The 72,089-nt window shown below is 46.6% G+C and overlaps 1 protein-coding gene across 1 annotated transcript; it reads left to right on the forward strand.

Annotated features, from left to right (window-relative positions):
* The first annotated feature begins 19,837 nt into the window (after nt 1-19,837).
* Nucleotides 19,838-59,806, forward strand: LOC142463960 (mucin-5B-like). Its single transcript, XM_075566877.1, has 30 exons — nt 19,838-19,905; nt 22,481-22,742; nt 22,870-22,987; nt 23,874-23,964; nt 24,653-24,759; nt 25,624-25,837; nt 26,529-26,654; nt 26,893-27,010; nt 28,098-28,236; nt 28,783-28,893; nt 30,139-30,208; nt 30,517-30,654; nt 31,295-31,459; nt 32,890-32,984; nt 33,853-33,979; nt 34,518-34,773; nt 35,247-35,299; nt 35,746-35,846; nt 35,938-36,089; nt 36,383-36,521; nt 36,632-36,736; nt 41,434-41,613; nt 44,269-44,508; nt 44,730-44,886; nt 45,303-45,431; nt 46,134-46,278; nt 46,800-46,843; nt 51,578-55,927; nt 58,472-58,583; nt 59,609-59,806. Exons 1-30 carry the CDS (start codon nt 19,863-19,865, stop codon nt 59,778-59,780), a joined length of 8,259 nt encoding a protein of 2,752 aa, XP_075422992.1. The 5' UTR covers nt 19,838-19,862; the 3' UTR covers nt 59,781-59,806.
* The last annotated feature ends 12,283 nt before the right edge of the window (nt 59,807-72,089 follow it).

Below are 72,089 nucleotides of genomic sequence, written 5' to 3' on the forward strand. Positions count from 1 at the left end.
AGAAACGATAACCAAAAACAATCTCCAGAGTGGTCATACGAGAGGCAAAGGAAGATAAATATTATGGGGTACCAATAGCCCCAGATTTCCACACCTCCCTAATCCTATATTACTTACTAAACCCCAATGTAAATCTTAAATCAGAGGACCATTTGCTCATCCGCAATACCCCTATATGCACTACTAATCCAAGCTTGCAAAAACAAGATGACTTTACTGACTTAACTATGATGTATTGATATTTGTACTTTCTCATCTGTTTTCTGACATCTGTTGACATTGTATAGACTATGTGTGCTAACACTGATGGGCAGGATACAATAGCTGTTATTTCTGGCAAGCTTTTCAGATTCAGATCAGCTGGGGAACTAGTAAACCCTGTTCTTGTCCCATTTCTGCATTGGGCCTGCATTGTTATAAACTTAATACAATAAATTATGATTTGATCCTTCTCTAATTTCCGTCTTGCTGTTTCCGCAGAGCTTTTCACACCTCTCAGTCATGCCCCAGATACTTTTGATATTATGTTGTATTATTACGTAGCGCTATTAGTTGCTTTATAATACATAAAATAATAGACCATTATGGCACATATTTACTAAGCATTCTTCTGGTAAGACACCTTCTAGCACTTTACAGCTCATTCTCATACTATAAAGTATATACTCTAGGTAGAAAAAAGTGTTAAAGGAGATTTTCTGCTTCTATCTTGGGCTGCGTCCATAGAAGCACCGACAGCGCTGAGCCGTGCGGACGCTTTGCGATGAGCCCCCGTCCTCCTCAATGAGGATGTCTTCAGAAGGGACCTCCGTGAGCGTCCGAATGCGCGCTGAAGCGCTGGGATTTTCATCCGACAGCTGAAATTGTTCCCGAGCTCGCTGTCGGCTGAAACACCCAATCAGAGCGAAGCAGCGTGACGACATCGGCGCCGTGGGCTATTGGCGCAGTGACATCCGTGCCTCGCCTCTGATCGCGCACGCTGGCTCGCCTGCTAGTCCATGTATCGCTCCTGATTGAGCAGGCGAGCCTCGGCGTGAGCGCGGGGGAGCGCTGTCGGTGCTTCTATGGACGCATCCTTAGCCTGCAATCTAATCAGTCCAGTAGGGAGGGCATGAACATGTATGTAAAGAAGGATCAGTAGCCGTGTTGGTCCTTCCTCCCATGAACTAATAAATGAGGGAGAGGGGGACAGGTGGTATGATACCTTTTAGTGGACCAACAAGTAGTTGATGTTATAAGCTTTTGAGTCGTTGAGGGTCCTAACATATCAACTACTTGTTGGTCCAATAAAAGGTATCATACCCCCTACTCCCTCTCCCTCCTTTCTTACTGTACTACATGTAAGTGAAATTGATGTTACAGTTTAATGTAAAAATGGCAGTAACGCTTTGCAAACCAATGCATTGCCGGCACCTGCGGCAGCAAAGTGGTTAAGTGCTTATAGGGAAGTAGTGATAGCAGCAGTAATATCAGTTCTCAACCCAGTAAGTGTGTGAGGTGTAGCAGAATGGCAGCAGTAAGTATAAATACAACCGGTGAAAAGGGGGTAATCTTAGGGTTACTTTTTGACCTATTTAGTCGGTCCATTTTCCCCACATAAAGAGAAACCTTAAGCCAAATGTTTATACAGTAGTTGGCCCAGATCTACTAAATGGTACTAAGCCTTTGTGTAACTTAAAACGGCAGTCACAATTAGGGGGCAAAAACAACTTAATGTCCTTTTAAAGGAGCAGTTCCTCCTGCTTCCTTTTTTAACCCCCTGTAACAGGGACTTATCCCTGTTAAATAAAGCAGTTTCAGAGCTCTGAGAATCCAGCAGAGAGATAGTTGATTGCTTCCACTCAATTAACTAGTCTCCATCTGGACTAATGAGAGCTCTGTAGAAAGCCTCATGTGAGACACAGGAAAGAGATTCCTTAGCTCACATTTGGGCTGACATAAGGAGAAGGAGAACTGACAAGAGTTTTTCCTGAGCATACAACTATGCTGACAGAGGAAGGACCCGACTGTTATTCCTGGGAGCGGTTTGACTGCAAATGCCTGCAGCTGGAGAACCAGATAAGACTTTATTATACATTTGCTCCCTGAGAAAGATGTTATATGTTTTTGGGACTGGAAACTGGCTAAACCAGCCAGCCACAGCTATATAGGGCATATACAGTACTGTCTACTTATTCTCCAAAGTGGGGTAGGTTTTTCTTTTATGTTTGGTGTTTACATTGTTTAAACGAATGAAATGGCAATAAAGCCGTATATTAATTTCACCCTAAAACAGTCTCCATTTGCATACCTCTGCACACATCTCTTACACCCCCCTCCATTATTTTACAGGGTGGGAACCTATGTCCAGGATGGGAACCCTTGAGCCAAACTCCACTATGTTAAGCTCCAAGAACCCCCCAGTTTACGCAATACTTACCATTGAAGTTGCTAGATTTAAATCTCCTTCAGGGGAAACAAAATTGCATTATAAGAACCTCATCGGTTGTGGCTTCCTATTGGACGGCCATTTAAATCCCCTTTAAACACCAGAAAGTAATACCAGTAGCTTCATCAGTAATATCTCAGGAACCAGAGGCACCTGGGAACTGAAAATAGTGCGGTTCAGCTTTGGAGGTTAAGGTGGATGGCTTTTGTGTTTGGATTTCTTAGAAAGATTTAATATCCCTAAAATAAAATGCTCACTTATTTGGTTCTTGTCTATGCAGTAATTCAAGGGTGGTCAACTCGTGACCCGCATTTGGGATTGCGGGGAGGGGGGAATTGGAAAGGAGAGGAGGGGGAATTGGAAGGGAGAGGAGGGGGGGGGGAATTGAGAGTGTAAGAAGGGTGGGTGGGGAGTTAGAGGAGGGGGGAAATGGGGAGTGAGAGGAGGGGGGGGGAAATGGGAGTGAGAGGAGGGGGGAATGGGTAGTGAGAGGAGGGGGGGATGGGGAGTGAGAGGAGGGGGGATGGGGGGTGAGAGGAGGGGGGGAAATGGGGAGTGAGAGGAGGGGGGGGAAATGGGGAGTGAGAGGAGGGGGGGAAATGGGAGTGAGAGGAGGGGGGGAATGGGGAGTGAGAGGAGGGGGGGAAATGGGGAATGAGAGGAGGGTGGGAAATGGGGAGTGAGAGGACGGTGGGAAATGGGGAGTGAGAGGAGGGGAGGAATTGGGAGTGAGAGGAGGGGGGAATGGGGAGTGAGAGGAGGATGGGAAATGGGGAGTGAGAGGAGGGGGGGAATGGGGAGTGAGAGGAGGGGGGAATGGGGATTGAGTGGAAGGGGGGATGGGGTGTTAGAGGAGGGGGGGAATGGGGAGTGAGAGGATGGGGGGAAATGGGGAATGAGAGGAGGGGGGAAGGGGGACTGAGAGGAGGGGGGAATGGGGAGTGAGAGGAGGAGGAATGGGGAGTGAGAGGAGGGGGGGAATGGGGAGTGAGAGGAGGGAGGAATGGGGAGTGAGGGGAGGGGGAATTGGAAGGGAGAGGAGGTGGGGGATTGAGAGTGAGAGAAGGGGGGGTGGGGAGTTAGAGGAGGGGGGAAATGGGGAGCGAGAGGCGGGGGGGGAAATGGGGAGTGAGAGGAGGGGGGGGGGAATGGGGAGTGAGAGGAGGGGGGGAATGGGGAGTGAGAGGATGGGGGGTGAGAGGAGGGGGGGAAATGGGGAGTGAGAGGAGGGGGGAAATGGGGAGTGAGAGGAGGGTGGGAAATGGGGAGTGAGAGGAGGGGGGAATGGGGATTGAGAGGAAGGGGGGATGGGGTGTTAGAGGAGGGGGGGGGTGTTAGAGGAGGGGGTAATGCGGAGTGAGAGGAGGGGGGAATTTGGAGTGAGAGGAAGGGGGAATTTGGAGTCAGAGGGGGAATTTGGAGTGAGAATAGGGGGAATTGGGAGTAAGAAGAGGAATTGGTATTGAGAAGAGGAGGGGAATTGGGAGTGAGAGGAGGGGAGGAATGGGGGAGTGAGAGGAGGGGGGAATAGGGAGTGAGAAGAGGGGGGAATGGGGAGTGAGAGGAGGGGGGTGAATGGGGATTGAGTGGAAGGTGGGATGGGGTGTTAGAGGAGGGGGGAATGTGGAGTGAGAGGAGGGGGGAATGGGGAGTGAGAGGAGGAGGAATGGGGAGTGAGAGGAAGGGGGGAATGGGGAGTGAGAGGAGGGGGGAATGGGGAGTGAAAGGAGGGGGGGGAATGGGGAGTGAGAGGAGGGGGGGGAATGGGGAGTGAGAGGAGGGGGGGAATGGGGAGTGAGCGGAGGGGGGAATGGGGAGTGAGCAGAGAGGGAATGGGGAGTGAGAGGAGAGGGAATGGGGAGTGAGAGAAGGGGGATTGGGGAGTGAGAGGACAGGGAATGGGGAGTGAGAGGAGGGGGGGAATGGGGAATGAGAGGAGGGGGGAAGGGGGACTGAGAGGAGGGGGGAATGGGGAATGAGAGGAGGGGGGAAGGGGGACTGAGAGGAGGGGGGAATATGGAGTGAGAGGAGGAGGAATGGGGAGTGAGAGGAGGGGGGGAATGGGGAGTGAGAGGAGGGAGGAATGGGGAGTGAGGGGAGGGGGAATTGGAAGGGAGAGGAGGTGGGGGGGATGTGAGAGTGAGAGAAGGGGGGGTGGGGAGTTAGAGGAGGGGGGAAATGGGGAGTGAGAGGGGGGGGGGAAATGGGGAGTGAGAGGAGGGGGGGAATGGGGAGTGAGAGGAGGGGGGGAAATGGGGAGTGAGAGGAAGGGGGAAATGGGGAGTGAGAGGAGGGTGGGAAATGGGGAGTGAGAGGAGGGGGGAATGGGGATTGAGAGGAAGGGGGGATGGGGTGTTAGAGGAGGGGGGGTGGGGTGTTAGAGGAGGGGGTAATGCGGAGTGAGAGGAGGGGGGAATTTGGAGTGAGAGGAAGGGGGAATTTGGAGTCAGAGGGGGGAATTTGGAGTGAGAATAGGGGGGAATTGGGAGTAAGAAGAGGAATTGGTATTGAGAAGAGGAAGGGAATTGGGAGTGAGAGGAGGGGAGGAATGGGGAGTGAGAGGAGGGGGGAATAGGGAGTGAGAAGAGGGGGGAATGGGGAGTGAGAGGAGGGGGGTGAATGGGGATTGAGTGGAAGGTGGGATGGGGTGTTAGAGGAGGGGGGAATGTGGAGTGAGAGGAGGGGGGAATGGGGAGTGAGAGGAGGAGGAATGGGGAGTGAGAGGAAGGGGGGAATGGGGAGTGAGAGGAGGGGGGAATGGGGAGTGAAAGGAGGGGGGGGAATGGGGAGTGAGAGGAGGGGGGGGAATGGGGAGTGAGAGGAGGGGGGGAATGGGGAGTGAGCGGAGGGGGGGAATGGGGAGTGAGCAGAGAGGGGAATGGGGAGTGAGAGGAGAGGGAATGGGGAGTGAGAGGAGGGGGGAATGGGGTGTGAGAGGAGGGGGAATGGGGAGTGAGAGGAGGGGGATTGGGGAGTGAGAGGACAGGGAATGGGGAGTGAGAGGAGGGGGGGAATGGGGAATGAGAGGAGGGGGGAAGGGGGACTGAGAGGAGGGGGGAATGGGGAATGAGAGGAGGGGGGAAGGGGGACTGAGAGGAGGGGGGAATATGGAGTGAGAGGAGGAATGGGGAGTGAGGGGAGGGGGAATTGGAAGGGAGAGGAGGTGGGGGGGATTGAGAGTGAGAGAAGGGGGGGGGGGGGGAGTTAGAGGAGGGGGGAATGGGGAGTGAGAGGGGGGGGGAAATGGGGAGTGAGAGGAGGGGGGGAATGGGGAGTGAGAGGAGGGGGAAATGGGGAGTGAGAGGAGGGGGGAAATGGGGAGTGAGAGGAGGGTGGGAAATGGGGAGTGAGAGTAGGGGGGAATGGGGATTGAGAGGAAGGGGGTGAATGGGGAGTGAAAGGAGGGGGGGAATGGGGAGTGAGCGGAGGGGGGGAATGGGGAGTGAGAGGAGAGGGAATGGGGAGTGAGAGGAGGGGGAATGGGGTATGAGAGGAGGGGGGAATGGGGAGTGAGAGGAGGGGGGATGGGGTGTTAGAGGAGGGGGGTGGGGTGTTAGAGGAGGGGGGTAATGCGGAGTGAGAGGAGGTGGGAATTTGGAGTGAGAGGAGGTGGGGAATGGGGAGTGAGAGGAGGGGGGAATGGGGAGTGAGAGGAGGGGGGAATGGGGAGTGAGAGGAGGGGGGAATGGGGAGTGAGAGGAGGGGGGGAATGGGGGAGTAAAGGAGGGGGGAATGGGGAGTGAGAGGAGGTGAGGAATGGGGAGTGAGAGGAGGGGGGAATGGGGAGTAAGAGGAGTGTGGAATGGGGAGTGAGAAGAGGTGGGGAATGGGGGAGTGAGAGGAGGGGGGAATGGGGAGTGAGAGGAGGCGGGAATGGGGACTGAGAGGTGGGGTGAATGGGGGACTGAGCGGAGGAGGGAGTGGGAGGAGGGGGGGGTGGGAGGAGGGGGGAATGGGGAGTGAAAGGAGGGGGGAATGGGGAGTGAGAGGTTGGGAGGAATGGGGAGTGAGAGGAGGTAGGAATGGGGAGTGAGAGGAAGGGGAATGGGGAGTGAGAGGAGGGTGGAATGGGGAGTGAGAGGAGGGGAGGAATGGGGAGTGGGAGGAGGTGGGAATGGGGAATGAGAGGAGGGGGGAATGGGGAGTGAGAGGAGGTGGGAATGGGGAATGAGAGGAGGGGAGAATGGGGAGTGAGAGGAGGGGAGGAATGGGGAGTGAGAGGAGGGGACGAATGGGGAGTGAGAGGAGGGGGGAATGGGGAGTGAGAGGAGGGGAGGAATGGGGAGTGAGAGGAGGAGGGAATGGGGAGTGAGAGGAGGTGGGAATGGGGAGTGAGAAGAGGGTAGGAATGGGGAGTGAGAGGAGGGGGGAATGGGGAGTGAGAGGTGGGGGGAATGGGGAGTGAGAGGAGGCAGGAATGGGGAGTGAGCGGAGGGGGAATGGGGGAGTGAGAGGAGGTGGGGAATGGGGAGTGAGAGGAGGGGGGAATGGGGAGTGAGAGGAGGGGGGAATGGGGAGTGAGAGGAGGCAGGAATGGGGAGTGAGCGGAGGGGGGGAATGGGGAGTGAGAGGAGGTGGGGAATGGGGAGTGAGAGGAGGGGGGAATGGGGAGTGAGAGGAGGGGGGAATGGGGAGTGAGAGGAGGGGGGAATGGGGAGTGAGAGGAGGGGGGAATGGGGAGTGAGAGGAGGCAGGAATGGGGAGTGAGCGGAGGGGGGAATGGGGAGTGAGAGTAGGTGGGGAATGGGGAGTGAGAGGAGGGGGGAATGGGGAGTGAGCAGAGGGGGAAATGGGGAATGAGAGGAGGGGGATTTGGGAGTGAGAGGACAGGGAATGGGGAGTGAGAGGAGGGGAATGGGGAGTGAGAGGAGGGGGGAATGTGGAGTGAGAGGAGGGGGAATGGGGAGTGAGAGGAGGTGGGGAATGGGGACTGAGCGGAGGGGAGAATGGGGAGTGAGCAGAGGGGGAAATGGGGAATGAGAGGAGGGGGATTTGGGAGTGTGAGGAGGGGGGAATGCGGAGTGAGAGGTGGGGGGAATGGGGAGTGAGAGGAGGCAGGAATGGGGAGTGAGCGGAGGGGGGGAATGGGAGTGAGAGGTGGGGGAATGGGGAGTGAGAGGTGGGGGGAATGGGGAGTGAGAGGAGGCAGGAATGGGGAGTGAGAGGTGGGGGGAATGGGGAGTGAGAGGAGGCAGGAATGGGGAGTGAGCGGAGGGGGAATGGGGAGTGAGAGGAGGTCGGGAATGGGGAGTGAGAGGAGGGGGGAATGGGGAGTGAGAGGTGGGGGGAATGGGTAGTGAGAGGAGGGGAATGGGGAGTGAGAGGAGGGGGGAATGGGGAGTGAGAGGTGGGGGGAATGGGGAGTGAGAGGAGGCAGGAATGGGGAGTGAGCGGAGGGGGGAATGGGGAGTGAGAGGAGGTGGGGAATGGGGAGTGAGAGGAGGGGGGAATGGGGAGTGAGAGGAGGGGGGAATGGAGAGTGAGAGGAGGCTGGAATGGGGAGTGAGCGGAGGGGGAATGGGGAGTGAGAGGAGGTGGGGAATGGGGAGTGAGAGGAGGGGGAATGGGGAGTGAGAGGAGGGGGGAATGGGGAGTGAGAGGAGGGGGGAATGGGGAGTGAGAGGAGGGGGGAATGGGGAGTGAGAGGAGGGGGGAATGGGGAGTGAGAGGAGGCAGGAATGGGGAGTGAGAGGAGGCAGGAATGGGGAGTGAGCGGAGGGGGGAATGGGGAGTGAGAGGAGGTGGGGAATGGGGAGTGAGCGGAGGGGGAATGGGGAGTGAGCGGAGGGGGGAATGGGGAGTGAGAGGAGGGGGGAATGGGGAGTAAGAGGAGGGGGGAATGGGGAGTGAGAGGAGGTGGGGAATGGGGAGTGAGAGGAGGGGGGAATGGGGAGTAAGAGGAGGGGGGAATGGGGAGTGAGAGGAGGTGGGGGAATGGGGAGTGAGAGGAGGGGGGAATGGGGAGTGAGAGGAGGCGGGGAATGGGGAGTGAGAGGTGGGGTGAATGGGGACTGAGCGGAGGAGGGAGTGGGAGGAGGGGGGGTGGGAGGAGGGGGGAATGGGGAGTGAGAGGAGGGGGAATGGGGAGTGAGAGGAGGGGAGGAAATGGGGAGTGAGAGGAGGTGAGAATGGGGAGTGAGAGGAAGGGGGAATGGGGGAGTGAGAGGAGGGGGGAATAGGGAGTGAGAGGAGGGGAGGAATGGGGAGTGAGAGGAGGTGGGAATGGGGAATGAGAGGAGGGGGGAATGGGGAGTGAGAGGAGGTGGGAATGGGGAATGAGAGGAGAGGGGAATGGGGAGTGAGAGGAGGGGAGGAATGGGGAGTGAGAGGAGGGGAGGAATGGGGAGTGAGAGGAGGGGGAATGGGGAGTGAGAGGAGGGGGAGGAATGGGGAGTGAGAGGAGGAGGGGAATGGGGAGTGAGAGGAGGTGGGAATGGGGAGTGAGAGGAGGGGAGGAATGGGGAGTGAGAGGAGGGGGGAATGGCGAGTGAGAGGAGGGGAGGAATGGGGAGTGAGAGGAGGAGGGAATGGGGAGTGAGAGGAGGTGGGAATGGGGAGTGAGAGGAGGGGAGGAATGGGGAGTGAGAGGAGGGGGGAATGGGGAGTGAGAGGAGGGAGGAATGGGGAGTGAGAGGAGGTGGGAATGGGGAGTGAGAGGAGGGGAGGAATGGGGAGTGAGAGGAGGTGGGAATGGGGAGTGAGAGGAGGGGGGAATGGGGAGTGAGAGGAGGGGAGGAATGGGGAGTGAGAGGAGGTGGGAATGGAGAGTGAGAGGAGGGGGGAATGGGGAGTGAGAGGAGGTTAGGAATGGGGAGTGAGAGGAGGTGGGAATGGGGAGTGAGAGGAGGGAGGAATGGGGAGTGAGAGGAGGGGGGAATGGGGAGTGAGAGGAGGGAGGAATGGGGAGTGAGAGGAGGTGGGAATGGGGAGTGAGAGGAGGGGAGGAATGGGGAGTGAGAGGAGGTGGGAATGGGGAGTGAGAGGAGGGGGGAATGGGGAGTGAGAGGAGGGGAGGAATGGGGAGTGAGAGGAGGGGGAATGGGGAGTGAGAGGAGGGGAGGAATGGGGAGTGAGAGGAGGGGAGGAATGGGGAGTGAGAGGAGGGGAGGAATGGTGAGTGAGAGGAGGGGGGGAATCAGGAGTGAGAGGAGGGGGGAATGGGGAGTGAGAGGAGGTGGGTAATGGGGAGTGAGAGGAGGGGAGGAATGGGGAGTGAGAGGAGTGGAGGAATGGGGAGTGAGAGGAGGGGAGGAATGGGGAGTGAGAGGAGGTGGGAATGGGGAGTGAGAGGAGGGGAGGAATGGGGAGTGAGAGGAGGGGGGAATGGGGAGTGAGAGGAGGTGGGAATGGGGAGTGAGAGGAGGGGAGGAATAGGGAGTGAGAGGAGGGGAGGAATGGGGAGTGAGAGGAGGGGGGGAATGGGGAGTGAGAGGAGGGGAGGAATGGGGAGTGAGAGGAGGGGGGAATGGGGAGTGAGAGGAGGTGGGAATGGGGAGTGAGAGGAGGGGAGGAATGGGGAGTGAGAGGAGGTGGGAATGGGGAGTGAGAGGAGGGGAGGAATGGGGAGTGAGAGGAGGGCGGAATGGGGAGTGAGAGGAGGGGAGGAATGGGGAGTGAGAGGAGGGGGGAATGGGGAGTGAGAGGAGGGGAGGAATGGGGAGTGAGAGGAGGGGGGAATGGGGAGTGAGAGGAGGTGGGAATGAGGAGTGAGAGGAGGGGGGGAATGGGGAGTGAGGAGGATGGGAGGAATGGGGAGTGAGAGGAGGGGAGGAATGGGGAGTGAGAGGAGGGGGGAATGGGGAGTGAGAGGAGGGGGGAATGGAGAGTGAGAGGAGGCTGGAATGGGGAGTGAGCGGAGGGGGGAATGGGGAGTGAGAGGAGGTGGGGAATGGGGAGTGAGAGGGGGGGGGGAATGGGGAGTGAGAGGAGGGGGGAATGGGGAGTGAGAGGAGGGGGGAATGGGGAGTGAGAGGAGGGGGGAATGGGGAGTGAGAGGAGGGGGGAATGGGGAGTGAGAGGAGGCAGGAATGGGGAGTGAGAGGAGGCAGGAATGGGGAGTGAGCGGAGGGGGGAATGGGGATTGAGAGGAGGTGGGGAATGGGGAGTGAGCGGAGGGGGGAATGGGGAGTGAGCGGAGGGGGGAATGGGGAGTGAGAGGAGCGGGGAATGGGGAGTAAGAGGAGGGGGGAATGGGGAGTGAGAGGAGGTGGGGAATGGGGAGTGAGAGGAGGGGGGAATGGGGAGTAAGAGGAGGGGGGAATGGGGAGTGAGAGGAGGTGGGGAATGGGGAGTGAGAGGAGGGGGGAATGGGGAGTGAGAGGAGGCGGGAATGGGGAGTGAGAGGTGGGGTGAATGGGGACTGAGCGGAGGAGGGAGTGGGAGGAGGGGGGGTGGGAGGAGGGGGGAATGGGGAGTGAGAGGAGGGGGGGAATGGGGAGTGAGAGGAGGGGAGGAATGGGGAGTGAGAGGAGGTGAGAATGGGGAGTGAGAGGAAGGGGGAATGGGGGAGTGAGAGGAGGGGGGAATGGGGAGTGAGAGGAGGGGAGGAATGGGGAGTGAGAGGAGGTGGGAATGGGGAATGAGAGGAGGGGGGAATGGGGAGTGAGAGGAGGTGGGAATGGGGAATGAGAGGAGAGGGGAATGGGGAGTGAGAGGAGGGGAGGAATGGGGAGTGAGAGGAGGGGAGGAATGGGGAGTGAAAGGAGCGGGGAATGGGGAGTGAGAGGAGGGGAGGAATGGGGAGTGAGAGGAGGAGGGAATGGGGAGTGAGAGGAGGTGGGAATGGGGAGTGAGAGGAGGGGAGGAATGGGGAGTGAGAGGAGGGGGGAATGGGGAGTGAGAGGAGGGGAGGAATGGGGAGTGAGAGGAGGAGGGAATGGGGAGTGAGAGGAGGTGGGAATGGAGAGTGAGAGGAGGGGGGGAATGGGGAGTGAGAGGAGGTTAGGAATGGGGAGTGAGAGGAGGTGGGGAATGGGGAGTGAGAGGAGGGGAGGAATGGGGAGTGAGAGGAGGGGGGAATGGGGAGTGAGAGGAGGGAGGAATGGGGAGTGAGAGAAGGGGAGGAATGGGGAGTGAGAGGAGGGGAGGAATGGGGAGTGAGAGGAGGTGGGAATGGGGAGTGAGAGGAGGGGAGGAATGGGGAGTGAGAGGAGGTGGGAATGGGGAGTGAGAGGAGGGGGGAATGGGGAGTGAGAGGAGGGGAGTAATGGGGAGTGAGAGGAGGTGGGAATGGGGAGTGAGAGGAGGGGAGGAATGGGGAGTGAGAGGAGGGGGGAATGGGGAGTGAGAGGAGGTGGGAATGGGGAGTGAGAGGAGAGGAGGAATGGGGAGTGAGAGGAGGTGGGAATGGGGAGTGAGAGGAGGGGAGGAATGGGGAGTGAGAGGAGGGCGGAATGGGGAGTGAGAGGAGGGGAGGAATGGGGAGTGAGAGGAGGTGGGAATGGGGAGTGAGAGGAGGTGGGAATGAGGAGTGAGAGGAGGGGGGAATGGGGAGTGAGAGGATGGGAGGAATGGGGAGTGAGAGGAGGGGAGGAATGGGGAGTGAGAGAGGGGGGAATGGGGAGTGAGAGGAAGTGGGAATGGGGAGTGAGAGGAGGGGAGGAATGGGGAGTGAGAGGAGGTGGGAATGGGGAGTGAGAGGAGGGGAGGATTGGGGAGTGAGAGGAGGGAGGAATGGGGAGTGAGAGGAGGTGGGGAATGGGGAGTGAGAGGAGGGGAGGAATGGGGAGTGAGATGAGGTGGGAATGGGGAGTGAGAGGAGGGGAGGAATGGGGAGTGAGAGGAGGTGAGAATGGGGAGTGAGAGGAGGGGGGAATGGGGAGTGAGAGGAGGTGGGAATGGGGAGTGGAGGAGGGGGGGAATGGGGAGTGAGAGGAGGGGGGAATGGGGAGTGAGAGGAGGGGAGGAATAGGGAGTGAGAGGAGGTGGGAATGGGGAGTGAGAGGAGGGGGGAATGGGGAGTGAGAGAAGGGGAGGAATGGGGAGTGAGAGGAGGGGGGAATGGGGAGTAAGAGGAGGTGGGAATGGGGAATGAGAGGAGGGGAGGAATGGGGAGTGAGAGCAGGTGGGAATGGGGAGTGAGAGGAGGGGAGGAATGGGGAGTGAGAGGAGGGGGGAATGGGGAGTGAGATGAGGTGGGAATGGGGAGTGAGAGGAGGTGGGAATGGGGAGTGAGAGGAGGGGAGGAATGGGGAGTGAGAGGAGGGTGGAATGGGGAGTGAGAGGAGGGGAGGAATGGGGAGTGAGAGGAGGGGGGAATGGGGAGTGAGAGGAGGTGGGAATGGGGAGTGAGAGGAGGGAGGAATGCGGAGTGAGAGGAGGGGGGGGAATGGGGAGTGAGAGGAGGGGAGGAATGGGGAGTGAGAGGAGGGGGGAATGGGGAGTGAGAGGAGGGGGGAATGGGGAGTGAGAGGAGGGGGGGAATGGGGAGTGAGCGGAGGGAGGAATGGGGAGTGAGAAGACGTGGGAATGGGGAGTGAGAGGAGGTGGGAATGGGAGTGAGAGGAGGGAGGAATGGGGAGTGAGAGGAGGTGGGAATGGGGAGTGAGAGGAGGTGGGAATGGGGAGTGAGAGGAGGTGGGAATGGGGAGTGAGTGGAGGGGAGGAATGGGGAGTGAGAGGAGGTGGAATGGGGAGTGAGAGGAGGGGAGGAATGGGGAGTGAGAGGAGGGTGGAATGGGGAGTGAGAGGAGGGGAGGAATGGGGAGTGAGAGGAGGGGGGAATGGGGAGTGAGAGGAGGTGGAATGGGAGTGAGAGGAGGGGAGGAATGCGGAGTGAGAGGAGGGGGGAATGGGGGAGTGAGAGGAGGGGAGGAATGGGGAGTGAGAGGAGGGGGGAATGGGGAGTGAGAGGAGGGGGGGAATGGGGAGTGAGAGGAGGGGGGAATGGGGGAGTGAGCGGAGGGGAGGAATGGGGAGTGAGAAGACGTGGGAATGGGGAGTGAGAGGAGGTGGAATGGGGAGTGAGAGGAGGGAGGAATGGGGAGTGAGAGGAGGTGGGAATGGGGAGTGAGAGGAGGTGGGAATGGGGAGTGAGAGGAGGTGGGAATGGGGAGTGAGTGGAGGGGAGGAATGGGGAGTGAGAGGAGGGAGGAATGGGGAGTGAGAGGAGGTGGGAATGGGGAGTGAGGAGGCGGGAATGGGGAGTGAGAGGAGGGAGGAATGGGGAGTGAGAGGAGGGGACTAATGGGGAGTGAGAGGAGGGGAGGAATGGGGAGTGAGAGGAGGTGGGAATGGGGAGTGAGAGGAGGAGGGAATGGGGAGTGAGAGGAGGTGGGAATGGGGAGTGAGAGGAGGTGGGAATGGGGAGTGAGAGGAGGGGGGAATGGGGAGTGAGAGGAGGGGGGAATGGGGAGTGAGAGGAGTGGAGGAATGGGGAGTGAGAGGAGGTGGGAATGGGGAGTGAGAGGAGGTGGGAATGGGGAGTGAGAGGAGGGAGGAATGGGAGTGAGAGGAGGTGGGAATGGGGAGTGAGAGGAGGGGAGGAATGGGGAGTGAGAGGAGGTGAGAATGGGGAGTGAGAGGAGGGGAGGAATGGGGAGTGAGAGGAGGTGGAATGGGGAGTGAGAGGAGGGGGGAATGGGGAGTGAGAGGAGGGGGGAATGGGGAGTGAGAGGGAGGGGAGGAATAGGGAGTGAGAGGAGGTGGGAATGGGGAGTGAGAGGAGGTGGGAATGGGTAGTGAGAGGAGGAATGGGGAGTGAGAGGAGGTGGGAATGGGGAGTAGAGGAGGAATGGGGAATGAGAGGAGGTGGGAATGGGGAGTGAGAGGAGGTGGGAATGGGGAGTGAGAGGAGGTGGGAATGGGGAGTGAGAGGAGGTGGGAATGGGGAGTGAGAGGAGGGGAGGAATGGGGAGTGAGAGGAGGTGGGAATGGGGAGTGAGAGGAGGGGGGAATGGGGGAGTGAGAGGAGGGGGGAATGGGGAGTGAGTGGAGAGGAGGAATAGGGAGTGAGAGGAGGTGGGGAATGGGAGTGAGAGGAGGTTGGAATGGGGAGTGAGAGGAGGGGAGAAATGGGGAGTGAGAGGAGAGGGAATGGGGAGTGAGAGGGAGGGGGGAATGGGGAGTAAGCAGAGGGGGGATTGGGGAGTGAGAGGAGAGGGAATGGGGAGTGAGAGGAGGGGGGAATGGGGAGTGAGAGGAGGGGGGATGAGGAGTGAGAGGAGGGGGGAATGGGGAGTGAGAGGAGGTGGGAATGGGGAGTGAGAGGAGGTGGGAATGGGGAGTGAGAGGAGGTGGGAATGGGGAATGAGAGGAGATGGGAATGGGGAGTGAGAGGAGGGGGGAATGGGGAGTGAGAGGAGAGGAGGAATAGGGAGTGAGAGGAGGTGGGAATGGGGAGTGAGAGGAGGTTGGAATGGGGGGAGTGAGAGGAGGGGAGGAATGGGGAGTGAGAGGAGAGGGAATGGGGAGTGAGAGGAGGAGGGAATGGGGAGTAAGCAGAGGGGGGATTGGGGAGTGAGAGGAGAGGGAATGGGGAGTGAGAGGAGGGGGGAATGGGGAGTGAGAGGAGGGGGGATAGGGAGTGAGAGGAGGGGGAATGGGGAGTGAGAGGAGGTGGGAATGGGGAGTGAGAGGAGGTGGGAATGGGGAGTGAGTGGAGGTGGGAATGGGGGAGTGAGAGGAGATGGGAATGGGGAGTGAGAGGAGGGGAGGAATGGGGAGTGAGAGGAGGTGGGAATGGGGAGTGAGAGGAGGGGGGAATGGGGAGTGGGAGGAGGGGGGAATGGGGAGTGAGAGGAGGGGAGTAATGGGAGTGAGAGGAGGGGGGAATGGGGAGTGAGAGGGAGGGGGGAATGGGGGAGTGAGAGGAGGGGGAATGGGGAGTGAGAGGAGGTGGGAATGGGGGAGTGAGAGGAGGGCGGAATGGGGAGTGAGAGGAGAGGGAATGGGGAGTGAGAGGAGGGGGGAATGGGGAGTAAGCAGAGGGGGGATTGGGGAGTGAGAGGAGAGGGAATGGGGAGTGAGAGGAGGGGGGAATGGGGGGTGAGAGGATGGGGGATGGGGAGTGAGAGGAGGGGGGGGAATGGGGAGTGAGAGGAGGTGGGAATGGGGAGTGAGAGGAGGTGGGAATGGGGGAGTGAGAGGAGGTGGGAATGGGGCGTGAGAGGAGATGGGATTGGGGAGTGAGAGGAGGGGAGGAATGGGGAGTGAGAGGAGGTGGGGAATGGGGAGTGAGAGGAGGTGGGAATGGGGAGTGGGAGGAGGTGGGAATGGGGAGTGAGAGGAGGGGAGGAATGGGGAGTGAGAGGAGGGGGGAATGGGGAGTGAGAGGAGGGGAGGAATGGGGAGTGAGAGGAGGTGGGAATGGGGAATGAGAGGAGGGGGAAATGGGGAGTGAGAGGAGGGGGGAATGGGGAGTGAGAGGAGGTGGGAATGGGGAGTGAGAGGAGGGGGGAATGGGGAGTGAGAGGAGGGGAGGAATGGGGAGTGAGAGGAGGGGGGAATGGGGAGTGAGAGGAGGGGGGAATGGGGAGTGAGAGGAGGTGGGAATGGGGAGTGAGAGGAGGGGAGGAATGGGAGTGAGAGGAGGTGGGAATGGGGAGTGAGAGAGGGGGGAATGGGGAGTGAGAGGAGGGGAGGATGGGGAGTGAGAGGAGGGGGGGAATGGGGAGTGAGAGGAGGGGGGATGGGGTGAGAGGGGGGGAGGGAGTGGGGAGGATGGGGAGTGAGAGGAGGGGAGGAATGGGAGTGAGAGGAGGTGGGAATGGGGAAGTGAGCGGAGGGGAGGAATGGGGAGTGAGAGGAGGGGGGAATGGGAAGTGAGAGGAGGGGGAATGGGGAGTGAGAGGAGGGGACGAATGGGGAGTGAGAGGAGGTGGGAATGGGGAGTGAGAGGAGGGGAGGAATGGGGAGTGAGAGGAGGGGGAATGGGAAGTGAGCGGAGGGGAGGAATGGGGAGTGAGAGGAGGGGGAATGGAAGTGAGAGGGGGGAATGGGAGTGAGAGGAGGGGGGAATGGGGGAGTGAGAGGAGAGGAGGAATAGGAGTGAGAGGAGGTGGGAATGGGGAGTGAGAGGAGGTTGGAATGGGGAGTGAGAGGAGGGGAGGAATGGGGAGTGAGAGGAGAGGGAATGGGGAGTGAGAGGAGGGGGGGAATGGGGAGTAAGCAGAGGGGGGATTGGGGAGTGAGAGGAGAGGGAATGGGGAGTGAGAGGAGGGGGGAATGGGGAGTGAGAGGAGGGGGGATGGGGAGTGAGAGGAGGGGGGAATGGGGAGTGAGAGGAGGTGGGAATGGGGAGTGAGAGGAGGTGGGAATGGGGAGTGAGAGGAGGTGGGAATGGGGAGTGAGAGGAGATGGAATGGGGAGTGAGAGGAGGGGAGGAATGGGGAGTGAGAGGAGGTGGGAATGGGGAGTGAGAGGAGGGGGGAATGGGGAGTGGGAGGAGGGGGGAATGGGGAGTGAGAGGAGGGGGAGTAATGGGGAGTGAGAGGAGGGGGGAATGGGGAGTGAGAGGAGGGGGGAATGGGGGAGTGAGAGGAGGGGGGAATGGGGAGTGAGAGGAGGTGGGAATGGGGAGTGAGAAGAGGGCGGAATGGGGAGTGAGAGGAGAGGGAATGGGGAGTGAGGAGGAGGGGGGAATGGGGAGTAAGCAGAGGGGGGATTGGGGAGTGAGAGGAGAGGGAATGGGGGAGTGAGAGGAGGGGGGAATGGGGGGTGAGAGGAGGGGGGATGGGGAGTGAGAGGAGGGGGGAATGGGGAGTGAGAGGAGGTGGGGAATGGGGAGTGAGAGGAGGTGAGGAATGGGGAGTGAGAGGAGGTGGGAATGGGGCGTGAGAGGAGATGGGATTGGGGAGTGAGAGGAGGGAGGAATGGGGAGTGAGAGGAGGTGGGAATGGGGAGTGAGAGGAGGTGGGAATGGGGAGTGGGAGGAGGTGGGAATGGGGAGTGAGAGGAGGGGAGGAATGGGGAGTGAGAGGAGGGGGGAATGGGGAGTGAGAGGAGGGGAGGAATGGGGAGTGAGAGGAGGTGGGAATGGGGAGATGAGAGGAGGGGGAAATGGGGAGTGAGGAGAGGGGGAATGGGAGTGAGAGGAGGTGGGAATGGGGAGTGAGAGGAGGGGGAATGGGGAGTGAGAGGAGGGGAGGAATGGGGAGTGAGAGGAGGGGGGAATGGGGGAGTGAGAGGAGGGGGGAATGGGGAGTGAGAGGAGGGGGGAATGGGGAGTGAGAGGAGGGGAGGAATGGGGAGTGAGAGGAGGTGGGAATGGGGAGTGAGAGGAGGGGGGAATGGGGAGTGAGAGGAGGGAGGAATGGGGCGTGAGAGGAGGGGGAATGGGGAGTGAGAGGAGGGGGGAATGGGGAGTGAGAGGAGGGGGGAATGGGGAGTGAGAGGAGGGGAGTAATGGGAGTGAGAGGCGGGGAGTCATGGGGAGTGAGAGGAGGTGGGAATGGGAAGTGAGCGGAGGGGAGGAATGGGGAGTGAGAGGAGGGGGGAATGGGAAGTGAGAGGAGGGGGGAATGGGGAGTGAGAGGAGGGGAGGAATGGGGAGTGAGAGGAGGTGGGAATGGGGAGTGAGAGGAGGGGAGGAATGGGGAGTGAGAGGAGGTGGGAATGGGAAGTGAGCGGAGGGGAGGAATGGGGAGTGAGAGGAGGGGGGAATGGGAAGTGAGAGGAGGGGGGAATGGGGAGTGAGAGGAGGGGAGGAATGGGGAGTGAGAGGAGGTGGGGATGGGGAGTGAGAAGGGGGGAATGGGGAGTGAGAAGGGGGGAATGGGGAGATAGGAGGGGGAAATGTGGAGTGAGAGTAGGGGGAATGGGGAGTGATAGGAGGGGGGATGGCGAGTGAAGAGGGGAAGTGGGACTGAGGGGAGGGGGAGCTGGGATTAAGAGGGAGAACAGGGAGTGAGAGGAGGGGGAATTGTGAGTGAAGGGGATTATGAGAAAGGGGGGATTGTGAGTGAGAGTTGGGAGAATTGTGATTAAGAGGTGGGTTGTGAGTGGGGGGATTGTGAGTGAGAGAGGGGGAAGGGGAATTGAGTGAGAGAGGTTGAGGGGGAATTTTGTGAGAGAGGAGGATTAGGGGGAAATTGAGTTAGAGAGGAGAGGGGAAGGAATTGAGTGAGAGGAGGGAAGGGGGAATAGAGTGAGAGAGCAGGGGAGGAGGCATTGAGTGAGAGGAGAGGGGAATTGAGTGAGAGGAGGAGTCGATGAGAAAGGGTGAGATGAGTGAGAGGAGGTAGAGAGTGAGAGACAGAGGGTAGGGAGAGAGAGAGAGGAGTGGCTCTCAAGGCCACCGACACGGGGGGCCTGTGAGCTGCCATTTAACTTCTCCCCGTCGTTTCCATAGGGGGGCAGTAGGATGGCCCACCTAAAAAATGGTGTAGGCATTTATTGGCATACCTGAACAAAAAGGTTGCCCCCCCTGCAGAAATTGTTTTCTTTCCTATTATCTAGTTAAATTAATTATACTGCCTCTGCCATTAATTCATAGGGTTCTACGAGGTACTGACCTCTAAGTCCCATGGACATTAATAAAGGTAAATGCACATGGGCCATTGAGGAAGCTCAGACGGCATTGAGTCTTTTTAGTGTCGGAAGTGGGATGTGCCAGTGATGTGCCAATGATTTACCCTGGAATGCAGCCAAGATCATAGGCAATATAAGCTCAGCACAGGGTCATCTAACTAAGAAGTCTACAGTATCTATCTGCAAACATGGACTTCCATGCAAAAAGTCCTGGAAAGCTTTGTGTCCTGATCTGGATCTTCTCCTTTTTAAAACAGACGGGTGAGAACAGTTTTATGATACATTTATTGTAATGATTTAGTATTTATGTTGTAAGTTCAGAGGGGGAATTACATATACAGTTCAGGGCTAAACTCATTAAATGGAGTGGGGGTAGCTTGTGTTTTCATGCTACTGAAAGGTCCCCCTTAATAAGGTGCTTTTCATACTTCTCCTTGAAGTTGTGATACGACAGCAAGTAGAGAGTAGTATATAATAGTGTATATGTTATGAGCAGTAAGTATCATAGTGTATCTTACTGCAAGAGAGCAACATAAGAGAGTTGTAAATGCCACATTTGAAGGGGAGCAGAAAGAAACATAGCTACACATGTCAAATTCAGAATGGAAACGGATGAGACAAAGGACGTTATCCATTGAACTGCAATAGTGCTGATCGGGGCACCATAACACAGAAACTCCCTTTGACTTGAATGGTAGTTGCCATACGGTTGTGCCCCAGTTGGCACCATCGTAGTTAAATGAATAACCCTCTAAGTATACTGTAGATCGCAGTGACCGCAGAACAGCTACCTCTCTTTATTGTCCCAACACTGCTGTTCTGCCAAGTTAGAGTCAAACTCAGTCAATCAATGTGCTTCTCAGCCTACAAGTACTGTAAAATGCATGCATTCACATTGTAACATTATGTTCCATTGTATGTATTACTGTATCTTTTAGGTCTTGCTCAAAACCATTCTGTCCCTCCAATGCTGATGACATCACCAACTCTAACAGCGGCAGTTGTAAGGCGTAAGTACTATGATAAGAGCAGCAGGAAAGAGGTTGTAGATTGTACAGATGCAGTGGTGCCACTAGCTACACTCATACAGATGCAGCAGGCTTCATTGTTCCCTCTACTGAGTTATAGTGGGATATGTATTAAAATGGTTTAATTGCCTCCAAAACACAAAGCAAATATTTCCATCAACATCAATGTGTGCTCGTGACATACAGTATGAATGAGGCTTCCTAATCTTGATTCGTACACATAGTTTCAGAGATTAATGCCACCTTAACCTGATGCAAAAGAGAGAGGAAAACTCCATTAGTTATAGGCACAACCTTTGATTCATCCAATTATATTGCTCTGACTCTCTTCTCCCTTAATTCCTATAACTACGTCCCAAAACACTCATTACACAAGTGTATTAAAAATGGAACAAAGCTCCTTGAAACATTGATGCAGAGTTAAAATGATGCAACTTGCAATGGTTTTAGAGGAATGCTCCAGTTTACAACACTTGATAGATATCCTCCATCTCCAGTTACACCTATCCCCCATCGCCCCCTACACCCCCCATCACCCATATGCCCCCTATATCTCCCCATTACCTGTGTAACCCCTACATCTCCATCTCTTCCATCAACTGTGTGACCCCTACATCTACCCCCAAACCTGTCTTGACCCTGCTCTTGGCTTCTCTCATCCATACCCTCCCTATAACAACCACCCTCTCCTTCTTCCTTGCTGTCCTGGGATGCCCGTCTCCTCCGTTGCCTCCTCTCTGCCATCCACAATTTCTTTAAGCAAGTCAGCCACTGGGTGTTTTAACCTTGTAGGCTATATATTTTGAATGTGACATCACACTGGTGACTGCGTTGCAGACATCTTGTACAGCTGAACCTTTGTACAGAAACATACCTAAACTCTTCCTTTTGATCCTATTAGTAGCATGCCAAGTTTAGTGGCTCTAGGATTAAGCGTGTGGATAACTATAGCCAGATAAACAAATAAACTTTCTGAATTATAGTATATATATATATATATATATGGACACCCCTTTTCACTGTTTTGTGCACATTTATTGAAATATATCATATCCATTTAATTTTATTGCACTTTATTTATTGTCCATCACAACACTCATATCTATTCACATTATTAGCACTTCTCTTTGTTTGTGTTGTATATATACTGTATATATATATATATATATATATATATATATATGTATGTCGTGTGTGTGTATACAGTATATATATATATATATATATATATATATTGTATATTCACGCACACCCGTTTGTAGTTTCGTCAACGTGCATAAATGAAAAAGGTCATAAAGTGTGCAGGGAATAAAACCACACAACTGATTTATTTAAAAAAAAAACCACATATACAGTAGTATTTTTAATGTATTGCTGCTTCTTTTCAATCTACCTAACGAGAATAATTGCTGTACCTTGACAATATTTACTTAATTGTGAAGACAAGGTTTTAGCATATCAATCGGATCAAAATATTTGTTTAACATTAGTACAACTGAATGCTCTTTTTGAGATGACGACAAGACATATATATATAAGTGGTTGCATGGAACAGTTTGGAAGCAGGCACACGGTCTTTCTAAAGGTGCAGTTTATTTAAACTGCACCTTTAGAAAGACCATGTGCCTGCTTCCATTCCTTTGCTCGAGTACTTCTGGGATGTCTGGACCTCCCTGGATACAGCGCACCGGCAGATAAGTACCCCCCTCCAGCACCTACCAGCGGTGTGCATGTGCTTCTATATATGACTGCATGGAACAGTTTCCCAGCTTTGGTAGTGGAAACTAATATGGTAGCGTAGCTACAAGGTGTCCTTATTAATGGAAATAACTGAGGATCAAATGTTGCCTCATGTTTTACAGCAGTTTAAGCAGTGGCCTAGCTAGAAATGCACGGGCCTCCGGGCAAAAAAATATTTCCGGGCACCATAATAAGCGAACGTATTACGTAGATTAAGGACAAAAATTTGCCTCAATTTAAATCTCTCCAGCTCTTTCCCCCTTCTCCAGCTCTCTCCCCCTCCTCCTCCTCCATGCCTACCTGTGGAACAGGGTGGTGATAGAGTCAGGCGGGGGGTGGGAGATGATGGTACATGACGGCTGGCCACCAGAGTTAAGAGGAGGAATAGCCAGCAGAGGAGTTAGGAGTTGCACGAAGGCAGAGCAGGACAGACGGGGAGGAGCGCGCTGTAGCTCCAGTAAGAAAGACTGCTGGGTCAGACTGCTGGGGCGCGCTCCTCCCCAGCCGTCCTGCTCTGCCTCCGTGCAATTCCTAACTCCTCTGCCAGCTGCTCTTCTGCTTCATTCTGGCGGACCACTGCAGCATACCATCATCTCCCCCGTCAGCTTCTATCTGGGAAGAACAGAGAGAAATGGTCAGCAGGGCCGCCAACAGGGGGGGAGACCAGGACCCCACGAGTGCAGGTCCCCAGGCGTTGCCCGGGCTATTGCTATGCCCCTGAGTTTAAGACAATGCGCTGGTTTAATGATTTCAGCAGTTTTTACATACTTTTACTTACAGTATATTTATTAGAACTCATCCCAGTTATGACTTGCAGCTTTATTAACAAATCATAATGGGCAAGTCTGCAGCACCTGGGGAAACTTCCACTACAAGACCTTTGATGGGGAGATTTTCAACTTCCCGGGCACCTGCAACTACATCTTCTCCTCTCACTGCAAGGGCAACTATGAGGACTTCAACATCCAGATCCGACGCACGATGGTCAACAGCATCCCAACCATCAGCCACATCACCATAAAGATCGATGGGGTTGTGGTGGAGATGTTCAATAAATCCATCATGGTGGATGGAGTCATGTAAGTCTCTTCCTGGGCTGCTTTTTTAACTAACCACAATAGAAGTGTCCTACATTTGAGGCAACATGAGAATCTGAACAGGTAATTTATTACAATGTTTTAATCCCTCTACCCTTTGGCCTTCTAGTGCTGAAAAGCTTCCCCTTGGTCAATCCAAGATCCATATTGAGAGGAGTGGGATATATCTGAAGATTGTTGCTAAACTGGGTCTGGTTTTCATGTGGAATGAAGATGACAGCATGCTGGTATGGTCTAACTGCAGATTATTCTTTCTATCTTTGTAACTGGAGATGTTTGAAGGCATTTGCAAAACTGTGAAACCATTCCACTGAATGCCAAGGATGTAGCAAAGACTTAGTGTTCTCGGTGCCGCTGCCATGCACGGCCAGGAGATTGCGGTGGTCATAGCACCTAATAATTAATGCTTTGGGTGGTCCCATTCAGAAGCATGGACCCCCTAAAGCTCCATCGTGGCAGACTCTGTCCCTGGCTCCGCAGATATTCCCTTGTTTGTCTGCGGAGCTGAGGACCATAGAGCTTGCTACATCTCTATTTGTTGATTCACAAGGCCTAAAACATATATAAAGGGGTTGGGGGGTTATAAACCCATTCCTCTGAACTTTTATCTCTGCAGATACAGTATAATATATCTGTACTACTCTGTATCATATATCAGTATGGTGGTATTTTCCAGTTGAATTTTTCATTTACAGTAAGACCAAAATCAATCGAAAACACATATACTGCGTTCAATACAAACCTGTGAAGAAACATTCTCCCATTCCACTGAACTTTCCTCACTGCAGATATGGTGTATTATCTACAGTAGAATCCCACCATACTGATATATGTTACAGAGGAGCATGGATGCATCATATCTGCAGGGGAAAAAGTTCAGCGGAATGGGTTCCCAAATACTATCTGATATCTTGACCAACTACATTGAGATATATGGACTGATAGCGTGACCAGACTTTCGCGATACGTTGATAGCTTGACTGCAGTACTTTAACACAAGGGAACAACAGAGCTACATAGAACTGTGCTTGTCACTTTTTCTGACTGTGTTTCAGAGAGTTGGAGACCATTGCGCGTCAACCATTATAACCCCGAAATGTCCTATGTCTTTAGATGGAACTGAACACCAAGTACAGCAACCAAACTTGTGGGTTATGTGGTGACTTTAATGGTATCTCTGGTTACAGTGAATTCATGTTCAACGGTAAGACACCACTGATATAATAATAAGTAAGAACTACATTAATAAATATGAGATTTTTGTTTTCCAGTGGCCCATACAGTACTTACAAAGGAGCAGATTTACAGTAAAGAGTGTACTATAATATGTCAAAAGGTTTATCTTCTGTGCACAGTACCTCTGTGACAGTATTTATGTAGCAACTTTCTTAGTTTTCTCATAGAGCTACTCACACAGATTACATATAGAGCTATTTTATTATTTGTAGCACTTATTTATATTAAAATCTACTATCTACTGTAAGTTTCCATCCATTGTCCAGCATGCCTGCTGTGAGCTGAGCACTGCAGCATTAAGAGACTATGTTGTCCACGATGCAACAGAGCAGCAGTGTCCCGCTCCACCACTGCTTTTACATCATTCATTAATGTGAAGGTACAGTAATTGTGAAGCAATGATATTTACGTAGATAAATAAGCCTTAAAGCGTGCTAAGGATTAGCACTTTTTCTTAAATCTAGGCCTCAGTATTTTAGATTCCAAAAGCAGCCTTACAATATGTTCTGGTCGATGGATGTCATGTAAACCTGTTGTGGGTGGAATTTGCGTCCAGGATAGGTGCACGATCCCGGTGGTATGTATGAGGTAAAAACAAGAATGTAATGGAAGGAGGAATGGATCACCAACATTGACCAAAAGTTCTCCCTCTGCAGGAATTAAGCTCAATCCAGTGCAGTTTGGAAACCTGCAGCAACTGGATGGTCCAATGGAGGATTGCAATAATCCAACCCCTATACCGCAGGATAACTGCTTAGATCAGGTAAGGACCTTGATCTAAAAAGTAGCTCCTGCACCCATCACACAGAGGTACTGTACAGAGGTTGACTTCTTATGAGATAAGAATGTGCCACTTGCTTGCATAGTCCTTGAGACTTTGCCCTTGGTGAAAGTCCCTCATGAACCGAAATGTCAGTCGTACAATTAATACATGCTATGATTTGAACTTTGCAAGAGGTGTGCCTAGATTATGACCCATACAGTACCTACTAAGCCTGCATTCGGGCACTGAAAAACACCTTAAAGCTCTTGAAGTCAATAGGCTGCAAGGTGTCTACCCGCACCGGAAGGTGTCCTATGGCAGAAGACTGTTGAATAAATATGGGCCTATATATTTTTCAGTATAAACAGTATAGGTTGACTGATTGAGTCATGCAATGGTTGCCATTCACATTTGGCAGTTCTGACTGAGCTTCAGTAGGATACGTTATTTTTGGAGACATCAGTAAACAGTCAGGCCCATATTTACTAAGCAGTCTTTTGCTGTAAGATATATTTTTGCACTGAAAGACACATTTCTGGGCCTCTGTCTATTGTTTGGTGACATTAGCTCCAGACTAAATGAATACTTCACTTTCCGTTCCATTTCCATTGTGCAGTAAGAAAAGCTAGGAACTGTTACAAGTTAGGCAGGTGTTTATTGTGGCTCATAGAGAAAACAAATAATTAATTTGATATTAAAAGATGAGACTTCAGGTTTTTAAAATGGGTGCAAATAACATTCACTAAAAAGTGTGATTACTGTACATGCAAATAATATCCTTACTTTCAACTGCACTGTCCCACTTAGATTGTCCTGTAAGTATATGTAAATGTAATTTTTTGATGCTTTTTATTTCTTGTACAGGAGAAAATATGTGAGCGCATCCTCCTGTCCTCAGCCTTTTCGAGCTGTAACAAGCTTGTAGAGGCTGATCCCTACATAAAGGCCTGTGTGCAGGATCTGTGCCATTGTAATAGTGAGAGCCACTCCTGTCTGTGTAACACGTTTGCTGAGTACTCCCGGCAGTGCGCCCACGCTGGAGGTCAGCCAGAGAAATGGAGAACACAGGAACTGTGCTGTGAGTGTCACCGGAATAAAGACAATAAATATATATGCTCCATTGCTTGTGACATTTCGTACTGCTCTATGGTAGAGTACAAATGTTGGACTTCATTGTTCATCTCCTTTTGTATTGATTTCTAGTTGATAGAGACAAATACTGGGTTAAGAAACGACTTTCTATTTACTATGTAACTATGTAAATAGAAAGCTGGTTCTTAAAACAGTGTCATTCGTCACAACCAGAAACCAAATTTCTCAGCCATTAACACAGGACGTATGGATAATAGTCAGATAGGCAATTCTAAACCACATGCAGCTGGATTTTGATTTAAAAATGCATTTGTTCTTTCTGGGACAATTGTCACTAGATTATGAGTAGATGTATTTGGCTTTCATCTATTCATTGTCTTTGGGTTATGAGTTGAAGATCTGGATGTTTAGTCTATGAATATTATTGTTATGAGGTTATGAGGCCATGTGACAATCTGACTGTTTTCCTTATTAGACTCCGGTATGAGTTGACAATCTGGAGGTCCTCCCTATGCCCATTGTCAGTGACTTAGGAGTCAGTCATCTTGTTGTCCTCTTTATGGCTATGGGCATAAGGTTGTGAGATGACGATAAGACCGCTTTCACAATTCATTTTTGTTTACTATTTCTCTTTGACCTATTTCCCATTCGTTGACCTGTCTCTCTTGCGCTCTTAGTCAGGAAATGTCCATTTAATATGGAACACAAAGAATGTGGCTCGCCCTGTGTTGATAGCTGCTCCAACCCAGAGAGGGCTCTGGTGTGTGAGGATCATTGTATAGATGGCTGCATCTGTCCCACAGGTAAAATCACCTCTTATTTTTAGTGCTCCTCTTGTACCACATTTCATATCTACGTACAGTTTAAATAGCAACAGTAGCAAACATATGAATTTTGGCTGAATGGAGACTGAGTTGATGAAGCTCTTTCCTCCACCATCTCTCTTATCCTGTTCCTGATTTGTAGGCTCACACACTTGTATTGGAGATGTACTCTGTACCTTTATATTCTGCAGGATTGAAATATTTTCCCTTTCTGCAGGGACGGTGCTTGATGACATTAACCACACAGGATGTATCCCCCAAGACAACTGCTTCTGTGTCTATAACAGTGAGATTTACTCACCTGGTTCTTCCTACTCTACTCCTTGTCGTGCCTGGTGAGTTAATGTTCAAATGCAAAGTGATGTAGTAACACAAACATTAGTGAAATCTGTCCCTCCAAATGTAGTGCGGGAGTAGGGAGTCAGGCTATCAGTGATACAAAAGTTCAAATCAATAAAGCCGAACATTTTCACAGAATAGGGAAGATCCTTTCACAACTTACTGAACAAAAAAGGTGAATAAGTGGTATAGAAAGAAGGAATTGACAAATCACCCATTCTTCATGGCATGGTTTTTATTTATTTTTTATTCATAAAACGTTTTACCAGGCAGTAGTTCATTGAGAGTTACCTCTCGTTGTCAAGTGTGCCCTGGGCACAGAGTTATAATGACAATACATGGTTACATTAAATGAAGAGGTTATACTTCAATTTAAATGAACACAAGAAAATGGACCCTGAATGGAGAGCACTCTCTCACTGTACTGATCACAGATAAAGAACACACAGGTAGGACAAGTGTCGTGTAGTGAGTATCGAGTTAGTGGGCGATGAGGTGAGTGAATTAAAACACTTTATTGGGACTCTACAGCGTCCGTTTTATTTTATATTTTTGAGTATTACTCCCGATAAAGTGTTTTAATTCACTCACCTCATCGCCCACAAACGCGATACTCACCACACGACACTTGTCCTACATGTGTGTTCTTTATCTGTGGTCAGTACAGTGAGAGAGTGCTCTCCGTTCGGGGTCCTTTTTCTTGTGTTCATTTGTACCCTTTACCCGATTGTCGCACCATTTAGTATACAGTAGCAGTATCGTGGGTCTCCCTTTCCCATTCCCCAGTCCCACCCTTCTCCCTGAGTTTGTGATATACTTGACTTTACAAACATTTCATGGACAGTTATGGATAATGAATGATGATTGGTGTATGTAACCGTTACAGACACGATTGCACAGTGACATAGACAAGAGCGAGCCACAGGTCTATAGCTACCCATTGCAGCTTGGCATACTGACACATACAATATTTATGGCTCCATCCCACTGCTAGGAGACGCAGGGACAAAGACAAACAGAAGCTATTAATGTAGATTACTTGTCTGGACTGCAACATTAACACGTCCCTGTCTGACTCCCCAGCACGTGCTCTAGAGGGAAGTGGAAATGTAAAGAGATCCCTTGCACTGGGAGCTGCTCTATAGAGGGCGGATCCCACATTACCACCTTTGATCAGACCCATTACACTGTCCATGGGGATTGCAGCTATGTCCTGGTAAAGGTAAGGTCCACGGAGAGCATGTCTTTCAGATACAGTACATGTGAGCAAAGTCATTTTTTTCGTAAGGCTAGTGGGGGTGGTCTAATGAATACAAAGAGCCTTCACTTCAAGAGTCCTTAATATGAAGATATAGAAATAGGCACAAATAGAAAGAAGCATGCATAAATACACAGAGACACGTAGAAAGGAGCAGACAGATATATACACTAACGTCATAAGAAATGCCCAAAATATGCAAAGAGTTACACAGACAGAAACAGACACACAGAGATGCAGTAATGTATAGACACACACAGTAACAAATAGAGACAGATGGACTCAGTCACAGACAGTGACACAGACACACCAAGTAGCATGCAGATGCATACAGTAATGTGTACACACACACACACAGTTTGTAACACACAGCAGCACACAGAGATACAGAGCAGTACATGCACAGACACTCACAGGGCATAAGCCGAGTCGTAGTGGTAACTCCACACTTCCCACAATTTTCTCTGACAGCTTGATGGACTCAAATCCTATTCTTACCTTTACTTCCAGCTCTGTAACCAAAGTAATGTCATGGTGCTGGCAGAGCTGCACAGGTGTGGCCTGAGTGAGAGAAACACCTGTCTGAAGAGTGTGATGTTGGGACTACAGGGCGGCCAAACCGTAAGTGTTATACATGTCAACAGGAGAAAAGAAAAGGGTCCTGGAATTCACTCAGATTACTTGTACCTGTTTCCCAACGAAGCACCGTCTAATTTAAATTACCGTATTTCCTCGACAGTAAGACGCCATTGATTCTAAGATGCACCATTGATTTAATAAAAAAAAAATGGGAGAAAAAGAAATAATATATTAAATGTTTCATCCATCAGATCTTTTTACAACCATGGCCAGAAAAAGTAGTTGATTTTTAAGTATTCTCTTTGATTTTATTTTTAATTGTATAAAGTTACTAGAAACGACAGTAATATACAGCAAGACAGATACTGTACTGAATCAGAAACCTCAGGCATCTTATACAATTTTTTGCTACAAATATAAAGATATAGTGGTGGGAAAATACCTTGAAAGACGTTGTAGAAGGCAATGAATGTGGAAAGGGATGTACTCCTTGCTATAAGAAATAATGCAACTGCATACAGTACATGATGGATTCATGAAAGTGTAGAGAGAATGGCACACCAGTCTGTTATACAATTAAAGCTGAAGTATTTTAAAAGTTAGATAGCAACCTACGCAGGTCTCGGGTGCACACCAGCCAGCCCTTCCCCGGTCAGAGAGTCACCGGGAGCTTAACAGCCGGCCATTTTGGAGGGAGGGGATGAGTTCCGGTCCCGTTCACACGAGAGTCACTGGGGGGAGAGGTGATTAATGGCTGCTGATCTGCTGTTGGACTCCTGAGCTGCTGCTGGGTGCTAGACACCCTTGTAAGCATCCCTGCTGTGCCTGCTCCAACATCGCCCCCTTGCAGCTTCGTTTTTTTTTTAAACATCGATTCTAAGACGCACCACGAGTACGTACATGTGAATATGAAAAAAAGGTGCGTCTTAGAATTGAGGAAATACGGTATCATAAAAACTATCATACAATATTAATGTTCTAATTTCAATTTCTTTTTGCCTGACCCCTGAGTATTGGGAAGAACCCTTTTTTCATTTCCTGTACAGATAAATGTGACTTGGTCAAGTTGTCCTAAGCTGCATGGGGTAGAATTGCAATGGGAGGGGGGAGTAGAAGACATGTTCTGTAGTTCACCAACAAAGAATAACAGGACATTTACTACAGAAAATAAACCCTAGACAAAGATAGAACCAACTCCCCGTGATTGCAGGTTGTTGTTTTCTGTTTCTTATCATTGCTGCTTTGAGCAAAATGTAGATTCAGTGTTCCTTTTCTTTTACTTGACAGGTTGTGGTTATTAAACCTAGTGGACACGTCTTCTTCAATTGGATGGTCACACAGTTGCCTATTTCAGCTGGTGAGCGTGTTCACAGTTGTTCAATGTTGTTTATGTGACACCGGCATACTGAAGAAGATCCTCTCCCTATGTGTGACACTGACAGGCCAAGGGACCCCCTTTACCTTTGTGTGTTGCACTACCAGAAATTAGACATATGCATGATCTATGACGAAGCCAGTCAAAGTATTGTATATTTGAAATGTCCTTGATTGAGGCAACTGAAAAATAACATGTACTGTGCTGTATTGTAGATTAATGAAATGATGACATTACCTTGATGTAACATCCCCTTGCAACACTGACTGGCTTTCTCTTCTCTTTCACAGCTAATGTCACCATCTTCAGGCCTTCATCTTTTTACATCATTGTCCAGACAACCCTTGGCCTCCAGCTACAAATACAGCTCACTCCCATCATGCAGGTCCATATGATTCTCGACCCGTCCTACCAGGATCAGACCTGTGGTAAAGAACTTCCACACAACACCTTGTTGTCTTTATACTCAACAATGCACACCAGAAACTTTTCCATCTTAGATTTGCCAAAGTACTGTATGTCACTGCAAATATCCTACCACTGTCAATAATCCTGAAAGTCATCTTATTGTTCTAATAACTCCCCCACCAGTTCCATATAACCATTCCATACAGTATAGCTCCTGCCTAACTCCTCTTTTCTGCTCCATACAATTGCTCCTTGTAACGCCCATCGTTTCTTATAACCACTCCCTATACCTCCTTTGCTTGCTCCATATAATTGCTCATTACAACTTTCCCAATATACAACCCCAGAATCCACCCCAGCTTCTCTTTTTGCTCCATTTCACAGTTAGATTTAACTCCCCCCTAATGCCTTGTATGCAAGGGGAGAAAAATCAGTGCAAAGTAATTCAATACATTCATGCTACTGAGCATGTTCCGAAAACACTTTCAGTGTCTGTTTAACACTGAAAACCTTATTTCATGGCCTTCAATGGCAGCCCACTGATGCAGTGGATAGGTGCCCACAAAAAGTTTACATGTAGAGAAAGTGGATTGCCTCTCTGAGGATCTCAGAAAGTGCAAATGTTAATAATATGGAATCAAATGAAATTTCCGCTTCCAGGACTCTGCGGAAACTTTAACAATGTCCAGACTGATGACTTCAGAGCCATTAGTGGGGTGATTGAAGGGACTGCGGCTGCCTTCGCTAACACCTGGAAGACTCAATTTGACTGCCCTAACATCAAGAACATCTATGAGGACCCATGTTCCTTCAGCGTGGAAAATGGTAAGTTCTTCATATAGGAGCAATTGGATAGCTAATCGGTGATCTTTTTGGGAAAAGGAAACTTTGAAAACTGGTGGAAGATGCCAACCGCATAGGCATAATTTTGTATTGTTGTCTCCATTTCAACTTGCGGTGGGACTAACTGAATCCATGTGCTAGAAAGCCGTTCCATTAAATTGTCAACATGCTGGAAAATACAGTATCTGAACATGTTTTTTCAGGGAGATTCATTTTGCCAATGGGTGAAATCTCTTGAACTTCCATTTTCTATCGTAATATAATAAAATATATCCACTTCTGAAATTATGATGGAGTCTCAATCATAAATAGTGAGATTTTAATGGGTTGATTGTCACCTTGAGATGGGATGGGCCATTAGCCCCTTGTCACTCCCTGTGGACGAGAGAATATACTTAGTGTGGCAATGGAAGACATACATACAGGCTCTGTGATCTGTTGGTCTCTTCTGTCTCTGTTTCACTCTTTAATTATGCCATAGAAGGGAAAAGTATATAATAATGATTAATAGATCTCTTGTTAATATCCTACAATGGAACATACGTCTGTAGCCACGACTGGTTCTTGGCTACCAGTCTGCTCTCAGTTGCAGTAAGCCCTGGTAAGAGTAGGCCTGCCAGTACTAATCATGGAGTTTACCCACTCCCTGCAGTACCCTTGAGTGACAGGGGGAGGAGGTGGAACCATGCCTGAGTATACCCAATCATGGGTCAGACCTGGTGCCCTCCTCCTGACTGTACTTAAGGGGGATTGCCACCCAAATTCAGTAGTGCCTTTCCCCATTTGAGAGAGGCAGGTCACACAGCAGAGTGCCTGGGCATTGGGCCTTCTCTTCCTCTTCCCCACAGGGGGAGAGAGTCTGGAACTTTCCTCTGAGTCTGCTAGAGGGGCAGGGAAGAGCTTGACCCGTAGTGGATGACCAGGGACCGTCCTACTGCTGGATATACCACCAGAGTCTACATAGGGCAGAGGCCTGCTGTAACTGCACTGTACTGAACAGAATAAAGCCGTTCTATTTCATATACCTCCTGCCTGGTGGGTGATCTTACTCGGGAAGGAGAGGGATTATTTATACCATAGGAGATAGCCTCCATACATCTAGGGTCTGCGGCAGATGGAGGCGCTGAGGAAACACTGTTACACGTCAATGATTTTATATCCCTTCTGCCTTTTTGTCGCACTGTTATGTTGCAGTGAGTGGGGCAGATTTACTGGGTAAGGTCTCTTTTCTTTGTCAGTATCATTTAGGGACACGCTGAGGTGGGAGGACCAAATAGTCATGGCTCCCATCTTTTTCAATTGCGGGAGCCACAAATAACACACATCTGTTACTGCATCTATCTCGAGTCATCTGATGGTCATTGGTCTTGACTCTTTTGGCGGTATTCTGACCCTTCTTCCATTCTCTACAGAGAGATATGCCCAGCACTGGTGTGCTCTTCTTACTGATCCAGCAGGACCTTTTGCTCAATGTCACAGCCTGGTGAATCCACTTGTCTACCACTCGGTAATGCATATACAACCAGTATCTAATTATCATTTGTTCTGTTTGCATATGACATGGTTATAAACTGTAAATTACCCCAATTATGCATTTCTAGTCCTATCCCTACACTTCCAACCCCCTGCAAAAGAAGATGTTACACCTGGTAATGCAACTTAACATCTACATATACTTTCAGCCTCCTTAAAAATGATCCCCCCCCCCTTCTTGCTTGTCTCCCCACCCTCCCTTTCCCCCCACTCAACCAAAAGAGAAGCAAACATAAAAAAGAAAAAGACTGTGGATGACCACAATTGTTTAATTTAACTAAATAAGACAAGACCAGCCGCCCCAAAAACTCGGACAAGGAGGGGTGCGATCCCGGAAAACACCCAAATGGGGAAGCTGGTGATAAGATGTCTTCATTTCTGTGCATTATATTATGTCGCTGTCACTGTTACAATTGTACTTAAATATGCTCAATAAAAGAAGATTGAAACAAAAAAAAAGGAATATTGTACCAAACTTAATAGTACTGAGTATTTTTATAATCTTCTAGCCCCTTCAATATATACTTGCTGTACTGGATAATGATATAGTGATTGGATTTAATACCTTTGCCAAAGACCACGCTATTCTGCAAAATAGCACTTATACAAGTCAAATGATCCAGAGCTTTTTAAGTCTAACACTTTTACTTTGTTGTGGTGCAAAATATAATAGCAAATTGATAGCAACGGTCTTCATACAGTACACGGTTGGTGTATAAATAATAATGCAATGCATTACAAAATAGAGTAACTGGATGAATTAAAAGCTTTGTAGCTAGACGATCTTGAAAAATGGGCCCCCAGTAGCATTATAACTAAGATGTCTTTTTATGTGTCTTTAGAAATGTTTGTTTGCCACATGTAGCTGTAAGGACAGTGAGGACTGCATGTGTGCTGCTCTCTCGTCTTACGTCTACGCCTGTGCCAAAAAAGGAATCGCTCTCTTAGGCTGGAGAGCAACTGTCTGCAGTGAGTACTGAAGTCACCTCATTAGCGGATCACCTCCACTTTACTTACAGTACCTCTCCTTCACTGCCTTCCAAGTACACCCAGATCTTGACCCAACGCACTCCACAAGTATCATAGTACTGTAGTGTTGAATGCACAAGCTTGTAAGTTCAGTTCCAGCCACTTACACTCACTCTCTCTGGGGCCACTCATCAATATGCTGTCAAACAAACAAAAAAAAAGTCTTCATTGTGCTGGAGAAGAGATCAGATCGATTCAAATGACTACAGAGAGTGGATATGGAGGGAGAAGGAGCGGCTCAGTGAGTAAAGACACTGACTGGCACTGAGTTTGAAGCAGGGGAAACTGGTTCAATTGCCGGTGTCGGCTCCTTGTGAAATAAATGATGAAAATAAAATTACCTTTAATAGTTAAGAATGGAATTAAATCCATAAACCACACCTCCACTGACATGTCATTATTTAGTGCATCTTTGCACACACTCTGTAGTATAAAACATAGTGTATGATTATTACCTTATTTCCCTTGTACCTCTAAGAAAAATACACAGAGAGCTGCGAGAAATCCCAGACGTACAGTTACAGTGTGACTCGGTGTCAGCCCACTTGCCGAGCCCGGAGTGAGACAGATGTGACCTGTGGCATTGAGTTTCTCCCCGTGGATGGCTGTGTATGCATAGAAGGATTCTATATGGACGACAGTGGGACCTGCGTCATGCCCAGTTTCTGCCCATGCTACTATAAAGGCATTGCTATGGAGTCTGGGGAGATGTTTCAGGAGAATGGACTCATGTGGTAAGGATTTCTCAGGGTGCTGTAAGGGGAAGCACGCAGGAGGAAATTATGAGGGATTACAAGGGGATCTCTCTGCAGTTGGTAACACCTCTTTTATGCAAACGGATGTAGGGTGAGAAGACAGGTAGGAGACAGAAAGTGGACCATCACAGTGAGAGGTAGAAGATGGGGCAGGGGGACAATGGCATAGAAAAAGGACTGTAATTGTTAAATGAAGAAAAGAGACAGCAAAGCAGAGATAGAGAAAAGGGACAGTGACATTGAAACATATGGCACATACAGAAGTATAGGACAGTTACAGAGAGGACATGCAATGTTTTGGATTTCAGTGCCAGAGTTCCCAATGCATTGCTGGTTCCTCTGGCACTGGATGGAGTTGGTATATTTCATGTTGGAAATGCACCAGGGGATCCTTAAGAGGAACAGTCAAGGGTCAATCAGTTTGATACATACCTTTTGGTTTCTGCTTGCAGCATCTGTAACCAAGGTCAGCTGAGCTGCATGGGGGGCATCATTAAAAATCCAGGTAAACCCTCATTCCAACACTCGCTGTATCTTATTCATGTCATCCTGTAAACCCTCCTATTCCAGTGCTGACCACGCACATCTCTGTTATCCTGTCTCCGTCCTTCACTTCAGCAGCCTCTGTTACTCCAATACTGGCCATACACAGCTCTGTCACTCCACCTCCATCCTGCCATACTACCTTCAGTACTACTGAATTCACACATACCTGTGTTCCCTGCTACTTCATTACTGACTGCCATCCCCAACAAATATACACATTTGGCTTTGTCATTACATTCCTCTCTGACTCCTGACTCCTCTCACTCTGCACACAGATTTTTCACTGTGCCAACAGTATCCTCTGCTATTGCAGCTCTGACACTCCCTCTAGCCGCCCTCTTTTTGTCTCTCTCCTTCACACCTCCTATTTACTACTTGTATTTCCCCCTCCTGTTCTCTTCTCAGCTTGCTCTCTTCCAATGGTCTACTTTGACTGTACCAATATAACAGTGGGCACTAAAGGTGCAGAGTGCCAAAAGAGCTGTCACACGCTGGACATGGACTGTGTAAGTATCTGCGACCCTGATGCTCCTTCTGTTCCTGTGATGGGTTAGTCACATAGCTTTGAACTCACACTCTATCTTTCTGTCTTCACAGTACAGCTCTCAGTGTGTTTCAGGCTGCATCTGTCCTCAAGGGCTGGTGTCAGATGGAAAAGGCAGCTGCATCTTTGAGCAGGAGTGTCCATGTATTCATAATGAGGCTACTTACCTTCCGGGAGAGAACATTGCAGTTGGTTGTAACACCTGGTAAGTCCTCAAAGGCCCTCGGAGTGGATGCTGTTGGAAAGAAGGAACAGACCTGATGAACTAAAGTAATCCCTCGCTATAGTATGTCACTGTGTCACAATGCAGTGTGTGGAATATATTTATTAAGTCACAGGTTCCCTTGAATATGTCGCTGTGTCACCATGCCATATATGTGTGTCACTGAGTTAGACTTGATGGGTCATAGGCCCCTTTTGCCTGGGTCACTCTGCAGTGGAAGGGACAGAGCTCTGTGTCTCTCCTATGTGTCATTATGTCACTCTTTTCTCTCATAGCACCTGTATGGCCAGGCGTTGGCACTGTACCCACAAGGCCTGTCTGGGGACATGTGCTGTTTATGGGAATGGGCATTATATCACTTTTGATGGAAAACATTATGGCTTCAGTGGGGACTGTGAATACACACTGGCCCAGGTACGGATATAATATTTTAAAATGGGCAATTGCACTGCCTACCTCTATCATGCTGAGACACAACAACTGTGCTTAGCCCCATTGTACTCAGTGGTCCTCTGTATTTCCAGGATCACTGTGGCCAGGGTGGCAGCACCTTTCGAGTTATCACAGAGAACATCCCATGTGGGACCACAGGTACTGCCTGCTCCAAAGAAATCAAGATCTTTTTGGGGGTGAGTGCAATGTATGTAAATCCATGATAACACAGACCTAGAGGTAACAGATTCAAAAGCTTTGCACCAATCTCCTAAGTCACCCAGTTTTACAGACGACAGGCTCTGCATCTCAGAAACCATTCCTTCTATCCATCCCATGGCCATGTACTGCACCGACACACTTTATTCGAGCAAATACCCAGTATGTACCTGGCAGATACCTGGAATGCGCCGCTCCTCACCTCTGACAAGCCCCGTTGCGTTTGCCTTCCCAGCCTGGGTTCATGCCTGGCTGACGGGCGGCTGATCTGTTAAATGATAATGATTAGGATTTAATAGGCTGCAATGCTTCGCGTGTCTACCAGATGGCATAAATTCATGAATTGTAATGCAGTATATATATATATTGTGCAGTATTGCAGCCAGCGGGAATAAAATGCTTCAATCCCTGCCTGGAAAATAACCCAATGCACTCGGGCAGAAAACAGTCACAAACCTCAATACACCCGAGTATACCCGAATTCGTGGGACTAGCCGAGCTCGAATAAAGTGTGTCGCCAGTGTAGTCAACATGGTGACATACTCTTGTTTAGCAAATTTTACAGGTCTTAGGGTGCCAGGTACTGGATCCCATGTCAGTTTTTAATACATAAAACAAATTACTGGGCTTAAAAAGCATTTATAATATTGTTTAAAATCACTTTAATTACATGCAACTACACAAATTAAACAATATGCGCCTAACACATTTTGTTCAAACTCATGACCCCCCTCACTCCCTCTTATAAAGGGTTATTAGTATGGTTAGCGTGTATCAGGCCCCACACTGTGTTGCCATGGGATCATGACATCAAAGAGTATACAGTATAAGGAGAGGGGAAAGTTCGAGAAGGCAGGTTCCAGGAGGACAAGAGTACAGGAGCCTCGAGGAGAGTAGATAATTCATGTTTATAAAGTAATAGCACAGACCAGGCCCCCTTGTTTATTATGTTGTTGATAGGGATAGTACCCTCTATGTCAGGATCCCAGAAGAAGTTTAAGGGAGTCCTATATAATCAATGGCACACCACAGAGGTATCTCAAACAGAAGAAAGAGGGGGGCCCGGGTCTCAGAATAGTTAAGCAACTAAGAGATATACATCCCTCTGAGTGTTAAAAATTGGTGTTCATGGAAGCACATAAAGCATCGATAACAATAAAGAAAGGGGTCACACTCTACTCCACTCTCACTTTCTCCTCTTGCATTCAAAACGTATCTAAAACCTGTTGCTTTTTCCACCCGCAATATCACAAAGATTCGCCCTTTCCTCTGTTGCTCGACTGCTAAAACTCTGACACAAGCCCTCATTCTCTCCTGCCTCGATGACTGTAACCTCCTGCTGTCCGGCCTTCCTGCCTCTCACCTGTCCCCCCTACAATCTATCCTAAACGCTGCTGCCAGAATCACTCTACTCTTTCCTAAATCTGTCTCAGCGTCTCCCCTACTGAAATCCCTCTCCTGGCTTCCTATCAAATCTCGCATCTCACACTCAATTCTCCTCCTCACTTTTAAAGCTTTACACTCTTCTGCCCCTCCTTACATCTCTGCCCTAATTTCTCACTATGCACCATCCAGACTCTTTCATTCCGCTCAAGGATGTCTTCTCTCTACCACCTTTGTATCTAAATCCCTCTCCCGCTTTAAACTTTTCTCACGGAATGCCCCACACCTCTGGAATGCCCTTCCCCTCAATACCCGACTAGCACCCTCTCTATCCACCTTTAAGACCCACCGTAAAAACACACCTGCTTAAGGAAGCAGATGAGTAGCACTGTGGCTAATACTATACACCTGATACATAAAGCTTGGCCCCCTGCAGATGCACTTACCTGAACGCCCTCCTACTGTCTCTGTACGCCCTTCCTACCTACCAATTAGACTGTAAGCTCTTCGGAGCAGGGACTCCTCTTGCTAAATGTTAATTTTTATGTCTGAAGCACTTATTCCCATATTCTGTTATTTGTATTATTTGTTATTTATATGATTGTCACGTGTATTACTACTGTGAAGCGCTATGCACATTAATGGCGCTATATAAATAAAGACATGCGTACAGGCATACATACAAATAAAGAAACATTATAACGTTTAAAGTGTGGTGTGCAGTCTCCGGGCCTGGGGGACGCGAAGTTAATGGCGCCCATTATTCCACAACCTTACTACCATATTGCCCAGCCGCCTGGATCCAGCTCCTCAGCCAAGGTACCCCATGCGGCGTAGACATACATAAAACACCAATGTAATCTCCCTAGAAGCCAGGCAGGGGGGTTACATAGAAAAAAACTAATTGAAATAATGGCCGCATTAATAAATAACTTTATTTCATATAGCGCTTTTCTCCCAATGCGACTCAAAGCGCTTCACAATTACAGTACAGCGCGCGGTACGCAGCACATAGGATTGTTACTGACAGTCCCTGCCCAGGTGAGCTTACAATCTATGTTTTTGGTGTCTGAGGCACAAGGAGAGAAAGTGACTTGCCCAAGGTCACAAGGATTCAAACTCAGCATCGTCACTGTTTACAGAGTCAGTGTCTTTACTCACTGAGCCACTCCACTCCATTCTTCATAACGTACCTCTACAAGTGAAAATATGTATATAGGGTAATGCATACAAAATAAAACTGCACAGAACAATAAACAAAAATACTTGAGAACCAGGGTGCTTCTAAATAATGGAAGCACAACCCCAGGCCAGATAATCAATCACAATTAAAAGAATGTAGCTGGATTTATTATAACAAAATGTATTATAATAAATCCAGTTAAGTTCATTGCATTATGATAGGTGTGCCCTCCTGACTCTTTTAATGGGATATTTACAGTAACATATAAGTCCATATTTACTAAGGAATTCTATTTCATAATGAAATGGTATTTAAAGTGTCTACCAACACTTGACGGTGTCCTGGATTGGAATAGCACTGCTTAGTAAATAGGGCCCATATTCTTTACCCAAACCCTTCTGATCTGCTCCTCCAAATATCGCTTCCTGTAACTGACTAGAGAGCAGCGATCTGCCCTACATTTCATATGGATTTTTGTAACAATTCTAAACGGCCCTATTTTTTGCTCTGGGAACTCCCTTGTGTTTGAGAAATTTTCCGTTTTAGTTGAGGTGTTACTATTCCTATTTGGCAAATTACCGGTATAAAGTGATATATTAGGCGCAAAAACAACTTAACAGGTGATCACTATTAATAAAGTGAAGTGAATAAAACACTCTAATATAGTTAATATCAGGTGCACATACAATAAAATGCACATATAAAATATAGTGAATAAAAAATAAAAATAAATGTGAAATACAGAATGATAGTAAATGTTAACCCCCTGCTCAAACCCCCACGGTGGGGCTTGTCTTCACTTGTGCCAACATGTTGCAGTAGATTCACAAAATCCAGGGGGAGCATGAAGGGGAAAAAACAAGAACACAGAACATCTAAGTGCAGGAGTAATACAGAATGGACTAATGTCAGCTCCAATCTTGGCTCATATAGATGGCCTACTTACAAAATGTAAGAATTTCAAAGGCAGTGTGTTAAAAAGGCTGTGGCAGTCTCTCCAGGGTAGATGTAATGTGGCTCGGCTTCATCAGAGGACAGGCCCCAATACTCAGAGAAAATGGCCCCAATATAGAGAGGTGAGAAAGAGCTACATAGCACAGATCAACCAGGTTTGATAAATGTTATCTATACAAATATAAAGTTTGCAATTACAATAAAAAAGATTAAAAAGGGCACATCACACTTAAAAGTACTGAGTCTACCGTACCAATCTGTCATGTTTCTTGTTATACTTCTATCCCTTCTTTGATTCCATGATGAATGTTCCCCATGGGATCCCCATGGGATCATTCATCTATACATATGGGGCATACAGTATGTATCAAGGAAAAATTGGAGCAATTAAGGGACAAAACAATTGCACCATACAGTATGTATCAAAGAATAAAGTCCTATTGATATTTGTTTCTTCGATACATTTGGTGCACTGGTTTTTCCGCCAGAATTGCACCAATTGTGCCATGATAAATATGCCCTGTGGTACTTTAGTATAATGAAAATTTGATCTGCATTAAAAGAGTGTGCTGTTTTCCTCTTCATCCTAATCCCACTATTTAGTCCTTGAGGCTCTGCACCACTTTGACAATTAACAGAGCCATTGTGACGATTGGTTCTTTGTCCCCTAAACGCTATGGGTGAGAAGTTCTGTATCCTGCCTTTTATCTTTTGATCTACTGTGCCAATTTTCTGAGACCTGTAGTGCAAGACTCGGTCCCTTTGTCTAAGACTTTCTCTTTGAGGTGTAGCCATACTGTAGAGCTAATGTATTCTGTATTATTGTGCTTACTTTCTGGCTGTTTAGTCATTAAAGTAAAAGTCCTTCAAACAAATACCTTAAAAAGTGCTTAACTTTAGCGCACCTTAAGGCGTACTAAAATTTAACACCCTTTGGTGAAGCTACTGTAGGCCTCTGTTTTCCTGAATCCATCCCCTGAGGCATGGCGTTGTAGAGGTATAGAGGCTTTGCATTCTTTGCTTATTCTCAGAGACATTTAGCTTGTATCAGCCTACCCCTGAACATTTACAAGCACATTCCCTTATATTTTGTTTGTAATGGATTTCAGTTGTCATTTGCTCTGCCTCACTGCTTAACCTCTTTGGGTTCCTCAGGGCTATGAGCTTCTCCTTGACGATGCAAAGCTTGAGGTTGTGAAGAGAAATGAAACTAACCCCATACAACATGAGGTCCAAAACAGGGGCATCTACTTGGTCATCAGAGCTGGGAATGGACTGGTGCTCATGTGGGACAGGAAGACCAGCATCTTCATCAAGCTGAGCCCGGATTTTAAGGTGAAAAGATAATGACACCATGGTCTGATGTACGGGAACAGAAGGGCTGGACAGACAAATGTGCAAGACAGGAGTAACCTTGTTTGGAAATGATGAGTAGGGTGTGAACATTTCTTGTAGTTTGGTTGGTGCAACTGTTCACAATTACATGTAAATTGTTGCATTTTTGTGAAAGATTTGCTTGCTCTGGTATTTGCATAAATTCCCTTCCGGTTTTCTTGAAATTCCCTGTAAAAGTCCAAAATGTTTAAAAAGAAAAAATGCCATAGTTAAACTTTGACTAAGTGCCATTCTCTACAGTAAGTGCAATTCAAATTTTAAGAGGGCAGCAATTTGTATTGAACATTTCTAATGCACGAGTTGCGAATTCTTCTAAGAATATGATGATGATTTTGCAAGCAGTAAAAGTCCAAAATGACCACATTTCTCAAACTTCTGTGAGTGTTTTGCACGTCTAATGTGGTGGTGTAGTCATCTGATCTTTGAAGGCTGTGCCTCTGTTTTGAGATCCAGTACTAGCATCAAGGGATTGTTCTCAAATCGCTACAGGCCATATTTATTAAGTCATGTTACTCTATCAGATACGTTTCAGCACAGCTTAGTAAATATAGCTACAGTACTTACAGACCTTTCACATGTATAGGCTGTAAGGTGTTTTGTGGAGAAATACTTATTAGTCATTGGGGCTTATTCTAGTAGCTCTGAAGTTGTCATTGCCAAACCGCACCATTTGGCACGTTCAGAAGTAGTGAAATTAAATGTTAAAGAACAACCCTATTCTGTAATGGGAACCGCTTCTTCTAAACCACGTCTAGAAAAAGTGACAAACTGCACGGTTTAACAGCCAAACCGTCTTGGTTTGTACTTGTTTAGAAGTGGAATGACCAGAGGTGCTGCTAACTCCATCCCCAGTCTGGCTTATGGATTTTTCTCTCTCAGCCATATTTCAGTCTCTGGATGTTACTTGCAATACCCATCTCGCTGCCTTTGAGGTGGTGTTAGAAAAACAATGTGCGTTTTTGGAAGCGGTTTGCATAACGGAGCTACGGGAAAAGCAGTTGTGGGCAAAAAATGTGAGTTGGAGGCTTTTTTGACAAACTGATTGAGCAAGAGTGAAAACGCTTCTAAAAAAATAAGCAGTTTAGACGCGGTTTGGACATGCGATAAGGGCTTACAGAATAGCAAAGCATGCCAAACCACTCCTAAAGTGTACTTTAGAAGCAGTTCCGGAGCTACCAGAATAGACCCCAATATATCCTGTGTCCAGCACAGAGCATACTTCATGCACAACACCGTGTATAGTAGAAATAAAACATTTATAAGTGGGAAATTGATAAACAAATTAAGAACTGCGCAACCCAATACAACTGATATCATTTGTGACACATTATGCACACAATACAACACATGCAATATAATGCAAATAACATAATGAAATGATTTGTGCTGGTGTGAAAAATCTCAAATGCTATACCTGCAGCCTAAGGTAGTTATACCCTCACCCAGAGAATCATGTGGAAAACCCAAATGGGAACAAATAAAAACCTACAGTATGGCGCAAAAAAGAAAAGAAAATATCCAATTTGAAATCTCCCACTCCAACATGTTAAGCTCACAAGCTTGAATCTTTTATAAGAGCATGGTTGTGTGAATATGATAGATGAAAAGGACTCCTGGATACTCCTCCATTTCACCTGGACTTCATCAGGCCGACCCTAATGAAGAGCCAGGCAAAACGCGTAGGCTGTTACGAAGACGTGAGAAGGAGGACGGAGCCAAGTTAAAGTACCGCAAGATGAGAGGACCAAAGTCACGTGACGCAGAAGTATTACCAGTCCGGTACTTCGCTCTGTTTGCTAAATGCTGGTTCTTATTGTCGCGTTGTGAGTGAATAGCACTTATCTTTTAAACATTTTCTAGATCATTAAAGTAATATTATACTATTTGTGCTATTTTCCTTTTTTGGGGTTCCATCAGTGGGGATAATAAGGAGGAAAGTCAGGAGAGAAACGGAGGAGTATGCAGTGGTCCTTTGCATCTACCATATACATACAACCGCGCTCTCCTAAAAAGATTACATCTTGTGAGTTTAACACTTTGGAGTGGGGGGATTTTTCTCGAATTGGACACCTTTCTGTTTTATTGTGCCATAGGTTTTCCGTTTTTCATACAGTAAGTGGCAACTTTACTGTAAATCTTGTGAATATGAACGTATTGAATATATATTTTCTCTTCCCATCTGCTTCTCTTTTACAATTTTTTTTTCTCTCGGTTGCACTTTTCCCTTTTATTCTCTCACTGTCTCTCTCTCTCTCTCTCTCTCTCTCTCTCTCTCTCTCTCTCACTGTCTCTCTGTGTCTCTCTCTGTCTCTCTCACTGTCACTGTCTCTCACTGTCTCTCTCACTGTCACTGTCTCTCAATCTCTCTCTCTCTCTCTCTCTCTCCTCCTTGCGTTATCCATATCTTGCTTTTCTTTTTCTATATCCTTATCTCTATCTCTCCATTTACCTGCACCTTCCTCTTTCTTACTCTCTATTTACATTATCTCCCTCTTCTTTTCTCTTGTACCCCCCTCTCTCTTGCTCTCTCTCTATCACTGCCTCTCTCTGACCCCTCCACGCCTCTCTCTATTCCATTTTCCATTATCCACGCAGGGCAAGGTCTGTGGTCTCTGCGGTAACTACGATGGGAATGCAAACAATGACTTTACCACCAGGAGTCAGTCTGTTGTGGAGAATGAGATGGAATTTTTCAACAGCTGGAAATTGTCCCCGACCTGCCCAGATGTGCTTGTCAGAAAGGACCCCTGTCTTGCCAACCCATACAGGAAGCCATGGGCACAGAAGCAGTGTGGCATAATCACCAGCAAAACCTTCCTGCCTTGCCATTCTCAGGTGAGGCTGTGATCTCACCTGTCACCTACACTATAAATCATTGGAGAGTACAAGACAATGCAACCCCTAACTGTGTGAGTACCGGGGGCTGTCATTGCCTCTTTCCATGCTGTATCTATGTATGAAAGGCAGGCCTGTCTTTGTGTGTGAGTGGAGGCCAGCCACACTGCTGACTGGTCTGAACCTGTATTTATTTGGTGCATGACTTTCTCCCCTCTCAGGTGGACCCTGTTACATATTACGAAGCCTGCATTAGTGACGCCTGCGCCTGTGATGCTGGAGGAGACTGTGAATGTTTCTGCACAGCAGTGGCATCTTATGCCCAGGCCTGCGGTGAGGCTGGAGTGTGTATCAAATGGAGAACGCCAACTATATGCCGTGAGTGTCACCTTATAATTGTTGGAAGGGTACAGGTATGCAAGGGTCAGTCATAGACATTACAGGAGATCGATGCTGGTATACAGATGTGGTCACCTGTAGGGAGGGATGGGTGTAGTGATACAGGCTCTGACATGTCTAAGGTTGAACACACCAATTGGACAACAAATTATGAGCTCGTCACCTTTAAGATGTAACCTTAACATTTAAGCCCAGGGGCTCTTTTTCCGAAGGATGGACTAACCCCCCCCCCCCTCCCATCCCCCCTTCCCCTTGCAGGCAGCCGCGGCTTTAACTGCCCTTGGAGCCGATGCGTTTTGCTTTTCTTTACGCCACTCTGGGAACATTGAGTCTGATTGCATCTGTATGTGGACAGAAGAAATCACTCTTCCCTGAAACACCTCTCTCTTTTTCAGCCCTGTTCTGTGACTACTATAACACTGCTGGGGAGTGTGAGTGGCATTACAAGCCATGTGGTTCCCCCTGTATGAAGACCTGCAGGAACCTTAAGGGTGTATGTCAGTACGACCTGCCTGGATCAGAAGGTAACACTACACCATACTACACTACAAGACACTAACACAATATTTATCTATAATCTACAATATAAGATAACTTTACATTTATCACAGTACACTCATTGTTCATTACAGAAGCTAGGGTATTGGAAGCATTACCAGCTACCCCGCACACGCTGTACTGCTAAACCCATGGCTCAGGCATACTGCCAAACCTTACACTAATACCACCCCTTCCCATCACCAAAATACACATACTGTACTGTACTACCAACCCCCTAATTTATACACAGCACAGGCACAGTGGCGGTGACAACTGTCCCCATCTCACACACTAACAAACCTCCAATGTATACATGGCACAGACACACTGGCAATGCCAGCCTCCCCTTCACACACTGCCAACCCCTCACACACTGCCAACCCTGACATTTGTATACGACACAGCTACATTGATGGCAGTAGCAGGGTACCCTCCCAGGGTACCCTCCCTCCCCCCACACCCTCTCCTTCATACCAACATTGCCAAACCTGACATGTACTGTATACACACATGCCCATAGCAATGCTAGCCTTCCATATACACACTCGTACACATTTAATAAATATACACAGGTAAAAAGGTGCTGTGGGCTAATTATATTACTGGCTCAACCAAGCTTCTCCCGAGCTTTTGCTTTTGACCTTTGAGTTACAGTACTGCCTCTCATTCCCATTTCTTCTCCTCAGGCTGCTACCCCACCTGCCCAGCCGATAAACCCTATTTTAACGAGGATACATTAAAGTGTGTGTCGCAATGTGGCTGTTATGACCACGAGGGGAATTTGCACAATCCTGGTGAAAAATGGTTCTTGCCGCAAAACTGTCACTCCTGGTAAGATCTATTATTTATAACCAGAGCGGAGGCTATTTTATCAAAGTGTGCAAAACTGGGGCCAAATAAGAGCAGCTGCTTTATCAAATAAAAAACCTTCATGCAAAGTTGTGCAGTAAAATTTATTGGGGAGGTGCTCAACTCCAGTGCTCAAAGGCCCCCAACAGGTCAAGTTTTCCGGATATCCCTGCTTCAGCACAGGTGGCACAATCAGTGGCTCAGTCTTTGACTGAGCCACTGATTGAGTCACCTGTTCTGAAGCATGGATATCCTGAAAACCTGACCTGTTGGTGGCCTTTGAGGACTGGAGTTAACCACCCCTGATTTATTGCAAAAAAACAAAAAATAACTATTTTTACCACTTTGTCCTAAACAGTTTTTTTTTTAAATACTTTGTATATTGAGCCCCTTCCTAGGAAATGAGGGATGTGGAATGGTAAAAAAAAATGTCTAAAAAAAAACAAAGTTTCAAGAAGAAAACAAAAGTGTGCAATTTTTCTTTTCATTTTTCTCATTTTCAGTGAGTGTACCTTGGAAGGGCTTGCATGCGGATATGATATCAAAGGTAAATATTATACAGTAGTACTATACCTTCCCCTGATTTTGTACTCCAGATTCCTGTGTGGTATTTGCATTGTGCCCGCGGTGTGAATCATTGCGCAGGTCGCACACACAGGGGATAAAAAAACCTTTCCGGGAGGCAGTCGTGGGGTATAGTAAATGAGATAAGGAATAGTCAAGATAAGATCACAAGTGATCTATAGCATCGTCACAGCACTAGGGAAGGACAAATATTATTGTATTGTATCCAAATTGCACACAGGCCCAACATTTCTGTCCCTGTGAAGAAGGCCTCTGAAGAAGGTCTCTCTGGGGACCGAAACGTCGTGGCTGTGGGTAATTTGGATACAATAAAATCATTTTTGCCCTTCCCTAGTCACTAGGGTTACCAGGCGGCTTCTCCAAAAATACTGGGCACAATGGTGAAAGGTGCGCCAGGTCACTATGTCCAGGGAGGAAAATACCGGACACATCCATGTCCAGTATTACAGTACCTCTCATTTTGTACTGGGCAGAGTATCCAAATACTGGACAGTCCAGTTCAATACCGGACACCTGGCAACCCTACTAGTCACCCTAGTCACCCTATTTAAGGAGGAGGTGAGCAGAGACGGTTTTGGGAGAAAGTGAAATTATTCTAGCAGCAGAATTTTGGATATATTATAAAGCAGAAAGTTCTGAGACAGGGGGGGCCAGTTAGCAGTATGTTACATTAATCCAGATAGGAGAGGATAAGGGCATGAATTAGCGGTTTAGCAATAGGAAAGAGCAGATCTTGGCAATACTAAGGAAGAAGACGCAACACATTTTAACCATTCCTTGTATTGTATTGTATGTCTTTATTTATATAGCGTCATTAATGTACATAGCGCTTCACAGTAGTAATCCATGTGGTAATCAAATAAATAACAGATAATATAAATAACAGATCATGGGAATAAGTTCTTTAGACATAAAAGTAACATTAAAGAAGAGGAGTCCCTGCCCAGAGGAGCTTACAGTCTAATTGGTAGGTAGGTAGAACGTACAGAGACAGTAGGAGGGAGTTCTGGTAAGTGCGTCTGCAGGGGCCAAGCATTATGTATCATGGGTTCAGGATTATCCACAGTGCTATTCATATGCTTCTTTAAGCAAGTGTGTCTTAAGGTGGGTCTTAAAGGTGGATAGAGAGGGTGCTAGTCGGGTACTGAGGGGAAGGGCATTCCAGAGGTGTGGGGCAGCCAGTGAAAAAGGTTTAAGGTGGGAGAGGGCTTTAGATACAAAGGGGGTAGAAAGAAGACATCCTTGAGAAGAACATGCCTTGAATGTGAATAGAAAAGGAAAGGGAGGAGTCAAATGTCACTCCTTGGCAACGCGCTTTAGCGACGGGATACATGGTTGGGGCCATTTACGGTGATGGAAAAATGGGATATTGGGCCAGGTTTATGAGGAAATATGAGCTCAGTTTTAGCCACATTACGTTTATGGTGGCGGAGTGCCATCCATGAGGATATAGCCAGGAGGCAATCAGAGACTTGGGACTGGATTGCAGGTGTCAGGTGGATAGATATATCTGTGCGTCATCTGCATAGATCTCATGATACCTAAGGCCAGAAGAGTTGATGAAGTCACAAGTGATAGAGTGTAGAAAGAGAAAAGAAGGGGTCGCAGAGCAGAGCCCTGCAGATTAACAGAAGACAAAGACATGTTAACAACAGAGACCGAATATGTGCGATGGGGGATGTATGGTGAGAACCAGGTTAAAGCTTTGTTGCGGATACCAAGAGAGTTTAGAATATGAAGGAGAAGAGCGTACTGTAATTGACAATATTGAAGGCAGCATAAAGATCGAGCAGGATTAGCAGGGCAAAATGATCATGGGAGTTGGCTTCAAGTAGATCATTGGCTACATTAGTGAGCGCAATCTGTTGAGTGAGCTGTACGATTGTAGAAGGTCCAGAAGGGCATGGGAATTAAAATAGTTGATCATGCGGAAGACTTTCTAGCAGTTTGTAGGCAAAAAAGCAGGAGGGATACAGGTTGGTAGTTAGTAAGGCACATAGGGTGTTTTTGAGAATAGGTGTGACCACCGTGTGCTTAAAGGAGGAGGGGAAAATGCAAGAAGATAGGGGAAAAAGATGTGAGTGAGAGTGGGAACTAAGGTGTCAAGAATTCTGATAAGGTGGGAGGGGATGTGATCGAGAGGGCACGTAGTAGAGGGAGAAGAGAAAATCAGATTAGACACTTCCAACTTTGCAACAGGAGAAACGGAGTCAAGAGTGAAAGATGTTTAGGTAGAAGCACCCGAGGGAGAGAGAAAAGGAAACTCCTTGTGGATAGCATACACCTTGCCATTAAAGTGCTCAGCAAAGGCTTGAGGAGAAATGATGGAAGGATGGTAAGTCGGAAGGGGAGGTCGGCGAAGGGAATCAAATAAAGACAAAAGACGGCGTGGATTGTATTTGTGAGTGTTCTTTGGCCTTGGACAGAGAAGAGTTAAAACAGGAGAGGAGACATGTATAGTGTAGAAAATCAGCCTGAGTGTGAGATTTCCTCCAAAGTTGTTCAGAGGAGCGAGTGCAGGTGCGATGGACGCATGTTTGTGCATTTGGAAAAAGCCGCAGGTTGGAGAGCCAGGTGTGCCAGAGCCGAGAAGGGACATATACAATAGATCAAGAGCAAAGGAGAGGATATAGTTGTAAGAGTTGACAAGATTGTCAGGTTCAGAGGAAGGAGAGAGAGATAATTGAGGTTAGCGTTCAGGGTGATGTCAGTGCAGAGAGGTGAATGGAACAAAGATCTCGAGAGTAGGGAGTAGAACAGGTAGGAGGGGGGTGAATGATAGGAGGTGATGATCAGAGAACGGAAAGGGATAGACAGAGAAATCAGAAAGGGGAATCGTTTTTAGTATAGACTTGGTCTAGCTAGTGACCATCTTTGTGGGTGCTGGAATTGGTCCACTGGTGGAGTCCAAAGGAGGAGGTTAATGAAGGAAGGCAAGATGCCCAGGAGACTGAGTGGTTATTAATATGATAGTTGAAGTCCCCCCGTAAAAGGTTAGGAGAGAAAAGTATATAATTGCCACACGTATAGAGAGAAGGCATAGCTGAGAGCATGTGTGTATATGGCTGGGTCCAGGATTAAGAGAGATATCCCCAGCAGCAAGGAGGAGTAGAGAGAGAGAGAGAGAGAGAGAGGAGGTGAGAGGAGGTTTTGTGGGGTGCTATTTATTGAGGGTGGTAGAAGTTGCTGAGAGAAAGGTGTGTAAATAGTTGTTCAGTGTATGGGCCCAAACATAAGTGGAGGGGAAGACAGATTAAGAAATGTGGATAGAAGGAGGAGAGTGAGGGAGTTGGAGAGAACATAAAAGTTTACAAATGAGTGAGGAAATACCAAACAGGAAAAGCAATAGGGAGGACATAATGAGATGCAAGGAGAGAAAGGTAGGAGGAGAGAGATCCCAGGTATTGGAAGGTAAGAGGCATAAAAGTTGAAAGAGCAGGTGTATAAATCCGGCTGTGAGGGCAAGGTAGCACTGATGTGTAAACAGAAACTTAGAAAGTGAGTCTTTAGATGTGTAAAAATTGGCCGAGCATTTAGAAAGCCAAGTTCTCACCGTGGCAGGGTTGTTGATGAAGTGCAGTTCTTCTTGTATTCTTCACCTCCAATTGCACTCCAATTTTAATTCCATAGACACATCATATGTGATATTTAAGATATTACACAGCCATATGCCACAGTCAATATAGACTGAATTAAATACTCTAACAATATCACATGACACTAAAAATTAAGTAAGAGCATACCTCTTGGGGTCTCCTCAGACTGATTGCGATGGGACACAGATACTTTCGCCCTTGAGGAAATATGATAGTATATTGTTGATTGGGGAGATGGTGAATAGGGAATCTTATGCCAGATTTTGTTAGGAGGATGTGTGGTGATAGCTTTGATGTTAATCTTTGAAAATGCTATTATTTTTTCTTTCTATTATTATTTGAGCTAATGTGTTGAATTTTGAAATCCAAAGAATGATGAGCAATACTAAAAACAATTTTGTGTAAATGTATACTTTTCTGTGATTCTTATTGTTTTTTTTTCTTTATTGTATTATTGTAATGTTGTTTAATCATTATGAACCCAATTAAAAAACTATGAAAAAAAAATTAAGGAAGAGATTGGTGCCTATTTAACTCAGACAGAGAAACCAAAGATATGCTAATGTAATAATAGTTCTGTTACCGTTGGGGTTAAATTGATAGAAGGCAAATCAACTCAGACAGACATACTATACCCGTGTGAAAAAATAATCACAATGTTTTAGTCCTGATATATGTATCCATGTTTAGAGATATAGAAAAGATATGGAAATCTTCCAGAGATGACAGCTCCAATTTTAACTACACAGACACTTCATACGTGACACTTAATATGTTATGCATTGCATACCAAAGAGTTTTCTTAAGTGTGTTTGGTGAGAATGTATTTAGTCATTGGTGTCTCTAAGTACATCTCAAAACAATTCATTGATTATTTGGGTTACAGAGGAGATTTGATGATTGGGAGAGAGAATATTGATGGTTAGAGAGTTCTATAGAGAGTAGAAAAGTGTACAAGGTTTCAGTTAAGAGAGGGCAGAAAGACCACAGAGCACACAAACAACAAAAGAGGAATATTTTAGGTTAGGCCTCCCATTTATGAAGTCTGGATTCATAAACCTGAATCAAGAGAATAATGACCACTTTATATTCCTTTTCAGACTGTCGCTGTGAGTATGGGGGCAAAATATACCACTACATGGATCGCATTGATGGAGTTGAAGGATGCAACTCGATGATATGTGATGAGAATGGGACAATTGTTAACATCAACTCTAAATGTTCCACAACGGTTCTGCCTTCTCCACTGCCAAATCAAATAGAAACCACATCAGGAAAAACTCCGTACTCATATCAAACTGAAACGCCTCCATCTCCAACACCCACATCCTCAGCCATCATAAGGACTTCTACATTATCGACAACTTCAATAGATACAAAATCCTCTACTTCTTCAACATCTGCATCCCCAGTCACCAGAGAGACTAATTCTCCATTAACCATATCCTTAGTGAGTAAATCGACCTCCAACCCTCCATCATCTACAACCTCAATCAGCAAAGGGACTTCCATTTCACCAACAATAACAAGTACGTCTCCAACCATATTTACAACAGAGAAAATAAGAACAGAAACCAGTATAGAATCCACTACAAGCACAATTACAACATATTCAGGAACATCTTGTGTTCCTCAATGTTATTGGACCAGATGGTTTGATGAGAATCATCCAAGATCGGATAACGAAGGAGACATTGAGAGTTATGAGGTAATCACAGCAAAAGGAATTAATGTCTGCAAAAGTAAAATACACCTCAACAGTATTCATTGCAGAGCCAAGAACTACCCAGAAGTCCCACTGCTAGAATTGGAACAGGTTATTCAATGTGATGTATTATCTGGTTTAGTGTGTAGGAACCAAGATAACAGGGGACTACGAAAAATGTGCTTCAATTATGAAATAAGGTTCAAGTGCTGTGATGACTACAGTTATTGTCCTACATCCACTTTAAGTATAACTTCCAAACCTACAACATCTACATCCTCTGTCACTACAGTAACCTCCATTTTTCCAACTTCTACATACTCCGTCTCTACAAAAAACTCCACTTCTCCAACAACTACACCCTCAGTCACGGGGGAGACTTCCATTTCTCTATCAACAACATCATCTGTCACTGGACAGACCTCTCAGCTTCCATCAAGAACATCATCAGTCACAACAGAGATCACTAATAATTCAACAACATCTTTAGACACAACTGGAACCTCTACTTTTCCAGCATTTACAGGGACATTCACTTTTCCAGTATCTACACCCTCAGTCACAGCAAGACCCTCCAATTCTCCAACAACATCTTCAATCACTACAGGAACCTCCATTTTTCCAACATCTACATACTCTGGCACTACAAAAACCTCAACTTCTCCAACAACTACACCCTCAGTCACGGAGGAAACTTCAATTTCTCTATCAACAACATCATCTGTCACTGGACAGACCTCTCAGCTTCCATCAAGAACATCATCAGTCACAACAGAGATCACTAATAATGCAACAACATCTTTAGACACAACTGGAACCTCAACTTTTCCAGCATTTACAGGGACATTCACTTTTCCAGTATCTACACCCTCAGTCACAGCAAGACCCTCCAATTCTCCAACAACATCTTCAATCACTACAGGAACCTCCATTTTTCCAACATCTACATACTCTGGCACAACAAAAACCTCAACTTCTCGTACAACTACACCCTCCGTCACGGAGGAAACTTCAATTTCTCTATCAACAACATCATCTGTCACTGGACAGACCTCTCAGCTTCCATCAAGAACATCATCAGACACAACAGAGATCACTAATAATTCAACAACATCTTTAGACACAACTGGAACCTCTACTTTTTCAGCATTTACAGGGACATTCACTTTTCCAGTATCTACACCCTCAGTCACAGCAAGACCCGCCAATTCTCCAACAACATCTTCAATTACTACAGGAACCTCCATTTTTCCAACATCTACATACTTTGTCACTACAAAAACCTCAACTTCTCCAACAACTACACCCTCAGTCACGGAGGAAACTTCAATTTCTCTATCAACAACATCATCTGTCACTGGACAGACCTCTCAGCTTCCATCAAGAACATCATCAGTCACAACAGAGATCACTAATAATTCAACAACATCTTTAGACACAACTGGAACCTCTACTTTTCCAGCATTTACAGGGACATTCACTTTTCCAGTATCTACACCCTCAGTCACAGCAAGACCCTCCAATTCTCCAACAACATCATCAATCACTATAGGAACCTCCATTTTTCCACCATCTACATACTCTGTCTCTACAAAAACCTCCACTTCTCCATCAACTACACCCTCAGTCATGGGGGAAACTTCAATTTCTCTATCAACGTCATCTGTCACTAGACAGACCTCTCAGCTTCCATCAAGAACATCATCAGTCACAACAGAGATCACTAATAATTCAACAACATCTTTAGACACAACTGGAACCTCTACGTTTCCAGCATTTACAGGGACATTCACTTTTCCAGTATCTACACCCTCAGTCACAGCAAGACCCTCCAATTCTCCAACAACATCTTCAATCACTACAGGAACCTCCATTTTTCCACCATATACATACTCTGTCTCTACAAAAACCTCCACTTCTCCAACAACTACACCCTCAGTCATGGGGGAAACTTCAATTTCTCTATCGACATCATCTGTCTCTGGACAGACCTCTCAGCTTTCATCAAGAACATCATCAGTCACAACAGAGATCACTAATAATTCAACAACATCTTTAGACACAACTGGAACCTCTACTTTTCCAGCATTTACAGGGACATTCACTTTTCCAGTATCTACACCCTCAGTCACAGCAAGACCCTCCAATTCTCCAACAACATCTTCAATCACTACAGGAACCTCCATTTTTCCAACATCTACATACTCTGGCACTACAAAAACCTCAACTTCTCCAACAACTACACCCTCAGTCACGGAGGAAACTTCAATTTCTCTATCAACAACATCATCTGTCACTGGACAGACCTCTCAGCTTCCATCAAGAACATCATTAGTCACAACAGAGATCACTAATAATGCAACAACATCTTTAGACACAACTGGAAGCTCTACTTTTCCAGCATTTACAGGGACATTCACTTTTCCAGTATCTACACCCTCAGTCACAGCAAGACCCTCCAATTCTCCAACAACATCTTCAATCACTACAGGAACCTCCATTTTTCCAACATCTACATACTCTGGCACTACAAAAACCTCCACTTCTCGTACAACTACACCCTCCGTCACGGAGGAAACTTCAAATTCTCTATCAACAACATCATCTGTCACTGGACAGACCTCTCAGCTTCCATCAAGAACATCATCAGACACAACAGAGATCACTAATAATTCAACAACATCTTTAGACACAACTGGAACCTCTACTTTTCCAGCATTTACAGGGACATTCACTTTTCCAGTATCTACACCCTCAGTCACAGCAAGACCCGCCAATTCTCCAACAACATCTTCAATTACTACAGGAACCTCCATTTTTCCAACATCTACATACTTTGTCACTACAAAAACCTCAACTTCTCCAACAACTACACCCTCAGTCACTGAGGAAACTTCAATTTCTCTATCAACAACATCATCTGTCACTGGACAGACCTCTCAGCTTCCATCAAGAACATCATCAGTCGCAACAGAGATCACTAATAATTCAACAACATCTTTAGACACAACTGGAACTTCTACTTTTCCAGCATTTACAGGGACATTCACTTTTCCCATATCTACACCCTCGGTCACAGCAAGATCCTCCAATTCTCCAACTACATCATCAATCACTACAGGAACCTCCATTTTTCCAACATCTACATACTCTGTCTCTACAAAAACCTCCACTTCTCCAACAACTACACCCTCAGTCACAGAGGAAACTTCAATTTCTCTATCGACATCATCTGTCACTGGACAGACCTCTCAGCTTCCATCAAGAACATCATCAGTCACAACAGAGATCACTAATATTTCAACAACATCTTTAGACACAACTGGAACCTCTACTTTTCCAGCATTTACAGGGACATTCACTTTTCCCATATCTACACCCTCGGTCACAGCAATACCCTCCAATTCTCCAACAACATCATCAATCACTATAGGAACCTCCACTTTTCCACCATCTACATACTCTGTCTCTACAAAAACCTCCACTTCTCCATCAACTACACCCTCAGTCATGGGGGAAACTTCAATTTCTCTATCGACGTCATCTGTCACTGGACAGACCTCTCAGCTTCCATCAAGAACATCAACAGTCACAACAGAGATCACTAATAATTCAACAACATCTTTAGACACAACTGGAACCTCTACTTTTCCAGCATTTACAGGGACATTCACTTTTCCCATTTCTACACCCTCAGTAACAGCAAGACCCTCCAATTCTCCAACAACATCCTCAGTCACTGGAGGTACCATCTTTTTTACATTATCCTTAACCCCCATTAGAAATACCAATACCTGCCTAAGCAAGAAAAGAAGCCTCTGTGGCTAGCACTGAATTCCTGTAATTGATCTGGTTGTGATAATAAAACATAACCTTTATTATGGTATATTTATAAAATAATAGTGGACAAAACACACAAACAGAGTTATAACAAACTCCGCAATCGACGCAAATAAAAAGCTAGGATAGGCTAATGCATATGGATCTCATTAACGTGTGTGGTGAATAACTGAGAAGCCCATACAATATATATATATGATACATGAATGAAGATCCAGTGGAGGTATATAGGTAAAGTGCCACAATTCTACCAATTGTTAAAGAATTGGTAGAGTACTCTCAAAGGTGTCTGAATGTCACCTGTTGTCTTAATGGGTAAATAACCTATGAAAGCGGATAGGTGTTCATGTCTTGTTGATAAAGCATAGTGTATACACTGTCGATATCCAACACCACACTTACTAGCCTATTGGATAAAGGCAGGTAGTGGAGGTAATGATAGACCAATATGATGCATAGGCTGCCAAATAGTCTCTCACAATTCTAATCATGAAGACTTTTGCATATATATATATATATATATATATATATATATATATATATATACAGTGTTCGACAAATCCATTAAAATACAGGCCCGTGGCGACTGGATTTGACCCCGTGGCGACCTCCTCATGGCCGACACCAAGCAGGGCGGGATTGGGGCGGGACTATGTGGCAAGTAGATTTTTTGGTACGGCGAGTAGATTTTTGGGTGATTTGTCAAACACTGTATGTATATATATATATATATATATATATATATATATATATATATATATAAAACAATAAAAAGAAAACAGCGCTAACACATAAATCTGATGATGAATGAATAAAAATATACCACAAAATGAACAAAGTCCAGTCCAAAGTGTTCAGACACAAAATGTCATCAAAATCTATTAGTAGCAGTGTGTTGAATAGAAAGACAGTTAAATAATTGGTATGGGGGGCTGCTAGATCCAAGGGAGAATAACTCCCTGGTAACTATGAAGAAAAGAAAAAGGGAAAAAGCGCACCCCCTAGTGCAATAACTTCCAGGACATAGAATAACATTATTTAATAAAATAGATGTGTGATAAAAGTGCAAGTCATTCGCGTGGTGTCTTGAGATCATTGTGGACACTAATATTGGATGTTTACTGAGGTGGTATGCAGTGGTGAATAGATCTGTTGGACTGTAACACTACTTTGAAAGATCTTGACATCGGTTCCTGCTGGCACAGTTTGTTACTGTTACCCACAGGCTTTTGGCGGTGCTCCACGGGTCTGCAGAAGTGTGAGTATTGGCTGATGCCCCTACCCTCTGTCACCCGGCTAATTACACAGTTTACCAAAGAAATCTTTATGTGAATTTATTTTATATCCATCTTGTAAGTGTGCACTTTTATCACACATCTATTTTATTAAATAATTTTATTCTATGTCCTGGAAGTTATTGCACTAGGGGGTGCTCTTTTTTCCTTTTTCTTTTATATATATATATATATATATATATATATATATATATATATATATATATATATATATATATATATATATATATATATATATATATATATATATTTATCTACTTATTAGTAGGTCCAAGGCGACAGATGTAGAAAGCAGATGTCCCATAATAATTGGACTAATACAGTATCATCATGAGTGTCGACTCAAGTGAATCACTTAGCTTGTTGTAAACTTCTATATATACCATACCTAGCTTGGTATAGATACTAAAAAATAGATTTAGTGGAGAGCAGTGTGATCTGAAGTTTGTGAACTAAATTCCTATAGGATCATTACTGCAGTAGAGTCACATACTAATATAAGTCTCATTTATGTACAGTATGAGATGGACCACTGTACTCAGCAGGGATAATTGTGAGTAATAATGAGCTATTACTAGTACTTAGATAAATGCAATTCAATCTCTTATTACAATACATATGCAATTCGTCCCAAGGCTTAATGTATAGCCGAGTTAGACAGAAAGAAAGTACTTGTTGCGCGTTATTTTGTTTATTTGATAGCCTCCTCCTTACTCTCACTGGCAAATCGCGTGTCACTTCACTAATGGTCTTTCTGATTTCTCCTCATGGATGTCCAATCACTATCTTAAACTTAAAATGTCAAAAACTGAATTTATCATGTCTCCTCCTAATTCTACACCTACAGGTACAGTATAGATGTTTGACTTGCAATAGAATACTCCATCATAATCAATTATCTCAAGCTACGTAGATGCCTACATGTCATTTTCCATTCCTCCCTCTCCTTCACCCTGCACATTGAGCACCTCTCCAAATCAGGTCATTTCCACCTCTGCAATACTCCCCTCCTTCCAGATTGTATGCTCCCTGGGGGATACGTTAGGCTATATCTGTATGTACACACATTACCCAAAGGAATGAAGAGCAGCACCAGACTGGTACCACACAGCCATATGTAAATGATCTAACTTGAACGTAAATCTTTTACACAGGACCCATTCCCACATGTAAAGTAGAGGAGATTTGGACTATTGTCCAATATGGAGATTGTTTGGCTAACGTGACTCTAACTCACTGCGAGGGTCTCTGCCGCAGCCTGTCCAGGTGAGAATTTTTTTCAATTTCATTCGTAGTTGTTTTTTCCAGGTGTTGTTTTTTTTTTTTAATAATAATTTAAATTTAAAGTCTTCTGGCTTCCCAAATTATTTGGTTACGGCAATTCTGTAAAGGTAGCTTTTAAAAACAGTAAGCTAAAGCATGGGCATTGTCTTATGTCTCTGTGTCACAGGAAACTGCCCTCCCCTTCAACTTCTCCGTCTTGCAGGGGTGTGGTTAAAGGTGTAGGAAAAATGGAATTGACGCGCATTGTACTATTCTAGGGCCCTTTTGAAATCCAAAACATTCTTAATTTCCAAAGAGACTGTACCAAAACGGCAAAGTGCTGCATTACATTATTAAGTTTATAAAAAACAATTTGGAACTGTGCAACTCTTGCTGTATTGTAACCCCTCCCCCCCCCCCCCCCCAAAAAAAAACTTTTTATATGAAATGTAACAATATTAACAAAGTTTTTTCTTAACTTTATTCATATTTCAACATGTGGCTTTTATTTGAAATATAAGTAGCATTTTCTTTTAACCAGGGAACGCCTGTCAAGCAAATGTGGTTACTTACCCCCTAGCCCTCTCCCTGTCACAGCCAATATAGAAAGGGTGGCTTTGCAGTGGTAGCCAAATGAAGTCAAACCCCTCCTAAGGCTGCGCTTATAGTGACGGCGACAGCAACACGACGTCGCGGCAAAACAAATGTCTTGCCGTTGTCACGTGCGCTTATTGTAGAAGTGACGCGACGGTGCGATGGATTGGTTGCGATCGCTGGAAGTCAAGTCAATTAGATTTTTCCAGCGACCGCAGCGTGACGTCGCGTCGCTGTCGCCGGCACTATAAGCGCAGCCTAAATTTCAGCTTCCTGTGTTTAGAAACATCTTAAAAACCTGCATCTACAAATATTCTTGTTTGATTTTTGTTACCTAGTCACCTACAGTAGGTTTAACATGACAGCGAAGGGACGGTACCTTTAATTGACCAGACTCCTTCAGCCTGACTGTGTCGCCTTTTGTTATTGTGCAGATATTCCCCTTCATCAAAGAAGATAGAACACAATTGTTCCTGTTGCCAAGAAAGCAGCACTAGCATCAAAGAGATCCAGCTGGAGTGCGGTGATGGAACTAGTGTGGGGTATACTTACCAGCAAGTGGAAGAATGTCATTGTCAGCAGAGTGTCTGTGACCTCGGAGCATGACCTACCAATAAAAATGATGCATCGTATCTGTGTTCTGGTATATTCATTGCCATTTTCAGTGCATGGATGTAGAATTTGAAGATACTGAACATGCAGATATTTACCCACCAGTGATACTGTACATCTTATGATATTAGAGGTTCGTGGGTGGTCATTTATAAAGGTCTCCAGGCTACAAAGGGAGACAAACAAATGAAAAGCAATTAATTATATATTTATTTATTTATATTGTATTTATTTATAAAATGGTTTTACCAGGAAGTAATACATTGAGAGTTACCTCTCGTTTTCAAGTATGTCCTGGGCACAGAGTGGCATCTGAAGAATTCAGAATGGGGCATACTTGTTTCTTCCAGGATTTGATCAAACGTCTTTACCATAGCCCTTTCTGTTGCCAAATTGTAAAATCCTTTCTGTCCAGACCGGGAGCAAAATCAGACTTAGTTAGTAGGGGGGCCATTAGCGAATTCCTACTAGTCAGAGTCTGAACCTGGTGTTCTCCCAGATTTTTACTGAGTTGGTCATAGAGGACAGCGGATCTCTAAGCAAATTCATCATCTTTTTGGGGGACCAGATTAAGGCCAAGGCATGATCCCTTTGCAGGTTCATACAAAGACTTAACAAAAGGGTCTTTAAATTCTTTAGATCTAAAGGTAGACAGGCTTCTCTTTCTTGAGCCGCCCATCTTTTCAGATTGGGATTAATGTGCCATTGGACAATATGATAGAGTTTGACCGCTTTGTAATAGGACAACAAGCAAGGTACGGCTAAACCACCCGCTAGTGTCGGTCTTCTCAGAACTCTTCCCCTGATTCTTGGTTTCTTGTGGTTCTAAATGAATTTAGTTATCAAGGACTGGAGGGAGAGGATCTCTTTTGAAATTACCGGCACCGGTAGGGTCTGGGATAAGTACAAAATACAGGGGAGCAGGTTAATTTTAATGCAATGTATTTTACCAATCCATGAAATATTATACGTGGACCAAATTCTAATGTCTTCTCTGAGAGTTTGAATCAGTTTGGGAAAATTTGCACGATAAAGAGTTTTGCAACTATTTGTAAGGAAGACTCCCAAATATTTAATAGAAGTCTGTTGCCATTTGAAGTTGAAGTTAATAGCTATCAATTTTTCAACTTTTTTGGGGAGATTTATATTCAGCACATCCGATTTAGTATGGTTGATCTTAATCCCTGAAATTGTATTAAAAGTCCTGAAAAGACTAAATAGGTTGGGTAGAGGTTTGGAGATCGTTAGGATTACATCATCCGCAAAAAGCGATATTTTGTGCGATTGTTCATTTACAGTGGCGGCCGCCTTTATTCTCCTGCGGCCGCCACCGCAATGTGCGGGCAATGTGCGGGCAATGTGCGGGCAATGTGCGGGCAGACGCGGCTGGTTTCTGATGCGTGCCGCGCGGCACTGTGGCGCCGGTCACACGTGCCAGGGTTCCCCCGGCATCCCCGAAGGGTGAAAGGTAAGCGGGGTAAGGGGAAGATGCGCGAAGCAGAGGCGGGCAGAGGCGGAGCAGCCAGGGGGTCGCGCAGGGAGGGGAAGATGCGCGCGAGGGGAGGGGAAGATGCGAAGATGCGGCTGGCGCTCGGCCAAGTTCGGCGCCAGCTGAAAAAAGCCCTGGAAAATTACGGGCATTTGTTAGATAAAAGCTGGCCGCAGCAGTATGTTAATACCTGAGATATCCAGGTTCTTCCTAATCTGGGCCGCCAGGGGTTCCATGCATAAGGCAAATAAAAGTGTCTCGTGCCGCTCAATCGCAAAATAATTTGAGGGAAATCCTTGATTAATGACTCTGGCTTTAAGATTAGTATATAAGGACAAAATGGCTCTCATTGCTCTCGTGTCAAACCGAAATGCCTCAAGCGTGTCTTTCAGATAGGGCCAATCGATCCTGCAAAATGCTTTTTCTGGAATAGATGACTAGATGACTATTTTAAGATTAATGAAGGTAATGTAATCTCCTCCTCTATACTGTGGGAAGCCCATAACCCTTACATAGGAGGTACATTCATTGCCCTGGTAACACATAAGAAAAAGTCCAAGCTGTAAACTATATTGGAACTGACAGACAAAATTACCAACCACCTAGAAAATTATGTGAAAGATTAATCTCCCTTTAAAAAGATCTCTATCAAGTTCAATTAGAAGATAAGGAAAAAGCATTGAAATGGACAAAGCAATTATTTTATGACAAGTGCAACAAGACGGTTAGGCTTTTAGAAAATCAATGAAGAAGTATTAAAGCAAAATCTAATGTATTAGCCATAAAACGAAAGAATGGTGAAATATCACACAATCTGATTAAAACTACACAAAAATATGCCAAAATGTTTTTCCGCCTTCATAACTTAGACACAAATTATAACCAAGACCTACAGTAAAGTTGACAGCCAAAACTTTGGATTACCTTAAAAGCTATGATCACCGGACACTCACGCAAGAAGATCTTATTACTCTGAACATTATGACCGCGAGCGAAGAATTAGGAGAAGTAATACAAAATGTAAAACCTTCTAAGACTTCTAGTTCAGATGGCTCTAACATATATTACACAAGATATATCTTAAACACTTAGCCCCCCATTTGTTACAATTATGTATTTTTGAAGTGAAACTTCTTTGCTGGGACCAAATCACCTTACAAGGAGATAGAAGTAGGTTATGGAAGTGACGTGAGTGCTGGCATGCCCACATTCATCCGCGGCAATCACCAGAAGTTCTGCCTCAGCGTCCATCTCTGCCAACGCATGCACATAGACCAGCGGCTCCATCTGGTAGCGCATGCGCATGGATCGGAGGCTTCGGAGACGACATCATTCTAACAGTGAATCCATTCACTTCCCTCCCAAACTTACGTCATTGATTTACAGAATTTGGATTACTCTCTGGGTACAAAATCAATTCCAACAAATTGGAAGCTCTCAACCTGACTAGCAAACCCCTAGGTCTGGCTACTCCAATTGAATTTCAATTATAAGAAAAACCTATCATCGGGAGACTTCCGGTGACGTCAGCGTGTATGGCTGCCTGGAGGAGGAGGAGCTGGCTCCGGAGCCCTCCGCAGCATAACTTAGAATTATAGCACCAATCGGACAGAAAATTCCGCCCAAAACAAGCAGGACACAGCGGAGCTCACGGGCTATGAGCAGAAAATCAAAAGGCCCCTCACAGCAGAGCGTGTCTAGCTATTTTATGCCGGTGAACAAACCCCCTGATAGCGCCGGAATGAACCAAGATGGCGGCCCGGCACGTGCCTCGGAAGGCCCCGAACACAGCCCCGAGCAGGAGGTACGAAAGATACAGCCAGATATAACGAAAGAATATCTGGAGGAACTATTCACGAGATTGCGCGTGGGGTGCCAGGAGGATCTAGCCAAAGCTATCAACGTGTTCAGAACGGACATGAATACCTTAAAGGAGAAAACGGACACTCTCCAGAAAAAGGTTGAGGATGTTGAACAGTCTTATTCTCTTGCGGAGGATGAAATAAATAGATTAAACTTTGAAATTCGGGCCCTAAAAGAAAATGCGGAGGAACAAGAGAACAGGGACCGCCGCCAAAATCTCCGTGTGCGGTACATCCCAGAGTCTGGAAAAAAGGATGGTGTGTTTAGCGCTAAAAATAAAAATAAAAGTGTATACAAATGCAATGCAAATATTAACAACAACGTGGTGAATAGTATGATATTACAATATGACAAGGCTGCCAGGAAAAACTAACCCAAACACAGTTAGTGATAGACAAAGAAAACAATACAGACCGGCGCCTTAAAGTCCAAATGGGAGATATAAAAGTTCAATGGATGATTTGGAATATCCAATGGATTTTGATCTGGTCCAGTGGACAGCAGGTTCCTCAGCAGCAGAAATGTTAAGACATGCAGGGGAGACAAGAGGACAAGATCATAGTGTAACACAGTATGGTTAGGACAAAAAACACATAGACATAGACAAACAGACACACACAACACTAAACAATAGGCTGACTATTAATAAAGATGATTTAATAAACACGATAAAATGCAGGTGACTGGTGACGAGCAGGTCTAGGATCCGGTGTGTAAAAACCGGAATCCTACTTACAGCAGGTCCCTAGGATAGGCGCAGGTAAGGGTAGTATAAGTGTCCGACGGATGGTGTTGGTGGACGCGTGCCACGTGTAGATACCTGCAGGAGCTTCCTTGGATAGCTGCCGATGATGGCGACGCTTCCTTCTGCTACACGTGACATCCTCCATTGGCGCCCGGAAGTGCGTCACAACGGGCGGGACGACACACCAGGTATCACTGCCGATACCAACTCCTATACACTGCGACTCCAGAGACTGCTTTAAAGGTCTGCTCCTCTACCAGTACTGCTGATAAATGATTCTCAATGGCCCAACGCGTTTCGTGCGCATGCGCACTTCTTCAGGGGCTAATGAGCACAGTCCATGATGGCTTTAAATACAGACAGGGCACACTTCATTGGTTAAATAAAATGTCACTCTCAGTTCATTTGTGCAAACCCTGATTGGATGCACTGCCTGTCAATCATGTCCTGTGTACAAGTCAGCCTTAACATACAACTAGAACAACATATATACAAAAAGTGACAAACATATATACCATAAAAACACATACAATTAAACAGTTGTTACTGATCATGCCTAATACAACTTATTAATCAGAATATAACAGATATTGTGATTCATACACTTAGTGAAATTAATAATAATTTTTTTCCATAATGATGTAACCTCATTTGCACGCTATTGGCTTTTGTAATTGCAGCAGCTATTAATTGCTGAAAAACCCATTTGATAAAAGATCTATGTTAAAAATAAAAATATATTAAAAATAAAAAAAAAATATATATTAGAATATGTATATATATTAGAACCTTATAATTTATTAAATATATCTTAAAATTCATTAAAAAGATCAATTAGAAAATTGGTATGAAAAAATCCTTTTAAAAAATCATTTAAAAAAAACGCCTAGATCGAAATCAATGTTGAGACCGTTAGGTGAGAGTGTCTTTAATTCGTAGATCCAGTAGGCTTCACGCCTACTGATCTGTTTCAATAAATTACCTCCTCTCCAATTATTTTGTACGGTTTCAATGGCTTGACATTTTAGACCCATCGGATTCCTATTATGGTAAATATTAAAATGATGTGACACACTGTGTGTATTTAGACCCCTTTTTATATTATAGATGTGTTCATTCACTCTTCTTTTGTAACATCTTCCAGTTCTACCCACATATTGCAGGCCACACGGGCACTGCAATAGATAAATTACAAATGAGGAATCGCAGTTTATTGATGTTTTGATAGTGTATATTTTATCTGTAACATTGGATTGGAAGGTGTCAGTGGTACTGCTAAATGAACAAGCCATACATTTAGTACATTTAAAAAAAAAAACCTTCTTTTGCTGCTTGATTTTGGTTCTGAATTGTCCAATGGACAACTAGGTGCTAGACGCATTTTAATGTTTGGTGCTTTTGTAAAAATTATTTTTGGTTTTTCATTTACATTTAGATAGAGTGGTATCGCACAAGAGCATGGGCCAATGTTTGTTAAAAATCTGACGAATTTTTGGCGCCATCTCGTTATACTGGGTTATAAAAGAGACTCCATTATTTTGGTTCAATGCATTTTTTTTTTTTTTTTTTATAAATATTTTTCCTTTATTGGTGTCGGACAGCAGATTGGTACATGTTACATACATTGAAAAGCGAACCAACACAGGAATACGGTGCGATACATGTACAAAGTTTTGGTAAAGTTGATGACACACAATAGTCCATTTTCCAGTTTTCAGTGGTGAAAAAGAGGGGGGATGACGAAGGAGGGGTGGATAGTTGGGAACGACTTGGACAAAGAGAGGGGAGGGGGGGGGGCGGAGATGGGGGGGACTTTGAGGGTAGGAGTTCGGTCCTATGGTACAATATATGTGATGGTCAGGGAGTCTGATCCTGGCCAAGGTTCCCATGTTGAGTAGAATTGCGGCATTTTTTGCTTCAGCATTGCCGTTAATCTTTCCATACCCATAATTCCATTTACCCTAGTGATTACCATTCTTCTGGAGGGGGCTTTGATTTTCTTCCAAGCTGCTGCTATGCAGCATCTGGCGGCCGTCAGGATCGCTGCCATGAGCCTGGTTATAGGGGGGGGAAGGTCATCGACTGGTTTTCCCAGCACATAGGTCAGAGGGTCTAGGGGTATCTCCACATCCAGGGTCTCGGTCAGCAGGCCCTGGATCCGGGTCCAGAATTTTTGGATCTCCGGGCATGTCCACCAAATGTGGGACATGTCCCCCCTTTGACCACATCCCCTCCAGCATTCGTCAGGAGTAGCTGGGTAGATCTGGTTCAGTCTGCTCGGGGTCAGGTACCAGTGGAATAATATTTTGTAAATATTTTCTTTTGTGACGGAACAAATTGAAGTTTTGGAGGCTGCCTCCCAGATATCCTCCCAGTCCTCAATATCTATATTGGTGTTTAGGTCCTGGATTCACCTTTGCATATATGAGTGATTAGGGGTGGGTTGGGCCGCCTCTAGTGTTTTATATATCCCAGAGATGAGGCCTCTTTGGTACTCGCCTCTGAGGCAGAGGGTCTTAAATCTGGAGCATGGCGGGAATTTTAAGCTAGGGGATAGGGTTCTCAGGAAGTGACGAATCTGTAGGTATTGGAATATAGGGAGATCAGGGGATGTTAATTTGATTCGCAGTTCTCGGAGGGGCATGACCTCATCGTTTTCCAGCAAGTCCGCAACCACTCTGATGTTTAGGCCTTGAAATTGGCTGAATTGGGGTCGGGAACAACCGGGCGGGAAATCCGGGTTCCCGAATAAGGGGGTCAATTGAGAGGGGGTTGAAGCTAGGCCATATTTCCCTTTGGTTTTCAACCATGTCGACCACGTGCATCTCATTGCTCCAAGGCTGAGTCTCGTGGGCCTCCTACCTTTGTGGACGTGAGTCCAGAGCAGGGCTGAGAGGGGAGTCAGGGACGCGTGGTAAGTCTCTATCTCCAACCAGCAATTGGAGGCCGGGGGGTTGTTCCAAACCACCGCCTGTCTCAGTTGTGCTGCCCGATAGTATCGGACCACATCCGGCGCCCCCAGACCCCCTCTCGTCCTCGACGCCAAGAGTACCGACCGTGGGACCCTGGCTCTCCGTTGTTGCCAGATGAAACGCAGAATATGGGACTGAATATTCCTCAGATCTGCTAATGGAACGGGGACAGGGAGGGTCTGAAAATAGTAAAGCAAGCGGGGGAGGATATTCATTTTGGTGGATATTATCCTGCCGAACCATGATATTTGGTGGGACTGCCAAGTCTCGAGGTCTCTTATGATTTGACGAAAGAGGGGAGGGTAATTGGATTGGTATAGCGAGCCATATGAGCTCGCTATTTTAACCCCTAAATACTTAATATGGGAGCTATTCCATCTATACTTAAATTTCTTTTGTAGGGATGTCCATATGGGGTTCGGCAGTGAGATATTGAGAGCCTCTGACTTGTCTGTATTGACTTTGTAGTCTGAGAGGCGGCCAAATTGGTCTAACAGTTTTTCTAGATTGGGGAGGGAAGTGAGGGGGTCTGATAGGGTAAGGATAATATCGTCGGCGAACAGGGAGATTTTATACTCCCTGTCTCCGACTAGGATTCCTTTTACGGATGGATCAGTTCTGATTTTGGCGGCTAGCGGCTTTATGGACAGGGCGAAGAGTAAAGGGGAAAGGGGGCAGCCTTGTCTAGTACCGTTTTGGATTTTTATTGGATTGGATCGGCCACCTGGGAGTTTTAGTAAGGCCGTGGGGTTAGTGTAGAGGGCTCGGACTCCTTCAAGGAATGAGCCTGAGAAGCTGAACTGGCGCATCGTCTGGTCAAGGAAGGACCATTTGATTCGGTCAAAGGCCTTCTCTGCGTCGAGGCTGAGTATCAAGGCCTGGGACTGTTTGAGGTGCACGTGGTCTACAATATCAATAATTTTACGGGTGTTGTCAGAGGCCTGTTGGCCGCCTCTCAGACTACAAAGTCAATACAGACAAGTGAGAGGCTCTCAATATCTCACTGCCGAACCCCATATGGACATCCCTACAAAAGAAATTTAAGTATAGATGGAATAGCTCCCATATTAAGTATTTAGGGGTTAAAATAGCGAGCTCATATGGCTCGCTATACCAATCCAATTACCCTCCCCTCTTTCGTCAAATCATAAGAGACCTCGAGACTTGGCAGTCCCACCAAATATCATGGTTCGGCAGGATAATATCCACCAAAATGAATATCCTCCCCCGCTTGCTTTACTATTTTCAGACCCTCCCTGTCCCCGTTCCATTAGCAGATCTGAGGAATATTCAGTCCCATATTCTGCGTTTCATCTGGCAACAACGGAGAGCCAGGGTCCCACGGTCGGTACTCTTGGCGTCGAGGACGAGAGGGGGTCTGGGGGCGCCGGATGTGGTCCGATACTATCGGGCAGCACAACTGAGACAGGCGGTGGTTTGGAACAACCCCCCGGCCTCCAATTGCTGGTTGGAGATAGAGACTTACCACGCGTCCCCGACTCCCCTCTCAGCCCTGCTCTGGACTCACGTCCACAAAGGTAGGAGGCCCACGAGACTCAGCCTTGGAGCAATGAGATGCACGTGGTCGACATGGTTGAAAACCAAAGGGAAATATGGCCTAGCTTCAACCCCCTCTCAATTGACCCCCTTATTCGGGAACCCGGATTTCCCGCCCGGTTGTTCCCGACCCCAATTCAGCCAATTTCAAGGCCTAAACATCAGAGTGGTTGCGGACTTGCTGGAAAACGATGAGGTCATGCCCCTCCGAGAACTGCGAATCAAATTAACATCCCCTGATCTCCCTATATTCCAATACCTACAGATTCGTCACTTCCTGAGAACCCTATCCCCTAGCTTAAAATTCCCGCCATGCTCCAGATTTAAGACCCTCTGCCTCAGAGGCGAGTACCAAAGAGGCCTCATCTCTGGGATATATAAAACACTAGAGGCGGCCCAACCCACCCCTAATCACTCATATATGCAAAGGTGAAGCCAGGACCTAAACACCAATATAGATATTGAGGACTGGGAGGATATCTGGGAGGCAGCCTCCAAAACTTCAATTTGTTCCGTCACAAAAGAAAATATTTACAAAATATTATTCCACTGGTACCTGACCCCGAGCAGACTGAACCAGATCTACCCAGCTACTCCTGACGAATGCTGGAGGGGATGTGGTCAAAGGGGGGACATGTCCCACATTTGGTGGACTTGCCCGGAGATCCAAAAATTCTGGACCCGGATCCAGGGCCTGCTGACCGAGACCCTGGATGTGGAGATACCCCTAGACCCTCTGACCTATGTGCTGGGAAAACCAGTCGATGACCTTCCCCCCCTATAACCAGGCTCATGGCAGCGATCCTGACGGCCGCCAGATGCTGCATAGCAGCAGCTTGGAAGAAAATCAAAGCCCCCTCCAGAAGAACGGTAATCACTAGGGTAAATGGAATTATGGGTATGGAAAGATTAACGGCAATGCTGAAGCAAAAAATGCCGCAATTCTACTCAACATGGGAACCTTGGCCAGGATCAGACTCCCTGACCATCACATATATTGTACCATAGGACCGAACTCCTACCCTCAAAGTCCCCCCCATCTCCGCCCCCCCCCCTCCCCTCTCTTTGTCCAAGTCGTTCCCAACTATCCACCCCTCCTTCGTCATCCCCCCTCTTTTTCACCACTGAAAACTGGAAAATGGACTATTGTGTGTCATCAACTTTACCAAAACTTTGTACATGTATCGCACCGTATTCCTGTGTTGGTTCGCTTTTCAATGTATGTAACATGTACCAATCTGCTGTCCGACACCAATAAAGGAAAAATATTTATAAAAAAAAAAAAAAAAAATGCATTGAACCAAAATAATGGAGTCTCTTTTATAACCCAGTATAACGAGATGGCGCCAAAAATTCGTCAGATTTTTAACAAACATTGGCCCATGCTCTTGTGCGATACCACTCTATCTAAATGTAAATGAAAAACCAAAAATAATTTTTACAAAAGCACCAAACATTAAAATGCGTCTAGTACCTAGTTGTCCATTGGACAATTCAGAACCAAAATCAAGCAGCAAAAGAAGGTTTTTTTTTTTAAATGTACTAAATGCATGGCTTGTTCATTTAGCAGTACCACTGACACCTTCCAATCCAATGTTACAGATAAAATATACACTATCAAAACATCAATAAACTGCGATTCCTCATTTGTAATCTATCTATTGCAGTGCCCGTGTGGCCTGCAATATGTAGGTAGAACTGGAAGATGTTACAAAAGAAGAGTGTATGAACACATCTATAATATAAAAAGGGGTCTAAATACACACAGTGTGTCACATCATTTTAATATTTACCATAATAGGAATCCGATGGGTCTAAAATGTCAAGCCATTGAAACCGTACAAAATAATTGGAGAGGAGGTAATTTATTGAAACAGATCAGTAGGCGTGAAGCCTACTGGATCTACGAATTAAAGACACTCTCACCTAACGGTCTCAACATTGATTTCGATCTAGGCGTTTTTTTTAAATGATTTTTTAAAAGGATTTTTTCATACCAATTTTCTAATTGATCTTTTTAATGAATTTTAAGATATATTTAATAAATTATAAGGTTCTAATACATATACATATTGTAATATATTTTTAATTTTTATTTTTAATATATTTTTATTTTTAACATAGATCTTTTATCAAATGGGTTTTTCAGCAATTAATAGCTGCTGCAATTACAAAAGCCAATAGCGTGCAAATGAGGTTACATCATTATGGAAAAAAATTATTATTAATTTCACTAAGTGTATGAATCACAATATCTGTTATATTCTGATTAATAAGTTGTATTAGGCATGATCAGTAACAACTGTTTAATTGTATGTGTTTTTATGGTATATATGTTTGTCACTTTTTGTATATATGTTGTTCTAGTTGTATGTTAAGGCTGACTTGTACACAGGACATGATTGACAGGCAGTGCATCCAATCAGGGTTTGCACAAATGAACTGAGAGTGACATTTTATTTAACCAATGAAGTGTGCCCTGTCTGTATTTAAAGCCATCATGGACTGTGCTCATTAGCCCCTGAAGAAGTGCGCATGCGCACGAAACGCGTTGGGCCATTGAGAATCATTTATCAGCAGTACTGGTAGAGGAGCAGACCTTTAAAGCAGTCTCTGGAGTCGCAGTGTATAGGAGTTGGTATCGGCAGTGATACCTGGTGTGTCGTCCCGCCCGTTGTGACGCACTTCCGGGCGCCAATGGAGGACGTCACGTGTAGCAGAAGAAAGCGTCGCCATCATCGGCAGCTATCCAAGGAAGCTCCTGCAGGTATCTACACGTGGCACGCGTCCACCAACACCATCCGTCGGACACTTATACTACCCTTACCTGCGCCTATCCTAGGGACCTGCTGTAAGTAGGATTCCGGTTTTTACACACCGGATCCTAGACCTGCTCGTCACCAGTCACCTGCATTTTATCGTGTTTATTAAATCATCTTTATTAATAGTCAGCCTATTGTTTAGTGTTGTGTGTGTCTGTTTGTCTATGTCTATGTGTTTTTTGTCCTAACCATACTGTGTTACACTATGATCTTGTCCTCTTGTCTCCCCTGCATGTCTTAACATTTGTGCTGCTGAGGAACCTGCTGTCCACTGGACCAGATCAACATCCATTGGATATTCCAAATCATCCATTGAACTTTTATATCTCCCATTTGGACTTTAAGGCGCCGGTCTGTATTGTTTTCTTTGTCTATCACTAACTGTGTTTGGGTTAGTTTTTCCTGGCAGCCTTGTCATATTGTAATATCATACTATTCACCACGTTGTTGTTAATATTTGCATTGCATTTGTATACACTTTTATTTTTATTTTTAGCGCTAAACACACCATCCTTTTTTCCAGACTCTGGGATGTACCGCACACGGAGATTTTGGCGGCGGTCCCTGTTCTCTTGTTCCTCCGCATTTTCTTTTAGGGCCCGAATTTCAAAGTTTAATCTATTTATTTCATCCTCCGCAAGAGAATAAGACTGTTCAACATCCTCAACCTTTTTCTGGAGAGTGTCCGTTTTCTCCTTTAAGGTATTCATGTCCGTTCTGAACACGTTGATAGCTTTGGCTTGATCCTCCTGGCACCCCACGCGCATTCTCGTGAATAGTTCCTCCAGATATTCTTTCGTTATATCTGGCTGTATCTTTCGTACCTCCTGCTCGGGGCTGTGTTCGGGGCCTTCC

This window comes from Ascaphus truei, chromosome 12, assembly GCF_040206685.1.
Source record: "Ascaphus truei isolate aAscTru1 chromosome 12, aAscTru1.hap1, whole genome shotgun sequence".
Taxonomy (NCBI): Eukaryota; Metazoa; Chordata; class Amphibia; order Anura; family Ascaphidae; genus Ascaphus; species Ascaphus truei.

What these genes read in the sequence shown, in the direction of transcription:
- LOC142463960 (XM_075566877.1), top strand. Translation starts at nt 19,863, where the DNA reads ATGCTGATGACATCACCAACTCTAACAGCGGCAGTTGTAAGGC. An exon ending in TTCCTTCAGCGTGGAAAATG is followed by an intron (nt 31,460 to 32,889) that starts GTAAGTTCTTCA and finishes CATTCTCTACAG; the next exon opens with AGAGATATGCCCAGCACTGG. An exon ending in ATCCACTTGTCTACCACTCG is followed by an intron (nt 32,985 to 33,852) that starts GTAATGCATATA and finishes ATGTGTCTTTAG; the next exon opens with AAATGTTTGTTTGCCACATG.